Here is a 72,089-nt window from a genome sequence, read left to right on the forward strand (position 1 = left end):
CCATTATCATGCAAACTGCTCTGGCACAAAGGGACATTACATATCTCATACAAAAGGGGAATTCTCTAAAAAATACAGCACATTCACTGTTTCAGGTTCACACTTGAAATTCACAGTCTTGCTTGCCAATGCTGCTGCGCAGCTGGGGTGTTATGCTACTGATGTGGGTTGTCTTTTTTTATTTTTTTTTTAGGAAAGAAAAGAAATAAAACCTCACCACAATAAACTGATTCAACTGGTCGTCATAGGATGGTGTTGTTGTATTCCATTTCAACTCTCTTACAATGTAACTTTTAATCATTTCAGACATTTTTCTGCTCTTGGCATAAAGGGCGCAATAAATATGAAGAAAACTTTGCTTGCTGACAGAATACAGAATACATGAACATAAAAATTGGATATGGTAGTGAACAAAAGAGAGAGAGAGAGAGAGAGAGAGGTGAGCATGTAAAGTGGAGACACAGATACAGGATTCTAGATAAGTGATTCTGCAGACCTGTTACCTGGCAAGAAGAAGAGGACATACAGTGTGCGAACTGAGATCTGCCAGGTGATTTGTGCAGTCAAGCTAAGACACAGATTCTTTGCAGAAGTATCACCTTCCAATTCTAGATGGCATAACTAAAGAGCAGCTTTGCCTTTGTCCATCCTGAGGCTGCTCTTTTAGCCACATGGTGCTCATTAAGCCAAACAGAAAGTTAAGGGCCAGGAGTTGTGGATCTCAAAGTCCCATTGAGCTCACTGGGTCTACTCAAAGTATGACAGTCCCTTATGATCACTTGGTGTGAAGGCTTTGTCTAACTCCAGCAGAAGCCTTCAGGATCAGCCTTGAGACCTTGTTGACTGCCCTGCTTTGTGGTCTTTGGACCCTGCAGTGTGGAGGACTGGAGTTTTTCAGTATTTGATACAGAAGGAAAGCATATAGAAGAACTTTGTGCAGAGCCAATATATTCTGAAATAATAGCAGCATCTTTGTTTTAAGGTAGCCTGCATTTGTTCTATGGTATCAGATCACTTCCCTTACCCTTCTGAGGGCTGCTTCACATGTGCACATACCATGCTGTCTCATGTTGTGATTGCTCAGAGATGGACAACCAAATGAAGCCCAGTGCCACATTCCCTTAACCATGAACACACTGTGGGATTGCCCTCCTTTTTACCCCACCAACCCTTTCTGTAACAACCTGAGACATGGTTAAGAATGGTAAGTAGGTCCACTTCTGCATTTTTTTCTTCTGAACCTGTTTTTGAGGTGCAGTTGGCCTACATGGTTAGGTTGCCTTTGGAATGTCTTCTCCTTGGAGACCTATTTGGCTTTTTCTGATAACTTTCTGCTGCTCTTTTTGTTTCAGCAGATCTTTGACTTGATCAGTCTTTGATTTTATCATGGTTGCCTTTTGTTTTCATTTTGATCTTGTCATTTTCATCTGGCACTTCATTTATTTTAAGTGTTTTCTGATGTGTCAGGTTTAGCCAACTCAAATGATTCAGTTTTAAATTAGAAAGGCAGTAATTTTTAAAGAAACAAGTAGAAAACAAACTATGATGAATTGTAACCAGGTTCTATCTTAACCAGGGTTTGCAACCTGTTTCAAACCCTAGTTTGTAGTAACTATGTTTAGCTGGTGCAGATGGAACCCATTCTCATGGTTAAAGCTGTGGAGGGGGACAAGAACAAAGTGTGTGACCACATGGCTAACACACATTAAAACATAAATTAATTTTCTTGTACATGCATGTATCCATATTTGCTCTAAATGAATTATACAGCATTATAAAACTAAGGCATTCATTAAACATGAATGGATAAAAATCAAGATATTTTAACTATAGTTAAATTATTCAAATGTTATATTTGTAAGTCCTGTGCTTTTCTGTCCTTTCTTGGAAATGTAACATACATACATAGTTTTGATGGAGACATTTGAACTGTGTTCTATACATGGTTATTGAATAAGATTAGAAAAATCTCTCAGAAGGTATTCATGATTGTGAAATCATCAAAAGTGAAATTCAAATTCAAAATTCAAATATCAAGGTCCCTGATCTAGTGAAATACATGTCAGGAATTCAGAGAAGGTTAAGGGACTTTCACTAAGATTGCAGGAGATTCTGGTAAAATTATCTCAGCATTATTTCAAATCAGAACAGAAAGAAACTGTATAGATCTATACATGGATTAATATCTTTCTGAAGAACTATTTGGGGCTGCACCCCATATTCACGAACATCTTCAGAAGAAAAGAATGCCTTTGTATGTGTGTATGAGGGCTAATTTCTCCCCACCATCTCCTCTTTACTCTTTCCCCACAACTGTACACTGCCTGTGTGTTCCCCTGTCGACACTGTTTTTTCTACAGCTTCTTGTTGCTGGGATCACCTGTGATCACAGACGGTTGGTGATCAGCCTGTCTTTTTGTTGTCTCACAGCCAATCAGATGTACTATCCAGACAGTGGTCCATGTTTCCTGTCCCCAGCCCATTCTTCATGGGCTGAGAAAGCTTTTGTGGAAAATGCCCCTTTATAGCTCAAGTCCTAATTATCATACCATAATCATTTGTATAAACATTGAAATGTTGAGAAACTGATTTCCTTCCAAACATCTCACTTCATTTTTTTTTTAATTGGTAAGATTATAAACAGGCAGAGATCAGATGTGAAGGCAGTGCTGCCAGGAATATGACCCAAATACTTAGATTCTCCTGGGGACATCTTGGTACTGTTCTCTGAAGTTTCCTCCTCTGAAAAGTGAGGCCTGAGAGAATGATTGTCAAAGATCAGTAAATCACCTATTTTAGACAATGTACCCCAATTCCCCAAAGAACAACATGAAGGAACAAGACATCTGTGGAAAATGTTAATGATGCTTAGCTCAGGAACTTTCCATCAGAGGCATTCCAAACATTTTATACATAAGCCAGCCATATTATCTCTGTATGCAAACTCAACATATAGTAGGTTACTGTATTGGAATTAGAAGGTGCATCAGACCTCTTGGATATTGTCTTATGATTAATCCCGGTCATGAAAATGTTAGTGCTCAGCATTTCCCTAGGAATGCCAAGAGGAATTATGTGTGTGATGCGCGCGCGCGCGCGCGCGTGTGTGTGTGTGTGTGTGTGTGTGGTGCCTGTAGTTCTTCAGGAGCCTGCAGTTACAGGGCGGTTCTTGGAGAATAGGGAAAGAGAGAAAGGGAGAGGTGCATGATTCCAATGGATGCATAGAAAGATCAGGGACTGTCACTGACCAGTAATGCCACTTCTTCTTAAAGGCTTAACCACCAGCAGCAGCCTTCTCTTGATTTTATACCTTTGCTTTCAGGTTAATATAGCCCAGAGTTTTCTCCTTGCCAGCCTTGCAAATGGGGTGGTGACTGGTGAAGCACCAAAAAAGAGGACAGGCAGCACCAGCAAGATGACAAAAGAGGGCACCCACTGGCAGAGTATTTGTATATGCTATTTTTAGTGTATAGATGCTGCAAGTGAATTGTTGTGAATCACCCAGAGTTTTGAGTATTGGGTAGTAATGAAAGGAAACTTGTTTTTTTGTTTTGTTTGTTTAGTCACAAAGTCATGGCCACTATTACTCCATGGAAAACATTCCTCCAGGCTCTCCTGTCCTCTACCATCCCTCGGAGTCCACCCAAGCCCACACCCACCACCGCAGTGACTCCATCTAGCCACCTCAACTTCTGTCATCCCCTTCTCCTTTTGCCTTCAATTGTTCCCAGCATCAGGTTCTTCAGTGAGTCCTTCCTTCTTATTAGGTGGCCAAAGTATTTGAGTTTCATCTTCAGTATCTGGCCTTCTAAAGAGCAGTCAGGGTCGATCTCCTCTAGGACTGGCTGGTTTGATCATCTTGCACTCCAAGGGACTTGCAGGACTCTTCTCCAGCACCGCAGTTCAAAGGCCTCAATTCTTTGGCGCTCAGCTTTCCTTATGGTCCAACTAATGAAAGGAAAATACTAAAACTAATAAGTACTAATACACATACCAGATGCACAATTAGAAATCATTGTTATAATTGAAATGGAAATATAGTACTTCTCACCCTAACGAGGAAGGCTGTGACCTGGTCACCTGTGTGCCTTGCTTAGACTGCTGTCCAGGTGGTGTTGATGGACAACATTAATGCCCAGCTCTTCTCTCTGAAGTTATCTTGGTATTGAACTTGGCCAGGATAGACTTTCAAGTAGAGGACCTCATCATAATAGAGGAAATTCTTCAGCTGCCTTTCACATGATGTCCTCTTTAAAAGAAGACACATTGCCACCCTATTGAGATAGGGCTAAATTACATCTTACAGCTTTACTTGAAAGTAAGACTCTAGTCTGGGGACAAGGCATGGTAAGAAGCAACCCTTTGCCTTCCACTCCAGTAACAAACCAGATGGCACTTCATTTTGAGTAAAAGCAAACTTTAAAAAGAAAAGAAAGAATCAAGAACAAAGCAAGAACAGTAATAGTTGCTAGATTTGTCTTTAAAACAACACATAGTTCGACCCGCAGAAGCCTACTTTAACCTACTGGGGATGGAAACTTGTGTCTGGATGGACAGGGGAGTCACATCCTTGAACAATGTCAGTGGGCATAGTCCACTAGCATGTCAGAGGAAAAGCCAGGCTCTTTCCTCTGACAAGAAGCATCTGATGTGGAAGGATTTGTTTTGCATGGAAGAACATCCATCAAGTGTGTCCTCTCCCTGCTTGCAGTGGTGCAGCTAGACAGAGGTCCACCACCCTTCTGAGAGTTCAGCTAGAGGTATCCAGAGAGGACTTGGCTCTCTAAAAGGATAGAAGATACAATGGCTCTGGATACCATATTTTGAGGAGGATTAATGCAGAGTCCATTGTGTGATGGACCCCTCTTGCTGCTGTGAAATACAACTCCTATCATTCTAGTCCATTTCCCATGTGGCTGATGGGAGTTGGGGTCCACAACATCCAGGAGGCACCAAGTGCCTAATGCCCTACCCAAACCATTCCATAGGATCCCCTCCATGCAAGGACAACCTAGGAGACACCATGACAGAATCCACAGTCCTTTGTGCTAGTTCTTTTCTAGAACTGGAGTTGGAAGGGACCATAGTGTTCATCTAGTCTAACTCCTGCTCAATGCAGAAAACATTAGCTCAGCCCTGACAGAAAACCATGAGAAAAACACCATCTTCTGTTTAAATAGCTCACCACTTGCCCAGCTAATCTGGTCCACTAAGGAAGAGTTCTTGCAGTTAGAAACGTTTAGCAGAAATCACTTCCCTTCAGTTTCTACTCACTGGTTCTGGATCTGGTATCCTAAGTGACAGAGAGCAACTCTGCTCCATGCCTTGGTATGATAGTCTTTCTCTTATCCAAGACTGCTATCATGCCTGCCTTTGAATCTTTTCTTCTCCAGGCTAAACATGGCGGGTTCTTTCAACTGCTCCTCATAGAGCTCCATTCCCAAACACCTCCTCATCATGGCTGCCCTTCTATGTTTTGTCAAGGTGGTGCACAAAATTGGGCAGAGTATTCCAAAGTTTGCTTGGCAAAGGCAGAAGACTATTACATACCATGATCTAGACATGCTCTGTTATGTAGACTAAGATTGCCCTGACCTTTTTAGCAGCAGCTTTGCACTGCTGACTCGTATTCATATTCGTGTGACCTGCTAAGGGCACAATCCAATGTGCTCTGAAGAAGATGCATGCAAGCTCGTGGAAGTGGCAAATGCTTATCAAAACCGTGTGGAAACAATCTCCTCACCCATCCCTGATGCCTCTATTCAGTGTCCTTCAGAATCATGACATAAGCCACATAGCAAGGAAAAAACCCCCTTCATTATAGCTGAAATACAATACCAGGGTGAACTTCTCAGACTATGCTTCTTCTTTGTGAGAGAACAAGGCATGTTCAGTCTAGAGAAAAGAAGACTGAGGGGTGGGGGACATAATATCCCTCTAGAAGTACCTCAAAGGCTGTCACAAAGAGGAAGGTCCAGATCTCTTCTTGCTGATGCCAGAGTGTAGGACAGGGAATAATCAAGTCAAGTTGAGACAACCCAGGTTTAGGCTAGGTATCAGGAAAAGCTTCCTCACTATCAGAGCAATATGACAGTGGAACCAGCTGGCTAGAGAGGTGGTGGGCTCTCCCACACTAGAGACATTCAGAAACAAACTGGACAGCCATCTGAATGGGATGGAGTAACTTGGTGTCCTGCAACTGCAGGGGGTTGGACCCGATGGCCTTCATGGCCCCTTCCAGCTCTAGTATTCTATGATTCTATGAAACCATTTGCAGTGCAATGAGGGCAAGCCATTTAGGGCAAAACTGTATCATGCCAAGGCAGAACATAGTCCTACAGCTTTGAGCATTTCTTAGCCAGATGCTGGCTGGGGTACGCTGAGAGTTGTAGGACGTTGTTCTGTCTAACCATGCAAAGGGTTGTGCTCCTAAGGACATTTCCCAGAGACAGAGGAAGTTGCCTTGGAACTTCCAGAGTGAGAAAAGCTGAGCAGGATTCAGCCCAGAGTGAGAAAGCTGAGCAGGATTCAGCCAACACACCACAAAACACACTCTGCAAAGTCCTCGCTGCATGTTCCCCCTTTGAAGAGAGAATTGTGATTGTTGGCAGAGGAAGGAAGGAGACGGGACAAAACGTAGGGAAAGGAAGCCATTGTTTTTCTCTCCCTCCCTCCTGGCTTCTGCTGCCAAAATGATAATTGCAATTTATAAGATAAACATAAATCTAATATTGTATCATATCATATTTTATGCTAAGCCCCACTGACACCAGCTTTTCTGTTTCATGCTATGTGACATATGAGTTTTTAGCAGGGGAGAGGAAAGGCAGAAGGGGAAATGGGCACCCGAGATAAGAGAGGACTTTTGATGTCACGAGCAGATGGTCCTACTTATATGCAAAAACAAAACAAAAAATTTAAGCAAATATTTACTTTTTGCATACTTCAGCTGCATGCCAAATGGTTTTCCTTTGAAGTGCTTCCTTTTGAGTAAGCTCCTTCAGAAAGAAAGACTTGGCTCATGGCTCATCTTCTTTACTTGTGAGTCTAGTTTGGGCAGTCAGAGCCAAATGTGGAAGTGCTCCAAATTCTGTCCATGGAACATGTCTGTGATTATGAATACGCAGAGTAGGATGAGGAAAAATGGGAATGAATATATCCATAATCCATGGAATCAGAAACCTTGAAAGATGCAAGCTTCTCAATCAATGTATACAGACTGTGGCTCTGTTTGGATGCCCAGAAGTTTGGGTTGGAACCAACTCTGTCCTTCCTATCCATAGCCACTGATATGCCATGTGAACAGAGAAAACCAGGAAACATGTACTAAAATTCCATTGATCTGGATAGATTTAGATTGCATGGTAATTCACAAAGGTTACGCCGAAGATAGATGCTATTCAATTCATCATAATTTACAGATGACTTTGAACCTTAATGAAGATGATACAATTTATTCCTTGATCCTAAAAATGTTTATTTAGGAGCATATCATACTGTGTTCAATGAGACTTATTTGTAACTAATAATATGTAGGCTGGTAGCTTTAGGCTGAAATGAACCTGGGAAAAAGGAGACAGATTTCTCAGTTGTGAACACTAGTACACTGGGATCTTGATTTTTTTTTTTTTTGGTTAATGCTTCTTGTATGTAGCATCTGGGTAGATTGCAGCCCCACTCATGGAGTTATCATGATTTGCCACTAAAGTTACAGTGTAAGTAAAGATTATTTTTCTCTTTAAGCATCATCTGAATCAGATCAACTGGATAATATGCTATGAAATAGGCAGTTGTTACCACATTGGTTTGTCTCCCCTACTTCTGGCTGGGTTCACAAGCCATGATAAGCAAGACAATGCAGTTTCTGCCAGGTGTGGTTTTTTGCAAGGATGTGCCTGAAAGATGACTAGGCTCATCACGGTAACTCTCCTTCCATCTGCCATTGTCTTCCCTCTCAGTCCTCCAGGCGGTATCCCAGGAGGCTTGGTGGGGATGAATGAGGCTCCTCACTTGGACATCCTCAATCCCAAGAGTTTGGCTTGCGGTGCTGTAAAGCTCACGCCCTGAAGCTCAGCCAGGAGGACAAGGCGCCACTCAGGCTTGCTCTCCTCCGGCTCCAGTGGCAGGGGTGAGAAGTGTCTTGCACAAATGGATGCACGGGTGTGCACAGAGATGCTGCTGGGCAGCAGTGCGAGTCGGGGACCATGCAATGTGGTGGCTTCCCCTGCTGCTCCCCTTTCTCAGAGAGGATCCCCTAACCTACTGGCTGTTTCACAGATGCTGGGCTGGGAATGCCTCTTTTGCAAGCCAGGATGCTGCCTCCTCCTCATTGCCCCTGCCCAGCTGCTTCTTGCCCTGCTGTGGGTTCGTTTATGTGCACAGAAAGCACCATTCTGGTCCATGCAAAGGGGCCAAGGGGGAACCAATCAAGCGCCACTGCTCCTCTCTGCAGTGCTGCGCATGGATTCTTGCTCCTGCCACTGGATCTCAAGGAACTTCCCTCTGGAATTTCACTCTGGCACATGGAAAGGAGCAGTACAGGGGAATCAGCTGCAGTGTGCAGTTCCTATTCGGGCATGGGTGCCCAGCAGATTGTCATCACTCCTGCGTGTGCAGGTGCGGCAGCAGGGGAATCACCTGAACTGCACTGCCCTTCTCCCAGCACCAACCAGCTGATCACCCAGTCCTGCCCCAAGAATAACTTTAAGGCAGGAGGTAGGAGGAACAGGGACACTTCCAACAGGTGAGTCAAATGGCAGCTATCTGTGGCACACTCTGGTTCACCACTGGCCAAGGGACTCTATGGTTCTGGCCTCAGTGCCATAATGAGTTGTGTTTTCTCATGATACAACAAGCATTCGTGGAGATAAAATTCATTATGAAGGCACTTCTTTGTTCTGAAGCTTTCCACCATTTGCTACAGATCCAGAGCACAACCCTACTAGCAAAGGTCAAGTCCATCTATATATATTAATATCCAGCAATGTTAAAGTAGGTTGTGATTAATATTTGCATCTGCTGATATTGCAATTTAATGAAGCTGAAAGAAAATATACAGTTTACATTCTTAGTAAAAAAGGAATCAAACTATTCTACGTGCAAAGACAAATTGCCTTATGAAATAGGCCAGCATCACATAGCAAGAACTCATCAACTGGGGACTTTATTGCCTCCTTTTCATGCAGGAAACGGTTTGCTTGAAGTTACCCAAGTTAAAAAAGTGAGGAGGGTCCTGCTGAACTAAACCAAAGACCTTTGTAGTCCAGCACCCATCCCAGAGAGGTCAACATGACTGTGGAGCAACCGCACATTACTGAGTCAAAGAAACTTGGATTTGAGCCAGTTTTCTCTCTCCCCCCCTCCCCTCCCTTCCCCCTCCCTCCCCCATCTACCCCAACTTGATATATTCTACTACCCTTCCATAGTGATTATGTGAAATGAATGTTAAGAGAAATTGCAACATTCCTCAATGGATTATTGAGGGATCCGTTATTACAGTTACCATTGAAATATCAGCCAAAGTGAACTGTGGGGTTCTTGGTCACGTCTGAAGAATGTTGAGGTAAGATGTTTGGTAACACTACTGATATTTCTCAGAAAGGTTCCAGTCAGCACTTGACAGTCAGTGGTTTTCATGTAAAAAATGAAGCAAATGGGTAGTTTTGTCCCCTGGCATAACATCTGAAGGCTCTTCAAGCTGGGGGAAGCTTGAAGGATGCTGCTAATGAGCACACTTTCTCTGTGAGGTTTTGTGCATTCCTAAAGAAGATCTTTGTGAAGAGTTGCCGTGTTTTGATGATGTAACTTGTCTGGATAGAACTTGTTACAGGACAGTGGTATAATACATGAAACCATAAATAAAAGACCATTAGTGTACACAGATTCTTTATAGCAGTCAATAAATAGATTGCTGTCCCAAGAAGCTTACATTTGAACTGGCACCCTTCTTTACACATTCAACTAGACCATCAGTAATAAACACACAAATAAATAAAAGCAAATTAAATAAATGTGGAGTGTTGTTATGCAAGATTCCAGCCACTTCATTCCCTCCCTCTTCAATTTTCTACCCCACCCTCAACGATCATCCATTATTAAGCACACTCACACCTCATTGGGCTATTTTTGTGATGGCAGAGGTTTGATCCTGCCAAACTTGTGGTTCAACCACACCTGCCCTCTTATGATTGTAGAGTGCCATTTTGAGACGTAACACTAGTACCCAACAGCTGAACATAAAAGAGGAGGAAATGAGAGATTCAAGAATCCTTCACTTAGATTGTAGGTCACCCAACAGGACTGCTTTTGCTCAGAGATGATAACATATTTTGTATCCTTCTGAACAAGAATGCCGAAGAGAAGAACAACAAAATACAGAAGTACAGTTAGGGGGCAGAATAAGAAAAGACTATGTTTACAAGAAATTGCAATGCCCTGTTGCCAAACCAGCATGTGCACTCCTATAGCAAGCTCTGTTCAGAGTATTTTTTTCCTGCTGCTTAACTAGAATCTATATTTTATCCATTCTGAATCATCAGAGTGATTCATTGAGTAAGTGCGCACGCGCGCGCGCACGCGCACACACACACACACACTGTTTCCTCTGACCTCAAAATTTCAAGCCCATGCACAAGGTCAGATAAGGAGATCACAAGAAACATTCAAGCACTGTCTCCTCAGTTCTATAGGGCTAGTTTGAGATGGATGCCACATAGTTCCTGGAAGATATCATAATCATAAGGAACCATGGTATATGTGACAGCTGTTTGGTTGAACGTGTCAACGTGCAAAACTACATAAATGTTTTTTAATGCAGGGTTGGCAGAAAAATAAATAAATGGGATCATATTAATGTTGCTGTTTGGCTCACTTTTAATTTAAAAGTTTGATTTAGCATTGTTGATTCTCCCGTGATTGTATTTTGAATGTACTACAATACTTTCTGCAGGAATGGAATACTTGAAGGAAGTGGCATGAAGACAAATAATTCTAATTTCTTACTGTCTTTGTAGATCCTCATACTTCAGAAGGGCTAGCAGGGTTAAACGACTTAAAAGACAGTAAATCTCATTTCAGTCATAAGCACTTTACTGTCTGTCAACCCCAGTACCTCATGAACATGAGAACAGCAACACTGTGATATACTTCGGGTGCTTTAGACATACCCAACTTAATTTAAGTAAGCCAATTAACAGGATCTCATTGGACATTGATAGATGGACAACTTTAAGATTAATTCTATGGGATAAAGTAAACATATTTTTAAAAAAATCAAATACCCCAATTTGTCTATGTTTTGTGTGGCATTCCTCTTTTTATAGCAGCAAGAATTTTCAAAGATGACACAATTCTAATGTCAGCGATGAATAAATTGAAATCGTGAAAGATTTTGCATACTTTGGCTCCACCATCAATTTAAATGAAGACTGCAGCGAAGAAATTAGGAGAGCTTTGCTAATCCAGAAAGATGAACAAGCAACCATAGATAAATCAGGCCAGAACTTTCTCTAGAAACAGAAATGAAGAAACGGAGGCTTCTGTACTTCCAGTGCATCGTGAGAAGATAAGACTCATTGGAGAGGACAATCATGTTAAGGAAAGTTGAAGGCAGAAGAAAGGAAGACCAAACAAAAGATGTATTGAATATCAAGACCTGTCAAGGGCTGTCAAGGACAGTACATTGTGTAGGTACTCATTTATAGGGTTATCCTAAGTTAGAGATGAATTGACAGCCTGTTACAACACAATTTTCAGGAATGCAAAGTTTAGTTTCTCAAATCCCTTTGGGATCCTGTCCTATCATGGATATCCTTGAAAAGGATGCAACTTTTGAATAAATAAGGGTCGATGTGTGTTATCTGATCTCTCTTTATATCATCAGGCCTATTTGTTGACTTGTACCACATTTTGACCTTTCCACTCAGTTTAGATCTTTCTTTCTTGTCAGCTTAGGAATCTTAATGCCTGGATCTTCTTCCTAAATGGATTGCATTGCATTCTTGGTATACCAAAACAGAAAAGGCACCTCCTACACTTGAAGCAGTAAAAGAGATGTGGTACATAGTTTCACTTCAACTGTAGTCTGATTTATTTCCACATGAAAAAATAACTCATTGCAGAAATCCAGACTAAAAGATTGGCAGGAAAACATTTCTTTGGTGACCTTTAACAGTCAGACTAGTTTTTACTTTGGATCCATTTGTGGGTCCTGATGAGAAGTTCCTGCCATTTTCTGTTTTGAGTGCTAACTATGATTTGCCAGCAATGGCTGAATAGCAATCTATACAAATGAAACCTTTTTTAGACTCAAAGTTCAGTCCTGCCAGTTTTATAGGTTCAGAACCCCGTTTGTTATTGGGAATATTGACTAAGGTTGAACAGTCACACCAGCCCATAGTTCATGGTTATAAATATCTATTATTGGTGAATAAATATGATACACTGGGTCTTAATCAAGAATGGAAGAATAAACGAAAGCATCCTATTCTGCCCAGTCAATGCAATTCTTTGTTGGCTTTTATTTCAGGAGGCATAACTGTTTACATTTTGCATTTAATTCTGCATTAAACTGATGTCCTGAGTATACTGGACCCCATGAAGTCTTTTCAATGATGGCTTAATTAAACTGGTGAATTGTTACAGATGTTTTGTAGCTAATGCTTCTTTTACTCATATGTTTTAGCAATGCCCAGTGGCTGTTTCCTTTGGGAGGAGGCAATGCTTCAGGTAAATGTTGTGATGGTGTTGGAAAATTCTTTAATATTTACAGATGCTCATATTCTTCATAACTATATACCTGCTTCTTGGAGCACAAGACAATGTCAATGAAAATTTGATAGCCAAACAACTAATATTGCAACACTGGAAGTCTAAACAGTCACTTGCAATTAGACAATGGGTGGAGAACTTGATAAAACTTCATTTTTAAACAGGTGGATTTTAGGCATAATTTACAAATGGACACATGTATGGATATTTGGGCTTCACATAAGTCTACACATACCTGTCTTCAATAGTAATGGTATATCTTGCTTTACATAAGATATGTAAGGAGACATAGAATGTATGTATTGACAGTTATGTAAGAATGAATTGCCTTTGCATAGCATATATGTATTCATTCATGAATTCAATTGCATGTAATAAAATTATATTATATTATATTATTTTATTTTCATTTTTATCTCCCCCTTTTCACTTGGGTTTTGGGTTTGATTTTGAAATTAACAATAAAAATATGTATAAAATTAATAGCAAACAGTGCTTTTAAAACACGTGAATTGAGCTTTTAAAAGTCAATTTAAAAAATCCAGACTGTGGAAGTTTGACTGAAAGATACACTATAGTTCATTTATGGTACACATTAACTTGATTAGTAGATTCTCCCAAGATTTGATTAAAGGAATTCCAGCATGTATAATGAAAATTGTCATTCTGCATTAGAATTTAAAATGGCAAATCTAATTTAAATTTGCACTACCACATACTCAGGTTTATTGCCCAATATTTCAGGCTACTGATCTTGCTTTTGTACAACCATTATTAGCTAGAATCTGTATTCTATCTATGAGGCTCTGCGATGATCCAAACTTCCCTCCTCTATCTCTTTAAGAAATGATCTTGAATACATAACAGACCAGCCTGGTGAGGCTTCCACCGACCTCTACATTTCCATCTCCCTACATGCCAGGTTGATTCTCCAGCTTCTGCTCCCTCTCCCCATAAGTCCACTTGAGCTACTGAGCTTCCTTCCCTGGGAACTGCCCGGTCCCATCTTTAAGATGTTCTTTGTCCTCTTGTGGAATGCAAAGAGGCAACATCCGCCCAGCTGTGCTAGAAAGGTCCCACTGTGGGCATCATCCTACTCCCATCTGTAAACTCAGATTAGGGGAGTAATCCAGTAGGGATACCCATACACTTCTGAAATTGGGAGATTATGGATATCCTATGAAGGCTGTGGGATGGGGGGTGGGTATGGAGGCAATCTGTGCCTCTCTGCTCCATCATCCCTGCAGCAAGGCAGGATGGCTGATTTTGACCATCTTGCTGCAGACCTTTTGACAGGGAGGGAAGGAGACTGAAACACTGTCAGATTTTGTCATATCGTGGTGGTCTGAGGCTCCTCCCCTCTTTGCCCCAAATTAATTCTTTATAGCTTCTCAAAGGTCGCTCTTATAGGCTTGGAGGAGCTGGCATGGTTGTTTCCATACTGGCTGTCAGTGAGACAGGGAAGGGGATCCAACTGTGGATTCCTAGTTCTATGTTTGAAGCTCTTTTCCAACCTTAGAGGTAGGAATCTGAAGAATCCTATGCCCCACTAAATTCCATCTATGAGACGAAGGATTGCTTTGTCCCTGCCTTAAAAGAAAACAAAGGGAACATAGTGTGAACAAGTACAGGAGGATTAGATCAAAACAGCCAAAATAGGGAAACAGATATAATCAATTTAGATCATAGATCTAGATTAAGAAGACAGGTTTTTTTTTTTTAAATACACTGCTCATAGTGTGAATGTTTTCAAAGTATCAAGAAATATGGGTTATGCTTGTAATGGACTACTCAAGCCAAAGTATTCACCTTCAAGAAAATAGAATTCCTCCATGACATTGTTCCATCACAGATTGACAAGTGCACTCACTCAGCATCTGTGAAGCAAAAAGAGTTGCCCAATCCATCTTGCAAGAAAGAAATTAAACCATCCATTATTGGAGTGAACCAATATTTTAGGAGGAAACATTTCAGAACGGGGAGCTAAATATTACTATATACCCCTAAACAGACTCTAAATCAAAAAAAAAAGTGTGGGGGTGAGAATCAAAGCCAAATGGTATTATTCTTAAAGATCTGCCATGACCGATCAACATGATAAATGAATTACTACACACACTTCAGACACACTTTGCAGGTGAAGACAAACGATAGAAGCTCCATCATCAAGAATTTAGTTCTTCCTTTAGTTCCAGTAAACCTTCGCTCTGGACTATCACCATAGCATCACTGCTGTTCATTCTGCTACAACTGGATTTATAGTTTCCATGTTCACTATTGACGGTTGCTCTATTAGTTGTGGTTTGGTAACCATTCGGATGCACCAGATTATTTTTTCAGACATCCATTTCAGAGATTTATGATCTGCTAGGTCCTGGAATGCCCTGATGTCATTAGTGTACACTAGGGCAAACACTTTACTTTTTATATAGGCCTGGTACATATGTGCCATTTTATAAGCCTTGCATGTAAAGTGCCAGCCTGGTATCAAAACAGCATCCACTACAGAATTCAATGCTTGCTCTCCACACTCCATAACCAGTTCCTCCAGATACATTCCAGAAATCATTGGTAATGTGACGTGTTTCTGAAATTTAAGAGCAATCCTGATTTTAGCTGATCCCAGTGATGGATATCTGCAGAAAACTCAGCTGCCTATTCTAATTTGAAATGATGTCCCTTCCCTGCCCCATTGTGATTCATTCCTATAAGAATGTTATTAACTATTAGCCTGACATTTTTAGAATAGAAAATCTAAGGGGCAGCATTAATTTCTCCATCAAACCTAAATATATAGTTAACATACTGATTACAAAAGGTGCCTCTTCAAATTATGCCATTAATGTTACACTTGGTAAAGTGACAAGCTAGGGCAGGTGAACTAAGATGATGACTAATTAGTTCATGTCAACAAGATGCCAATTCAACATGACTTGCATGAAAGCACCACTCTATTAGATCTCTGATGAATATAATGGTTTTCCTAGTGTAATAATTAGAACAGGAATATGATTTTTATTACATTTGTTGGCCCACATGTCAATAAGCTGCTACTTATCTGAAAAAGTGCATCGGAAACAAGGTCTGCATTTGGCTGTTTTGAGGCAGCAATGTCCATCCTTTGAGCTCTCGGCTGTTAAAGATAACAAAGCAAACACTTATGATGGTCAGGGATCAAATGCATCCTGATTATTATGTTGGTCCCTTGAAGTCTTTTGCCTTTGGAAGGATATTATTATTTTTGGGGTATCTAAGTGGAAGTTTGTGACCAATGGAAGGAAACTGCATTCCAATTAATTTTATCTCGTTTGACTTCTTTATGCCCTTTCTCATTAACAGCACTCGTGTGAATTCTGAGATGCTGCCCTGAGCAGAGCACTGGTTGAGTTTACTCTTTCCATGCCAGCTGCTCAGTTCAGCCTTCTCCATCTTGATGCCCTGAGGCATGCTGGAAGTTGTAGACCAGAGGGGACCACTCTGGGAACACTGCCCTAGAAACGGACTCATATGCTTCTGAAGAAGCAGAAATTCAGTGCTCCTCACCTCTCCCCACCAAACCACACAGCTTCTTCTGTCCCAGTTTTTACTCCATGGGTAAAAACATATCTCTTTAGCTCCCTGTTTCTGACAGAAGCATGGCACAAAAACAAACCCTTCTCCAATGGTTGTCAGTATGGTACAGTTCCTGGTTAAAAAAAGGGACCCACAACTTCACAGGTAATGTAAAGGAAGGGTCAAGGCTGGGAAAGCCAATAAACACACACACACCAGTGCTCCTGCTCCAAATGGGCAGCGATGATACTACTTTTAAATGGCTTTCAAAATGGTGGAGGCAAATGAATGGTTATTAACTGTGACAGCTAGCAAGGGAAGTTCTCTGTCTTTTTATACTGTCACTCAGATTATTAAATGAAAGATTAAAAAAGAGAGAGGCCTGCAGCAAAAGATCTGGCTGGTTCTTGTTACAGATCAGTAGGCCAACATGTGACTCTTTGGTCATATTCAGTTAATGTTTATGCCCGTTCAGCCATTTGTTTCTTCTTCCTCTGGTACTTTCTCACATTCTTTTGGGCAAGTCTGCCTTTAAAACCTCCTTTCCTGGGTCTTTTCTTCCCTTAATGGATCAATGGCCTAGACAGGACTCATTTTTCCCCTGTAGGCCCTGGTTTCCTTCCATTTGGCACTAATTGGACCCCATCTTGCATACTGTGTCCAGTTCTGGGTATCACTCTTTGAGAAGGATGTAGATGAGGAGGGTTCAGAAGAGAATGTGTTCAGAGGAGAGTAACAAGAATGATCCAGCGACTGGCAACAAAACCCTGTGAAGAGCAATTGAAAGAACTGGACATGTCTAACCTTCAGAAAGAAAGACTGAGGAGAGAAAGGATAGCACTTGGAAGACTTTCACAAAGAGGGGTACAAAGATCTCTTCTCAGTCATGCCAGAGTGTGGACATGAAACGATGGGCTTAAACTATAGGAAGCCAGACTGCAGCTGAACATCAGTAAGGGCATTCTGACTGTTAGGGAAATGCAGAGATGGAACCAATGACCTAGGGAGGTTGTGGTTTTTCTCACATTGGAGGCATTCAAGAAGCACTTGGACAGCCATCTGTCAGAGATGCTTTAACCTGGAGTCCTCCATTAGCAGCAGGTTGGCTGTGATGGCCTTGTAGGCCCTTTCCGACTGTTTGCTTCTCCTTCTGGGCTTCATCCATACCACCTTCTGATCCTACTGCCTTTTGCTTTGTTCTTCTTGCTGCTTGCTTGAAGAGGGCAAGTGAGTGCACATGTAGCATTGGCAAGTAGGGAGTAGCGGAGCCAGGAGATCTCAGGGGCTGGCAGGAGGCTTTTGGCAGGGGCAGGAGCCTTGGCAAGTGCCCAACATGCTACCTCCTGGTGCCAGCCCCTGATAACTGCTCACTAAAGTTATATGGCAAAATAGTTACTGAAAACGACCTCCAGAACAGAGAGGGTTGTGTTTTTGAAGTATACACATGAGCACATTTAAGAATGTATTTTACTGAAAGTGCAATGATATTTATGGCTGTTTCATGAAAGCCACCTCACAAGTGCTTTGTCCTCAAAGGGAACCAATTAAAATAAGAAAGAAAGACAGCGTTCATTATCACTCCTAAAAGCAAATTCAGCTGGTTAGTGCTAGCTGGTTAGATCCAAGTTCTGGTCCTTGGACACCAAGCCAATTGGAAGTATGTTTATGCATATCATGTGGTCTGTGTGTTCAACCAGCTTTCTGTTGACTTCTTGATTTTCATCTGCTCCTGCTGCAAATACAATCAGTGCAGACTGGAGGTGAATTTTGCATTCTGAAAACTAGAGTTTCAGGAAGATGGCTAGCATTTCTGTGAAACTAGCTTTCCATGTAAAGGGAATGTGTTTTTGTTTTGTAGGAAGGAATATTTAGCCTTGTGAGCCAAGGCCACCATGATCTTCAAGGTGCTGTCCAGACACAGGTTTGCTATTTTGGTGAGAGTTAGATCAAAGCTGGACCGATAGAAGGTTGAATTTTCATGCAATGCCTTTTCTACACAGAAGATTACATAAAGAAAACATGTTGAGAGTGAAAAGCTAAGATGACAAAGAAGGCCACATGGTACTTAAGCCATAGAAATGAGAAGGGATTATCCCAGAGGTGTTGTGAGAAAGTATTTAATAGCTATCAGCAAGAAGCATTTCCAGTGCATTAGATGCTAGAAGCCTGCACCTTCATAGGGGAATTCTAAACACCTCTGCAACTTTTCTTCTCTTAACTTACTGATGTCACCTTGCTCATTCAAAACACACTGGATGATTTGTCTAGTTCAGTTGTTATTAAATTAAAGATTTGCAGCACTTTGGGGAACAAATAAATAAATAAATAAATATAAAAATCCTCCTTCACTCTTTGGCAATATTTCACAACCAAATAACCTGGGAATATGTTCATGTAATAATAAGGTCAAAGCATATACCTGAAGCAATGGTAGACATACTGCCACAAATTCTGATGTGGTAGTTTCTTCACACATGCATCACTTAACAAATGAGTAATTACAGATCAAGCACCACTTTTGCATTGCTTGATGTCACCCGAATAATTTTCACTGGTGTACATTTAACTGTCAGCACCACAGGACTTTTTTCCTGCCTGGAACAAAACATTTTTCAGTGGAGTTCATTCACATGGCTAACTTCGAGTGATGAAGTGATAGGGGGTTGGATCCAGATTTAGTCATACTTGAGTAGCCTTGTTTTTAATGGGTCTATTCTACATATGCCTAACCCTGGCTCCAATCCAAGGAAATCAAGGGAGCAATATATGTGCGTGGAGAAATCCCATGTGAATTCTTGCACCTACTTTCCCTAGATTTCCAGAAGAGTTGTTTAACTGGAAATGGAAATACACGTATATTGATGCATTCTCCCTCCTCCATTTTGCTACAACCAATATCTACATCAAACTAGAATCATATGCATGTTTGTTTGGAACAAATCAGTCACACTGAATCCAGAAGGATCTGCTTCCCAGTGAGGGTATGAAGGATTTTGGCGAATGTTCTTATTGAAGTACAGATGCTCAAAATGATGAGGAGAACATCTTACAAGTAATGTGCTGTTAGTAATAAAACTATGGCACTGGGAATGAACTCCCCCCCGTACACGTCTGAGCAGGCAATGTAAGCTTTGGCCCAAGCAAACATTTTTATAGGCTTCAGTGTGCAGGGTATGAACCCACCATCTGTTCCCAAAGCAACCCTACTTGTGCTGACAAGACACAAAGCCACGTTTGAAAAGAACCAATCCATTTGGAGGTGAGTGCAGATTCTAACAAGGTACTGTTAAGTAATTGTTGAAACATTAGCCACAAAAAACAGCAAGGGAAACCAAATGGACAATGTGGCTTCTTGAAGTGTGGCCCAGCTATATAGCTCTCTCCCCTGCTCCGCCTCCCCAAAATTTGGTGCACATTAAACCATACCTCAAGGGAGAGAGGAAGACTTGGAAGTTATAGTTAGTGCTCTTCGGAAGCAAGTGATGAAAAGAGGAACCAGACAGAGTTGATAGTGGCATAGAAATGTTCTAATAATAATAATAATAATGATAATAATGATAATAATGATAATAATGATAATGATAATGCCATCTGTAAATATCACTCCGGTCACCTCTCTCCTACTTAGACTCAGTTACTAGACTTTCCTAAATGGAAGAAATAGACCAGTCTTCTAAGTATGCTGGCCCACAGCTGCATAATCCCAGATGACTGTGAGTGAATTGTAGTCTAAAACAAATGAGAGGAGAAGGCTGGATTAAGCATCTTCATGATAAGAAGAAAACTCGTTTCCATAGAGTGGACACCTGAATCTTACCTTTGTGCTGCAGTTTGCCTTTTTTTCCATCAACTTAATCAGTAGTCCTCAAATTTTCATGACGCAGGATACTCCTTCAATTGCATCTTTCTTTTTTCACTTTGAATCTTGATCATCTTCCTTTTTGTTTGATTTGCTTCATTTTCCTTGCTCTGAATTCCATATTTTGTCCTGAGTGCAGAATCTGAGATTTCCTGGTTTAGAATATCTGCAGCTTCATACTAAAAGCCTATGAATTTGGAGTTCTATGGTACAGGAAACTGCTTTTAGGAGTAGCAGAGTCTCTTGTTTTTGTCCCTGTGGAGTAGCAAGACTGTTTACAAGTTAGAGACATTTGGAGTCAAGAACGCAGATGTGATCACAAGGAAATTATGAAAATAGTCCACCTCCAGGGTTCTCAGGGAAACCAGTGGAAAGAGGGTAGCAAGTTCATACTCAGAAATCTCAGAAGTCTATAATTTTAACTTCTTTCTATTTTAAGTGTTTTTAATACTGTCATTGCAAGACCAAAGGCCGTTTCTGAACTTGTGCTTTATAGATGGCCTATTCACTGCAGACATTGTAGTTGTTGACTATCCTCCATGGAAAGGCTCACCTGGGGCCTTCCATATGGCCTTCTCACTACCAGGTGAAGATCTTTTTTTCCTGTTTTCTTTGGTAGCCACGTATGTTCTAAGATATGTACAGGAGAAGAAGCCCAGTGAACAGAAGAGGGCTGAATTCCAGGGAGGAGCATCACAACTCTACTCTAATCTCCTTTCCTTCCCACTCACAGGAGCCCCTGTTCCCCCACCCTCCAAAGTCACTTTTCTGACCTTAGAGAGGCAACAGAATGGTTCTCTCTGCAGTGGCCTGGCCCTGATCTGAGGTGAAAGCAAGCTCTCCAACCTCAGAGGGATTTTCTGAGCCATCCTGTGGTCTCAAGGATGCTTTCCCTGGGATCACAGGAGGACTTTCTCAGTTGCTTCAGGGACTAAGGGGAAACAGCCCCTCCATAGGCCTGATGTGGATACTGTCATTCCTGATGCAGGCCTGCCCCAACATCTTCTACTCCTCTGCGCTTTCTGTTGTTTTGTCACCCTTCCTGGGCTTTGTCCTCATCTCTATTTTCTCTCCACTCTGGCAAAAAAATGTTGATTATAATCTCCTTGAGGCAGAAGCCTTCTTTATTTATTTATTTTGCTTTCTTTGCTCATGTTACTTTGTGATGCAGCATGTAAAAGGATAGCGTGACAGAAATCATAGTTGCAATCAGCATCATAATCTCCCATTGTGCCTTGTTGGGAACACGGATATGTTTTCTAAGGAACTGCATTCCATTTCAGCACAATGGCTAAAGCTGAGCCCTCCTGTTTAACTCCAACGACTAAATGCTAAATAGTGTTTTGATACACTGTAGATACCTCCTGCCTGTTCTTTTAGCACTTCTGCTGATTTTAACTTACATGGGTCCATGGTTTCGTTTATTTGTTTTGTCTAAAGCTGAAAAAAACTATCTTCTGCACAGGCTTGGTGTTTGCTCAAATGATATTCAGTAACTGTTCAAGAGAAGGGCTACAAAATGAATCCAGCAAGGGAAAAGAACACTGAAATAGCGAAACATCATGAAATGTGATTAATAACACCAAGGGAAATATAAAATAACACGTTTCCAAGGAAATAGGCTGTAAGTGCACAATGTCGGAACAATATTGTACATCTTCAGTTCTTTGCCCAGCCACCTAATAGCCAAATTGTGTGCCAATGTAAACACAGCTGCTAAATGTCTTCTACGACTGCAAAAAAAAAGGGAAAAAAAATAAAAAACTCTGAATTTCTACTCCCGCCACCCCACAAGCAACTGAAGTCAGTTTTTGCAGTGGCAAATTCCATGTTTGTTCCTTTACAATAAGGAAAAGGGGGAAAACAAGGGAAATGACAGTGTTCTACATGCTTGCCTTATTAATTCATGCCCAGGTTTTATAACACCAGGGTCTAACAAATGACAACTTACCAGGACAACATACATAATCTTCTATCTACTGTATGGTTCTCCCAGTACAAAATGTATAAGCTATTATGTGTTCCAAGGTATAGGGTGTCAACAAATGCTATAGTGCCATACTTACTCTCATACATGCGCTCTTGTGGCATTATTTGCTACAGGCACAATGGACATGTGACCTAGTTTTGTGAAGAAAGCGACAATGGACAGAAAAAGTGATCTGCTAATTGGTGATCTCCTAATTGGAACAGTCAAATCAAATTAATTAAGGGATTTTTAAAAAAGAAAGTTGTATTTTAGTTAGGGTTTTGTGCCAAAGGAGAATTAGGAAACCAAAATACGCAAGTTTTATGCCCTCATTTTAGAGACTTGCATTGTTTGTAATTGCCTACCATAGGGATATATGAGGAATCTCTTTTGGCAGGAGAAATTCAGCAGATTCCCTGGACTCCACTCTCCAGATTCCAGCCTGCTTTCTCACAACTTCCTGGCCAGTAAGCGAAGTGTTCATGTGGGTGCCACCAGGAACTGAGCCAGCATTAACCCTGCACAAGTGGTACCTCTTTTCCACCTGTATAACCTGAAGCCTCTGTGTTGCCAGTTGTACAACCAGAGTTCCATGAGTGTTTGCAGACTTCCTTTTCACTTGGCCCACCTCCTAAGTGAGGGCCAACCTTGAGAATAAGTCCAGCGAACAGAAGAGGTCTGGGAGTCCCAAAGAGATCATCGCAGCTGTAGCCTTCAATTAAATGCAATTAACACTTTGACTGACATGTCCAGGTTCAACTATCATGGATCAAAGCAAATCCATTCAATAACATCCCATGTGGGGTTTGACTGCTGTGATTGGTAAGGCTCCAGTTCAGTCAGGATGGTAAGGTGGTTGGAGGGATGTAAGTAGGGTGGAGCAACATGGGAACTTGCCATAGGGGCAACATGGCTGCAAATTTACTGTGCGTGTATTGCTGCTCTCTATTGGATTTGATGGTGTGATTTTAAAGCATTAACCATCCTGAATAAGGCATAGGAACTGGAACAACAAGAAAGCCATCTCTATATAAAGCAGTAATAAAAAGAACTTGGTATCAGAAGCTCAGCTGAACAATGCAGGAGTTTTTAATATCACTTTAAACACTTTATAGAGAAATCGTGTGCAAATCTGCAGAGATACAAGCGCTGTTGTAACCAGAGGGACTTCTTACCAATGAACTCTGTGCAGCTGCTCCCAACCTCAGATCCCCAGCTGTGGTAGGCTTACAACTTCCAACATGCCAATTATGCTAGCTGGGGATGGTGAGAGCTGTAGTCCAAAGGCTGAGAAAGGCTGAATATTTTTATTGTCCCTGTGCATGCCACCCCAACATAGCAATAGTATGGTCTGCTACTGATGGTTGCTGGCGGGGGGACTAAATGCTGCCTATTTGGTGCCCCTGACTGGACAACAGTGGTTGATAGAGATGTGTGTGTGTTTTACCATTCCTGAGGAGCAGCAGCTACCTTCCTCAGCAGCACAGACGTGGACCATGGGCACTGGATGTCCATGAGTGCTCTGAACTTATCTTAACTCTTACCTCCCCTAATGCTGCCAAATTTTGCCAGTAGACAGTTGGTTGGTCAAAAATGTCTACGCTACTCATCCTTGCAGCAAGCACAGATTGATATATTAGAAGTTGTTACTAAATTTGCAATTATTGTGAACTTGGGAGCATGTGCCTTCAAGCAGAACACCATCCTTGAATTTTCACTTGTCCTACCATGTCTTGGCACCCAAAATATGCTGGGAACAGTCTTGGTAGTTGTTTCCTTATCGCTGCTGGTACCACTCTGGCTCAATTAGGATGAGGAGGAGGTGGAGGAGAACTCCGCTTGTCCATTTTCATACTGGCCATTGGCAACTGTGAGCAGGCATCCCATGATGTTGTTAGAAAAGCAGGCCATGAAAATACGACCATTCAGAAAGGAGGTACATAAAACAATCACGCATAATATCTTAGCATGCTACCCCACTCCAAATTTCACCCCTCAAGATGCACCTCAAGCTTGCACATGCACAAAACTGGTCTACATAGAACAAGGAGAACTTTTGGGAGTGCTCACATGGACAGATTCTCCACTTTGCAGGGGAATAGCACATTCATATGGGGTTTGTTCACCAGCACTTATTACCACCGATCATTTGCCCCAGGTCAGTTCACAGGTAACTCCTATTCTGTGTTTTGACATAGTGCGGACTCACTGTTTGTCAGGAATTCCTGATTATTTCCTCTTGGTGCTGGATTGGGAAATTAGGTTATGGGACTTGCCAGCTGTAAGCTGTGCTTCTCCTGAAGTGGATTAGTCTGTAGTAACTCTGCCACCATTTAAGCATTGTAATTTATCCTCACTCAGGCTGCAGACAAAGATCTTCTCCAGCCTGGGGTGTGGAAGTCTCCAAGCAGCAATTTTCATGTTATTCTAACCACTAACCGCTGCTTCAAGCAGTAATTTAATGTAATTTATCATGTTACATTTACTGTCATAATTATCCCCCCTCCCAAAAAAGAGTCAAAGAAATAACAGATTAAACAGAAAATGATATAACTTTCAGTTTTTATTCTTGGGACAGCACGATGTTTTGCAAGGATACAAATCTATTTATGTACTTCCTGAAACCCTCTGTACATTTCTTGTGCTGCGGCCACAAGAAAACACTTTTGCTGTGCAAAGGTTTCACGTGTAAGCTGAAGTCAACTTTTCTCATGGCTTTGTGGAAAAAGAAACAAATTATGGTGTCATTTAGTGAGTAATGGCACACACATTTATTATTTTTGCCAGCTTCTTTCTCTCTCTGCTATATATAGGGTTGCCCATTTTTGTAGGTGCATTGGCAATATACTTCCTAAGAACTAGCCTTAAATGGTTTTCCTGATGATCCCAAATTTCCATTTTAGCAGTGGTGTTTGTAGTCTTCCCAGATCCCATCTTATAGCATGTTCCTAGGCATGTCCATACAGAATACGTTCTGATTGAATTCAGCCCTATACATACCCAATGAGGATTAAATCTTATTGAACTCAGTACTGGTTACATCTGAAAAGACATGTATAGGATTGCACTGTTTCTTTTCTCCTTTTCTTTTAAAATAAAAAGATCCCTCATCTTTAGCCTTCCTTCCTGGCAAGATTTGCAGTTCCTTGATCATTCTAGTCGCCCTCTTTTACTTTTGCTGCTGAGAGATAATCTTTTTAAGACAGATTGATCAGAACTAAACATGGTGTGACCCACCCACAGTACATATTGCTTGCTTGTTGCATTTCTGATTCATGCTGTAACTAGGATTCGTTTATATGTTTCTTTATGGATTGACCAATAACTGAAGCTCTTAGAGTGACTTACATAATTAAAACAAATACAACAGAATTTATGATAAAACACTTAAAAAGAAAATGCTAACATGTTTTACATGGAGCACTAATAATAAATAAATTGGCATCAAGAATCCCTCCCTTTAGAAAAAAAATCAATCAAATATAACACTTACAACTCAGCACTACAATCCTGAAGACATCAAATCAATCACATTTAACACTCTAATCCCGAAGACAAATCCAACAAAATCCATATGGATTTGAGTCCCATTGGCTTAAGTATGTACTCTCTATGCTGAACCACGGTTATTAGGTTGGATTGGGCCCATTCTTTTTTACTATTTCCTTGCTTTTGTGCTAAGCTTTGTCACTGAAAACTATTGCTGGGACTGACAGTTGCCCCAGATTAAATCCACTCCTGTAAAGTTAACCCTTTAACAGAAAGCAAGAGACCAATTTTTATTTTGGTAAACACTGAGTCTTCGCCTGAGTCTCATGAAAAAGGCTTCCCAGCCATCATCTTGATGTTTTACAGTTCACAGTCTCCTTCATTTCCCTGCTAGTTACTGTGAGCAATTTAACTCTGTCTATTTAATCCTGAAGGAGGCTGTTTAATGAATAGCGATCTTTAATCCTGGGGAGCAAGCTCTAATCCCGACTGCTTCTGTGTGACGGGAACTTCATCGAATGCGTGTGTTCGACAACAGTGCAGGAACCTTTGGCCGTAAGAATATATATATCACTCCCATAATAATTTCATCTTGGCTGCAAACCAGCACGAAAGCTAAGGGGAGGGAATGGTACCCCTTTGGAAAATGCTTTGCTACATTTTGCAGTTTGTAGATGACATTGAAAGCATGCTGGAAGTGCGGAGTGGGTGAGAATGAAAAAGGTAAGGACACAATTGGAGAGCTGTGGAAAAAAGAAGATGGAAAAGAGAGAAAGGGCTGTGTCAGTGGCAGAAGCAGACAAAACCTTCGGAAATGGGCTGTAAGCTCCCTGTTGTGGAGCAGCTGGTGCCAGTCAAAAGCCAGGCCCCTGCTTACTCTTGGCCCCTCCCGGTCCTCCTCATGTAACCCCCACCCACTCCCAATCCTGCTGCAAGGGGGAAGCACCCTGTGTTCTCCCAGACAGAAATGTTAGCACTGAGAACAAGCTAACAAGCTCTTCTCTGTCCCGGACATTAGCCGTGCAACTTGCCGTATTGCTTCCGTGCAGAGTCCATCCTGGCTTCTGACAATCAAAACCTGTGTGTGTGTGTGTGTGTGTGTGTGTGTGTGTGTGCGTGCGTGCATGCATGCATGCATGCGTGGGCAGGGGGGTATACTCTTTGGTGAGGCAATTTCTTGCAGCCCATTTACCCTGTATCAGCCAGAGCAGGCGCTGCTGCTGTATGCCTTCCTCCTTTCCTATTTGCCTTGATCTCGCCTGCTCTTCTTTTAATAAGCCTGCTAAGACTTCAAAGTGGCAAGCCGGAGTCCAGGCCATGATTCACGACAACAAATGTTACAGACAGTACTTTTTGGCGAATTTAGGTCAACGCGTCACTCTTAGAGCACATTATAAATTCATCACAATCACAGCCTGGAGAAAATTTCTTATTCCCTGACATGAGTGCCTCCTTAGACATGCCACAAAGATTTTGTAAAATTTGAGATTAAGTATTGATTGAGTTTAATAAATTATAATGTCTTGCAGATGGGTAAGTGGGTTTTTCACTGATAAAGATGAACTCAGGTCTGCGTGGCTATCTTTGTTTCTTCCTTCCTTTCTTTTTAACCTTTTTCCTCTCTCAAAACGAATATGTACTAATAGAGCATGATTTCAGTCCTGCGCACACATGTCAGGGAGGGAATCCATTGAACTTAATGGGTTTACTATTTAAATATGCTTCAGATAGTTGTGCATCTGTGTTTTCAGAAAACTAAAATCTGGAAATGAGCTAACTAGAAAAATCTTCCCCCTGCAAGACTGGATGAAAGTCTGCCATTCCAACATCCTACTTACAAATACACTGAGAACGAATGCTTCTATAAGTCATCAGGGAGAAATAAAATGGCAAAAGACAGACAACTGTCACATCTCTATTTAATTTTTCCGTAGAATGAAGCCAGGTGTCACCAAAACGGAAATGGAGAGGAAGGTTTGCCATAATTTTATGGGCAAGTATGCCATCTGCATGTTGGCATGACCCATGAACCACTTGGCAGCTAGCTGTTCTTAGAGCAAATGGAAACAGGCAGAAATGCAAGCACCTGCAATGGGCTGGGTCAGCAGAACTCAGAGAAGAGAGCATCACTGGTATTCCAGAATTATATCACTTTGGAACCCAGACCTTCCTCATGGGGTGACCTTTTCTTTGAAACTCTCCCCCTTGGGAACAACTTGAAGATCTGGAAGCAGCAAAAACTACAAAGAGACTTTGGCACTTTAAAAACTAGCATATGTTCTGTAACATGAGCTTTTGCAGACTAAAGCTTGCTGAGGACTCTTGTACACAAGTCAGTATCTATTTTCAGTTTCATCACAATGCTGAGTTCTGAACTGTACACCGAGAACTCTTCCTTCCCTGCTTTTCTGCTGTACACACCCTAGGTGGAGCTGTGCTATAGCTGACTAGTGCAAATACACCTGGAGAAAGAGCACCATTTTCCCCGTTGTAATTTAATAGTTCATTTTCCCAGAAAGGAAAACATGGGAAAAAGCAGGCACACAGCTGGGATGTCATGTTGTTTTTAAAATCACAAGTGCACAATAAATGTGTCATGTAAAACAACCCTTATGAATAATCTCGTTGTCCCCATAGAATGAATACCATTAGTGGAATGGGGCAGCCACATCCTCTTGTTTCCTCTGAAGCCACTTATGCAACCTCCAAATTTTAAAGAACTGTGGCCCCAGTAAGCTTCTGTATGATTTTGCTTGCAAATAAGACACACACAAGCCCCATGTTGCCCATTCCTGTGTTAGTGAGATCTGATGTACAGCAGGGATGAGGTTTCCTTCATGCACTGGTGAAAGGAGATGCTATATCCTTTGTCAGACTGCCTACCCGCTGGTTTGATGGATCCTTAATCAGCGTTGAAATAAATTCACCCAGATACTCAAGAACAACTTCTGGCTTGTGCAATCTACTTTGAGTTAGTTAGTTTACTACAGCAGAAATGCCAAGATCCACCAGAACCAGATGCAAAAAAACATGCACTTAGAATAAAGAACAGGATGCTGCTAAACACATTCTGAACCCAAGACTTTGTTTACAGTACCGGATCTGAAATGAACACACAATCCTTTCCCATAAAAGTCCACCTCCCGGCATTCTTCATTTCAGCAGCTGGATTCAAGAACTTGATGGTGTGAGATTCTTTTATTATTACTACTGTTAAATATCAGGAATCATAAACTATAGCTGATATACTGCAAATGACCCAGAGCTGTATCAATAGAGTCTGATATACCCTCTCTTCACCCCATCCAAGTGGACAAACCCCTCCCTCCCTCCCTCCCTTCTTCTAAGCACCACTGAACCTTCAGATCATATTAGGGCAATATGGTCTGTGCTGACAGTAAAACCAAATCTGCTTTTGGGAAGGTGTCCAGAACTCACCTTTACATGCTAGAAGAACTCCAGGATTCTCAGGTTAAAGCTCAGACAAAGAACTCTGACTTCACAAAGCTATTCAGGTAGCAGGTGCTGGAGAAGGTTGTTGTTAACCAGCAAAGGGAATACTGGAAGAGACAACCAGTGGTCTGACAGGATGAATCATCTTCACAGGTTCAGGATCTACTATTAATTTCAGGGACATTCAAATGATCTGTTTCCGCAGATGCAATTTTTACAGCCACACCTCCTCATGCCAGCTCATGGTGCTTTTCTGCAATCAATGTGTCCAACCTTCAAATGTGATCATTCACACAAACCTGGTGGCAGGGGAGAAGCTGCATGTGAGCACGGTCTCTGGAATGTCAACAAGGCAAGAACAGGCTGCGGCAGTTAAAGAAACCAAAGTGGTTTTTAAAAGTTTGGGCAAAACTATGTGCTATGTTGTAAAAAGAGGACAAGAGGACACGTAAGGACATATAGTTCCGGGTTTGACCTATTTTGCTTGATTTCATTTTCAGACTTCGTAAGCCAAGCTTCAGTGAGTTCCTGAGCAAAATATTCTAACTGGCATTTTTGCTGTGAGTCAGTCCTCGCACAAAAAAAGGTGCTTTGTGCATCCCGATAACATTAGTAACTGTCTAGCTGCACGTACCAGAGAACTGAGTGAGTGAAGCAGAATCAGACGGCAGAAGATTTTGGTAAGAACAACGGCACATGGTACATTTTGACAGTATCTCCTGTCAGACAACCCCTGAAAGCTACACAAAAGATCACACACTTTTCATTCTAGATTATTACATCTCAGAAGAGCTACCGCCTCTCTGGTTCTGCACTTTCATACAAACCAACACAGATGAAAAGGAATCAGCCACAACTGAAGAGGAATTAAATAGCAGTTGAAGCGAATGTATTCATTTAAATGTGTTAGTGTATATAAAAAGCAGTCAGTGGTATCTAAAAACAAATAAATGGAAACATATTTAGAGGGCAGAATGGGTCCATTGCCAGAGGAGGAATGTGTGTGGATTGTTTATGTATTTCTGGGGTTGGGGTGGAAGGTTGCTGAGGGACAAAAAATGTTTTGGAAATCAGTATTGCATAATTGTGAACTGATGATAGGGTGCTAAACACCTCCTGAACCATTACATGTACTTTTTGGCTGGGCGAAGAATGTTATTGAAGTGTTAGACTTAGAAACCTAACTGATATAAACATGAACGCATCATTCTCAAATGGATGGTTTTCATTTACAGGGTAATCCTATGCACGTTTACCTAGAAGTTACCTAGAATCTCACCATGCTTAATGGAATGCATTCCTAAGAAAGTTAAATTAGGGTGCAGTCTAGTTGGGGTGTCCATAGACTCCCAGATTTGACAGATTATGGGCATCCTATGAACGGTGAAAGGAGCATAGAGACAAAGGTCACTTTTGCATTTGTCCCACCCTGCAAAATATGAAGTTGGCCGATTTTGGATGTCAACGTGTGGCACCCTGGAGTCAAAGGGAAGCAGGCCGAGGTGCCACCAGGTTGTGGCAGCTCACTGTGTTGCTGGTCATTTCTTCTGCTGATCTCCTTCCCCTCCTTCAAAAGCCCATCTCCAAGGATCTGTTCTCCCCTGCAGAGGAAGGCAGGACGTGCCACAATGGAGCAAAGCTCAGGGAGCCAAGGTTCCATTTAGATGCCGGGAAGCACTTCCTGACAGTCAGGACCCCGAGGGTGTGGAATGGGCTTCCACGAGAGGTCATTGAGGCCCCATCAGTGAGGTGTTCAAAGATAGGCTGGACATGCACATGGCGGGCATGTCATGAGTGGAGCCGGCTGGTGCCAGAGATTAGACTAGATGGCCCGGGAGACCCCTTCTGACTCACTCTGTTTCTATGTTTCTATGTCTTTGCAACTATTTGAAAAAAAGCTGGTGTGGTTGTGCAGACTGAAAGGGTCTGAAGGGTAATCAGAGTTCTCACTCCTGGCTATGAGACTGGCATACTTTTCTGACCATGTCACCATTGTTTTCTGATCCAAACAATGCAACAGCTGTCTAGATGCTGTCTAGCAAAATAGGATCTCTCTGTTAGGACTGCAACCTTACAAGTGCAAAAGACAAGGGCTTTTTGATTATGGGATCCAGGTTCTAGAGCTTCTCAGCTGGCTCCGTTTCAGGTAAACTTCTAAGGTCTGAAGTTCCTTTATTTATTGTGTTTCTATACTGCTTTTCTAGGACCAGCTGCAGCAGTTTCCCCAAAGTTGATTATAATACTGCCCAAATTAGGGCTACAACTAACATTTGTGGCTGGTTTTTATTTAATTGTGCTAAAAACTAATTTTGAGAGGAGAAAGCCCTCTCCTGAAGATTAAGAGGGGCTGGAGGATGCCTTGAGGGAGAAGTTATGTGTGCGAGCTGGGTAAAAGTACTCATAGTGATCTTACAAAGAGGTTTGAGGGTTTCTGCCCATGAGAAGGCGACTACTTGATGACGCCCCTTTGCCATCAGGATCCAAGTGGGCAGCCATTTCTCTATTATTACTTTGCATGCAGAGTCTTGCTAGCGCACTTGGTCGTCAGGTAGCCTCATTCCTCAAGCACACCCCTACTGTGGCTTTTTTTTACAAATAAGGGAAAGAAGAAAAAGGGGGAAAGCTCTCAGCTTACTTTGTAAATGTTGGAAAATAGCCCCATTGCCCAAAAGTTCAAGAATATTTACCTTTCACTCCTCCAATTTCTCCCCAGGCGTTCTTTTTATAGGATGGTATAGGAAAGGTGGGGGAGCGTTTTGAATTGCCCTAGTTCAAATTAAATTCTTAATATCAAAAGGCTGGCTGTTTGATTAGCTTAAGGCTCTAGCTTTGAAATGCAATGAGACTTAACAATGCCTGCATTTGTCTGGAGCATGGCCATGCTGCAGAGGCAAGTTTGCAGCCAATCACAGCCTTAGTTTCTCATCTGCAAATAGTACTACATGGGGATTTTGTGAAGACTCGTGGGATATAAACACGTTATTAAAGTGGCTTAAATATATCAGCGTGTCTTCTCCTATCACAGGCCTATTAAGCATTTTTACATCCTTCCCTTGTATCTTTGTCCTTTTTCATGTGTTATTTCATGGACCTTTTAAGAAATGATATGAGAAAATATGGAGGTTATGTAGACCGAGAGAGAGCGAGTGAGCTCTTCTCGTAGGAGTGGGCTATTTCCATCTGAAAAATTTCTAAGCTACAGTTGAATTGAAGGAAAGTGTTAAAGCAACCTGACAGAAATCCCCTAAAGGAAAGGGAAAGGGTGGCAGTGGGGTGGGGGAGAGCCATGAAACAAGGTCAGTGCACTAAAAGGTCTCTAGAAGAAACTCTCTCGCTATATTTGTGCGCGTGTGCATGCTGAGTTAATTTTTTCCAATGCAGTGGTGATGGTTTTGCAACTACTTGCTCTCTCTCATATTTGTGTGGTACATTGTCAATGGCACCTGTCAGTAAAGAAAGACACAGTGCCACTGTGTGTGTGTGTGAGTGAGTGTGAGCAGGCTAAAGAATAAAGAGGCTAAGCTGGTGTTCTCCTGGCGATGGTGAACTATAAAGACAGCCATGCTGGAAGGGATGGCAAAGCACCATTCTCTGGCAAACTCAAACATGTAGACTCCTAAAACATGTTGTTGCTGTTGTTGTTGTTAGTCGTGAAGTCGTGTCCGACCCATCATGACCCCATGGAAAACCTAAAACATAGCGAGGCCAAAAATAGAAAATGTATGGTCTTTGGAGTAGGGAGGAGAAATAGCCAAAGAGGCCCAAACCCAGCCCAACTTGCTGAGCATAACAAAGGGAACAAACAGAAAGAGTTCTGTCCTGCTAGGCTGTTGATCACCTGAGTTGCCCACAACCCTTACTTACCTGAAATCTGAAAGCAGGGCTTTGGACAAAAAGCAAATAAATGTTACCCACTTGTTTGGTACCCAAGTTTCAGAACATGCAAAGAAATAAAAGCAAGTCAAATGGAGCAGGCAGCGCATACCTGGAACACAAAACCAGGCAACGCCAGTTCTGGCCTTGCAGGAAGAGAATGTGTGGCAGAGAATTCTCTAGTCCTTCACTGAACTATGGCTTTGCTAGAGCGATGTGGTGGAAGCAAGGCATACCAGTAAAGTGGACATAAGTTTCTTTTAACAAGCTACTACATCTTCAACATAGGAAGTCATGTTGCCTTATATTGAAGGGCTGAAGCCAACAACTCTGGTGTGCAGAACGATAAGGATACTATGGGCCACGATTGCTTTTATTCATGATTGCACATCAAAAGCATCTCTCTTGAAAAATGAAAATGTTAAGATGCACAATTCATGTACTTCTTAGGAACCAGGTTTCTCCTACTTGCTAACAATCCAGAATCCCCAAAGGAATATTTGGTACCATTGATGGGAGTGGGGTAGAGAATCCACATCTGCATCAGGAAATGCAACCACGTCTGCTCATGAATTCTGAGAATGAAGGCTGCATTCCTCAAGGCCCTTGATTCTGGTACAGTTTCATTCACATCCGTGCAATTGCTCCTGGTCTGAACTAAAGTATATTGCTTCAGGGTTATGTTTTAAAGTTCATAACTGCTTATCCATATGGGTCCTATCAAGATCCAGTTGTTTAAGCCAATAGAACATACATTGCTTTCTATTCTGACATCTATGACCTAAGGGCTCAAAACACAGATAGACTGCCAGATAGTAGCCTTAGTACCATTTAGGAGTTACTCTTAAGACTGTGCATGCCGCTTCCCATAGGAATCAAAGCAGGCTGAGTTCATCTCCTTTGGATCTTATTAGGAAGGCCCTTCTATTGAGTGTGCTTTCCCTAGCCCGGATGATTGCACAGCAGCTAGTAATGTTGATGAGACTTCAAAGTTGAATGCTGAGAAGTTAGCACTTCCCTTCCTGATGAGCTGGAGAAAGCAGGCAGACTTGAATGGAAGGGTGGGTTAGTCCTGTATGTGCTGCCATATGGCTCCTACCTGAAGACCTCCCAAAGAAAGCCTTTGTGGCATAGTAGTAGGTATGTTGGCCTGGGACTTGAGAGACCTTGGCTCTAGTTCCCACTCAGCTAGTTTGCAATGATCCTTTCTGTTCTTCAGACTTTCTCCTGTGCTTGACCCTGGCATAGGAAGCAAGCTAAATTTTGAGAATGTCTGTGAAGACTCAAGCAACTGCACAACTGGCAACCTTCTTCAACAGCACATGCAGCATATACTAAAGTCACAAGTGACATGCATGGAAGAACTTACACAGTGCACAGGACTCTCTTCCGGGCAGGTGCCCACATGAACATGCACTGCACTTGGCATCAGCTTGGATTCATGGCTGCAAGTCAGCAGGACTCGGATGGATTCACACCCCAAAGCAGATTCCTCACACACGCTCAACCATGACCAGGTAGGTGACATGGGGCCAACCATATACTCTCAGCCTAGCCTACTGTTGTACCAATAAAAAAGGGTGGAGGAAGATCATGCCCACCCCTTGGGCTTATGGAAACAAAGGTAGAATATAAATGAAATAGATAGATAGACAGACAGACAGACAGACAGACAGACAGACAGACAAGAAAGAAACTCATTGTCAGATCATATAACCATAGGCCTGTGCCAGAACATCTATGGGGTAACCTTACTAAGCTCAGTAGGACTTGCTCCCAGGCAAGCATGTAGCGGTTTACAGACAAACAGTGCTTTATTAGAATAGACTATCTCGACATCAAGTTGATGTCAAATTGATGTTGCTTTTTGCAAAGGAACTTGAAAAGTAACTCACATGCTAATACTAAAAGAAGAATCTGGTGGAGTCAACTCTGTTATGAAGTGAGATTGGATGGAGAAGGTGGAAAGCTTGGAGGATGGGAAAGGGAGGTGACATGTCAGAGGACAAGATTATTGGATGGTGGGATGTTGGTGTATTGGATGGACTGTACCAGAAGAACTGCAAGGAGGTTATTAAAGTTCAACAGGTAGTGTGTTAAACTTTCCCAGTGCCCAAAAGCCAGGATAGTTTTTTGGAGCCATGTCAAGGCCTGCTCAGCTTCATAGGAAGAGTACGAGAGAACCTGCTTTTCCCAGGTACATTCCTTCAATAAGCACTCTGAGAACTGAAACTTTTTAGCATACTGAAGCAGCTTCTTGCTTCCCTGATCTCCCAAGAAGCAGGGTTAGAAACTGTACATATTGACAACCTCTGAAACAGTGGGGTGGAGGAACATCATAAAACAATGGCAAGAGGATTTGGACTTGTGTTTTCAGCTTGCAGAGAAGAATTGACTTGTTGCTCACCTAGCCAACTCTGGAGGACCATGGAGTATCTCCGGCCTATTTAGGGAATAGATACAGCCACAGCTAAGGGAAATGTATGCTTTCTTTTGCTTGATCCATATTTCATCATTGTATTCAATACTCTGTATATTGCAATTGAAACAGGTGATTTCATTTCTTCCTAAGTATCCTTGAATCTAAAGTGAGGTGCTTTGGCTGGATGTGACCTCTAGGGATGGATATAGTTGAGGAAGGAGAAACTGAGATTTCTCATTTAGGGGCACAAGTTCTACAACTCCAGTGGCTCCTGCTCAGCTTGGCTGGCCTGGGAAATGGTGGGAATTAGAGGGTTTTTTTCGATGTGCATAGGATTTCACCCTAACGCAGTTATTAGCTCTAGGACCTAGGGAGAAAGTGAATGGAACCCTTAAGTTAGGATTATTTCTAGGAGAAATTCCCTATTTCAAATGCTTCTGTAGGAAAAGAATTTAAATAGGAAACATGAGGAAAACTAACTAGTGCTATAAGCAATACTGGACTCGTCAATTTATTAATTTATTTTTATATTTAAAGCTTTTATAAACCATCCCTCTAGTAGCATCTCTGGACAGTTTACAACAAACAAGTACAATACGAATGAAAATAGCACTGCATGCAGTATAAAACACTGTAAAACCAATTAAACATTAAAATAATGGAAAAGTAAAAATGTTTTCACCTGTTGCCAAAACGAAAAAAGTGATGGCACCAGGCGAACCTCTCTGGGAAGCGTTTTCTATAAACGGGGTGCCACCGTAGAGAAGGCCCTCCCCCAGGTAAGCACCCTCCTAATCTCTTCCAAGGAGAGCTCTCTAAGAAGGAAGATCTCCTCCTAAAGGGGCGGGAGGGCATATAGGGAAGGAGGCACTCCTTCAGGTATCTAGGACCCAGGCCATTTAGGGCTTCATAGGTCATCACCAGTATCTTAAATTGGACCCGGACTTCAATTGGCAGCCAGTGAAAGTGGTAAAGGACCAGTGTTATATGCAAATACCTGCCGGTTCCCATGAATAACCTGGCAGTTCTGTCTTGGACCAACTGAAGTATCCGGACTGTCTTCGAGGGCAGCCCAATGTAGAGTGCGTTACAATAATCCAGTTGGGAAGTTACCAGTGCGTGGGTCACTATTGCTAGGCATTGCTCTTCAATGAACTTAATTTGAGATTTATTTTCTCCAATTCATTAAGGATGAAACATATTCAATGGATCTTGCTGTGCTGCTCATGAAATTCACATTTAGAGAGTTAGTGACACCAGTGACAGGGCTAAAAGAAGGCACCTGTGCAATAGGAAAGGAAGAGAAAGAACATTGGGGAACATAGAACCCACTAGTTTTACAATATGTTGATTTATTAAAGTATTCATTTAGGAGAGCCTGGAGGAATGTTGTCCATGGGGTTGTGAAGGGTCAGACATGACTTAGCAACTAAACTAAAGTAAAAAAAAATGAAAAAGCAAAGCTGGCTAGAAGACTTTGCACCTGCCCTAGCATCATTGTTTGGTATTCCTGATAGGACTTTCAACCTGGAGAAATGACAGCAAAGCCTGACATCTTCCTTGAAAAAATATGTCCAACTGTACAGTCTGGCACCACTCATGAAGTGAGATGATTCTGTTATCTCCCTTTTTTGTGCTAACCAGGACCTGCTCACTATGTTAAAAAAGAACAAAGCCCAAGCACCCTAGTCCGTCTTTTCTTGTACTTCCAAACACAAGCACAGGTTCACACATTGGAATCTTCTAGATGTGAAACATCTTGACGTAGGCACCTTCAGGAAGGAGGCAAGACTAGTCACCCCACTTTCCATGGTCAAGAGTTTCTAATGGATCATTCAGTCCTAGGATTGAGCCTTGAGAAGTCAATAGTCTGCTAAGCCAAGTTTGTGATTTATTTCTTGAGCATCAAGCTAATTAGGTCAGATGCCTGCCTCATCCATAAGACCTCAGGTGCATGAAGGCATGCTGGGCACACGAAGGCATTCCCTAAGGCAACGCAACAACCGCCTTCTGGCTGTCACTATATTCAAAGGCCTCCATAAAATAAAGCTCTCCTACTGAAACACAGTCTTGCAAGTTGTTGCACAGAACCGTCATGTACAAGGCCAGGCGTGGATTTTTCTGACAAAATTTGCAGCATAAGGGCAAAATTAAATTCTTGCCGGTTTCCAATTAATGCAAATGAAATCACCAATATAGGTCAAGTTTGAATTGGCAAACCACAAATATGCTTATATATTTATGAAATCTTATCTCAACCTGCTGGTCTTTTTCAACAGCATTAAATTCCAGGATATATTTGCTGCAGCTTATACTTTGACAAATTGACTTTCATTCCTTCATATCACAGCAGCCTATGCGATCTGTCTACTGCCACTTCTGCCTTAGAAGTTTCTTCCTCTTTACAAGGGATTATACTTTGAAAATACAGTCATGGAATCTCCAGGTTCTAATTTAGCTTTCAGAGAAAAAGAGAATGAGAAAATATGCATTATTAATAGTGCGGCTGATGCCTTCTATTCTTTTGAATGACTGCATAATACATCCGAGATCATTAGTTACCAAATAAAATCATTATGAATCATCCCTGCATTTGCGGCAAGAAAGGATGAGGCATTTTAAAAAAAAATCTTTGCGAATTGGCTGATATGTTGGCAGTGTGCACAAGAGTGTGTGTGTGCACACACGCACACGTACACATTTCTATGCCTTGAAAAAACAGAACAACAAGAGATTGAGTACACAGGCTTTCCCCAAATAGCAAACCTGTTCATCATACTTGCAATTATCTGTCCTTTCCTCCACCCCAGCACTCACACACAACATTAATAGTTACAGTCCTGCCCACAAAAGGAAACGAGCCGAAGTGTATTATAACCATATGAATATCTATGGCACGTATTCAGAATTTATTTCAGCCAAATTCCATTGAGGAGAAGGTCTCAGGGATGACATGCCAGTGCTGGGTAGGGTGGCATGTACAGCCAGTTTAATCTGCCACAATCTACAGGGAAGCTTTTTTGTGCGCTCACACACACACCTACACCTGGTGAAATGAACAAGAACTGTGCTCTTATATTTGGAGCATGGATGCTTCTTGCATTTGACATCACTGCCTGTTTTGCAGTCTGATTGGTGATTGAACATCCTTTTATCCATTTATTAAAGAAAATACATCTCAGTGGGGGATAACTTTAAGCTGGTAATTCTGGAATATAAATGGACTGTGGGATGGGGTCCTCCTGAAGTGGAACATGTGGTTGTTCTTCATGTTGTGTAAAACATTCTGTGCAGTCTCGACAGTGTCAACTGGAATGTGACCAAAAGAGAACCCAGGATGGGGCTAAAAACAAGGCTGGTCCTACTTCATATATACCCTATTTGTAGTATGTTTTTATTTAAATAAAAAATTTCAACCTATTAATTTTTTCTTTGAAATGAATGGTTGCTATTCATTCTGGTACAGTTAACTTTTCTTTTCTTTTCACATTGTTAGTGCCAGCAATTGTTCTTTTTGAATAACCAACCACATCATTTTCTTTATTTCCTTTTTTTGTATACTGCCCCATTCCCCTAGGTTCTGGGCAGCTTGCAAGAGATTAGAACCAGCAATTATTAAACTTTGACTAAAAACAGGCATATTACATAAAACTGATCTGGGAGCTAATCAGGGAAGGCCTGTCAAAAAAGGTATGCTTAACTCCCTCTTGAAGGTAGCAGTCTGGGATACCAGAAGCATCTCTCCAGGCCATGGCCAGAAGCAGGCCATTGCACTGAGAAACACCTCTGGGTAGTAGACATTATTCGTACAGAAGCAAACCGCATAAGATTATCCCCAGAGGCACACTATATGGGCAAAGATGGTCTAGAAGGTATTTGCAACCAAGCCATGAAGGGCTTAATTACCAACAACTTGCATTGTATCCAGAAATGTATTGGCAGCCAGTGCAGACTTCAAAACAGGTGATTTGTGGTCTCCATGATGTCCCAGAGACCAGCTTGTCCGCCATATTTTGGATGAGTAGCCGTTTCCGCAGTAGGCATGAGACCACTTTGCAACAGTAGATGAGTTGTATGGTTTGCACCCTGTTAAAGAGCAAACCAAGATGACCTCAAAGTGCAAATACTGCTGGTCAGCACTGTCCAAAGAGAGGAGAAATGGAAGCTGCATCTTTCCCTGATAGTTTGAAAGCTTTGCTCATTGTTGCATCTGACAGGATTGACTTTGGGAATGTTGTAAGTTGGGTGCATTTGATGAATTATTTAAGAAGGGTTAATTCATCTCCAGCCACTCTTGCTAAGTTGCAACCGACGTGCATGCAAGCCTTGGTGACGTACCCAGGGCCGAGGAGAATTAAAGCTGCCGTCACCCCCCAAGTATGTTTATTCCATGTGCCTCACCAAAAGATGTCCGGTTGCTTACTGACAGCTTCCATCACCTAGCTCGTAATCAGCTTCTGAAAGGGAGCCTTGACTGACAGTTCAGCAGACAAGAGTCCCCAGTTTTATAGAGGCATTGACATAACAGAACATATTGCCAACAAAACAGGCAAGCTTTCTTATCTTTTCTTAGTCCTATGCACTTCAACCACTGCCTATAGTTAAGGGACAGGGCATATGTTAAGATTTTGTTCCTCCATCGGCACAAAGCCTAGCAGAATTTACTTGGCACCATGACATCATGACATCTTGCATTTCCCCACCCCTCATTCCACATCGTTGCTTGATGACATTGGGAGAAGGCAGGAATATGAAGTGACATGATTCCAGCAGATGCTATGGAGAAGTAAGGAGAAGAGATAAACATGCTAGGAAGGCAAAGGCAGAAGAAGCATGGAAGACCAAATATGAAATGAAATGACTCCATGCAGAAGCCACAGTCTTGAGTTGACAAGGGCTGAGCAGGGCTGTAAAGGGTTAGGGCAATAATCCATAGCATTGCCATATGTCGGAGATGGCTTGATAGCACAAAACAACCAAGGAGATGATATGCATGGCATTTTGGTGGCAGATAGTGTACTTCTATTGCTATATCTCTTTTAGCTCTAAGAAATGTGGAATATATCTTTTTTGGTTTTGTTTTGTTAGGAAACATTACCAAAGAAATTACCTTTTGGAGGTAGAAAACTGCATTTTACAGGATATCTCCCCCTTAAACCCTAATGTTAGACATTTAGCTAGCAATGTATAATTCTCTCACTCTCTCTCTCTCTCTCTCTCACACACACACACACACGCACACACTAGCTTATATGAATATCTATCTATCTATCTATCTATCTATCTATCTATCTATCTATCTATCTATCTAGGGATGCAGGTGGTGCAGTGGTTTAACCTGCTGAGCCTCTGGGCTGGTTGATCGAAAGGTCAGCAGTTTGAATTTGCACAACAGGTTGAGCTCTCATTGCTCCGTCCCAGCTCCTGCCAACCAAGCAGTTTGAAAGCATACACATGCGAGCAGATAATAAGTACCACTCCAGTGGAAAGGTAATAACATCCTATGCACCTAAGTGTTTAGTCATGCTGGTTACATGACCACGGAAACTGTCTTCAGACAAACACAGGCTCCCTTGGCTAAGAAACGGAGATGAGCACTGCACCCTAGAGTCGGCCATGACTGGAACTTTAATGTCATGGGGAAACCTACCTACCTACCTACCTATCTATCATCTATCTATCTATCTATCTATCTATCTATCTATCTATCTATCTATCTATTGATCTAGTGAGAGAGAGCATAAATATATAGCAGTATAAATTGCAATATAAACAAATTTATTGCCAACTGGATAGACTAGCCTAGTGTGCCCTAGATTTCTGTCTGGTATCATATCTGTTTGTACCACTAGACAGAAACATTAATACTAGAAAGAGTTGAACTTTATGAGAGATACATCTGGGCAGTGGCCCCACTGTTTGTAGAGGGGTGCATCCATTTTGGACTGTAGTCTGAACTCTCATTGAGCTATCTGTGGTTCTAAACTTGATCTTCGAAGTATGTTCAGCAGCACGGATAGTCCCTTAAAAGTTCAGACTGAAAGCTGGGTGGCTACCCCTTCCCACTGACCTTGGAGTCACCATGCTGCATTCACATTTAGGTCTTTAGGCAAGATACAGAAAAGCCACAAAGTTTTTGCTTGTCTGCACTTTAGTTTATTAATTTGCCTGATATTTATATGAGCCAGGCCCATTGGCAAAGAAGTTGCATTTCTATATGCCATGTTGACATTTAAAGCACTTAATTATTTTGCTTTTGTGTACAGCTTATCTTCTATCAGTTATACTTAGGGACGTTGGAGAATTTTATTTTTCCTCACAAAATATCCCCAAATCCAACTGGAAGTGCAAGCACATTGCTAAATATAGGGGAGCCAGTGTGGTGTAGTGGTTAAGAGCATGGGACTGGGACTCAGAGGATCCGGGTTCTAGTTCCTGCTCAGCCATGGAGCCAACTGGGTGACTTTGGGCCAGTCACAGACTCTCAGCCCAACCTACCTCACAGGGTTGTTGTGGGGATAAGATGGAGGAGGAGAGATGATGTAAGCTGCCTTGAGCCCCTTGTAGGAAAAAGGCAAGATATAAATCCATAAATAAATAAATAAATAAATATGTGCTCATGTTTGATTTCTGCAAGTTGCCCAGTTTGATTTCTGCAAATTTCCCCTATGATTGAATTAACCCTCACTTTATTCTATGGAGAAAATTTGCACAAATTGCATGTTTAATCACTCTTCAATTTGCACGATTCTTCTATTTGCATAGAGTGAGTAGTGATCACAACCATGAATGGGAATCGGGCATGAGGCAACTGGCAACTGTGTATTCAATCAAAGCAGTGAACCTAGAAAGTGGTAGGGACAGTTGAGAGTCAATTGTATAGATGCATTCACCAGCAGCTTGATCAAAAAGAAATGACTAAGAGGTGCTGCATGTCATAGGCCAGGAGAATAGTCTTCTGTTGGATCATAGTCTTCTGTGATCACAATGAAGGAAGGGTACCTCAAGGAGGATTCCATCTCAAGTCCCTGCCTGTGAACGGAAGTGCTTGATGCAGTATATATATTTTCCACCCCACTCTTCTTTTTCATAACCATCTTGTGTGATAGATTAAGCTAGGGTACTGGTTTTAACTTTGATTTTATTTATTAATTTGTATTAGTTAACATGTTCTTGTTTGTAAATATTCTATCTGATTGTGATTATTTATAACTTTTCAACTTTCAATTTTATGAATTTTATTGTTGATTTTTATTGTAATGACTGCCCAGATAGCATAATGCTAATGGGCCAGCTTTTCTATAACTAACTAACTAACTAACTAACTAACTAACTAACTAACTAAATAAAATATTCAAAATCAAGCCAGTTCACAACATTCTACCCCACACTATTGAAGCTTTCCCAAGTTCCTTCCAGGGGTATTGGTCTACAACTCCCGTTATTCGATATCCACCTTTTCTCAAGGAGCCCGAGGCAGTGAACAAGATACTCCCTCTTCCGCTTCCTCTTCCTCCTCTCTATTTTATCCTCACAACAACCCTGTGAAGGAAGTTAGGCTGAGAGTCAGTCACAGGCCCCAAGTCACACAGTGAGCTCCTTGGCCAAACCTGGATCTTCCACGTCCCAGCTCGACCCTCCAACTGGTTGACCATTGCAGTGAAAAGGATGCTGCTCTAGCTAGGCCTTTGGTCCAATTCATCGAGTCTTATCTCACCTGCATCTTTCCTCTGAGGTCCATTTCACATGCCTGCTTTTCCATGGAAGACAGTGAACATACCTTCAGAATCTCTCCTGGAGATGGAGCTCCAGTGATGGAGATTCAGGGCAAAGGGCAATGGGCAGGGAGTGGGATAAGTGTATTCTCCTCCAGTTCAGATGTCAGTCCTGAGCGCTGCTTGGTGCCACTGGGCAAACATCACAGCTTTTAAACCCAAATGTCTAGTTCTACCCCATAAGAATGATTTTCCCCTTGAGACAGATTCTTTTTTCTTCATCCTTCATTAAAGCTTCCCTGTCTAGCTAAAAAAAGCAACTTATATTATCCCTTGGACACTCAAATTAGGCCCTGCTCATGTGTATTATTTGTGCAAACAGAATAAGCCTCTTTTTGGGTCTCTTTTCCCTTTAATCTTTTGTTACCTTGGTTTTCCAATGTCTTGTCTGGTTTGGGGTTTGTAAAATGACTCCCTGACAGGATATGAGCACGTTAATCTAAATGTGACCTGACCAGTGTTATGTAACACAGACCAAAATTGCATTTAAGAGATGTTAACAGTAGGATGAGGAAGCGGTGGAAAGGGGGGGGGATCTTGAAACTGACAGTAGAGGGTAAAATATGACATCTCTCGGTTCAGCAAAATGGGGTCAATTAAGGACATAGTTCAGGAGCAAGGCAAAGTCACTGTCAGAGGACAGATGGATTTCTGCTACACAGAATTATATTTTTGTTCTGCTGTTTATCTCCATTCTCTACAGTTATCAACTTAATTTGAATTAATTTTACCAGTCATTTTATCCCACACAAATTGGAGCTGAATAGGCATTTCAAGCGGCACATGACTCTGAAGTGTTGAAGAGTTTTTGGCAGCCTGAAATGAGGCTGTGCAAAAATGGGCATTCCATGCTGCCGGAATAATGACGACCAGGGCCTGGAATTGTTGCCTAGCGCAGCTCCAGTGTTCCGTGCAAAGGAAGAGTTGTCGCACGACGTGACAGCACAAATAGGTGTCATGGTACTGCCACCCTTTCCCTTCTTTAGTACTATTAAATTGATCTTGTATTCTTAAACAATGTTGTTGGGCCCACGCAGTCTGCAAAGCTGGCCCTCAAGTGTATTCAGATGGAGGGAGCTCCTACAGGCAATCCATGCTGGATGATGGAGGAATAGCACTGAAGCGTTGGAGGAAACGAGTTCCGCATGCCATGTGAATTACCCCAAACCTCCAAAATTAGCTGACTGCCCCAGTGTCATAGAGGGAACTGTTTCATCATTAGTGTCCAAGTAAGATTCAACTGCCACTCTGGAAGGTTTCTCAAGGATGAATAATGGATGGCACCATCTTTTTGGACCATAGGCAGCAAAATGGCTTGGGTTGGCCTTGTGTATTCCTACAACAAGACGGCCTGAAAAAAACTGATTAGAACTGACACAAGGCATTGCAACCCTATTACACTGGTGCTTCATCCTTTTCCAGATTCAGTTCCAAATGCTGACTTGGACCTTGGAACTCCTTTTAATAGTCTTAAACTGAAGGGTAAACCAGAAGGGATTACATAATGCCTGTCAGTAGACTAATATCCACATCTGCATTCCATAGTCATCTGAAGTATAGCAGGTGGCTACCAAGAAGGAATCTTCTTGCTGGTGGTGTCCTGTTTGGGGTGGGGGAGTTTGCCTGGCATCTCCCTGATGTCCTTTTGGTTCCAAGCAAACCCTCCCTCCCCCCCACCCCCCCGGCCTTAGGACTTTGAATTCTATATGATTTGTGTAAAAGTTGGCTAGATTTGTTATTAACCTTCTCCCAGGAATTTCACTGTTACATGTGTATGTGTGCTACAGTCTTACTGTATTTGTTCATGTGTATGCTTTTCATTTGTTGCATTGTGTTCCCAAATTTTGTAAGCTGTTCCAGCAATTTTATCAAAGGACAGGGTTTGGAGAAAATGCAGAAAAGTAGCTAATAATGTATCCCTAGAAAAGTCAGACTGGACACAGCTCAGGCTACACCAGTGGCATATTCTGATGGGCAACAGACATGCTTCTCCATAACGGACACTTTGGAGACAGAATATACTTTTTACAGTTTCGTTCATTCATTCATTTCCCATGAGACCCAAACTAGGAATGGACATACAGGCTGGGAGCAACCAGCCAGCTATCCATCATGGAGGGTTGCTCCTTTTGCTAATTTTATATGACAACAATGTGTAAAATTTGGCACCCCCAGCCCCTCCTTCAGGCCAAGAATGAAGCCAGTTGTGTGGATTCTGGGGAAACAATGCCTCTTGGGATAGTGCTGTTTACATACCACTCTGTACGCTGCCTCTTATTTCTCTGGACTTCTCTGGATAATTTCCTCTAAAAGCAAAGAGAAAAATGGGCAAATGCCAAAGCTGAACCTTTAATTAATTAGATGAAACCACGATGGGAAGGTTAGGGAAAGTCTCCCCTTCTCCTGAACCAAACCAAAAACCAACCAAACAAAACCCAAGATGAGTGCCAAGACATTTGGCACAATCTTTAACCTGCTGGCAAGTAAAAACCAACATGAAAAATTGCTCTCTGCTTGTCATCTAGCAAGTGAGACCCAGATGGGAGTGTTCATGGATGCGAATGTTTGTCTAGTGCACTGCATTCCTCTTTCTGACTTACAGTAGCCTTGCCCAGGCATTATGCCCAAGCTGAGAATACAAATGCCTTTCAAGACAGGTGACCTTATTGTTAGGAGCTGAGTTCTCTGGTGGCCATAACCAGAACAGTCCCAACCATATTCACAGGATCAGTCTCAAGTCCTGCTGGAGCTGATGACCACCACTGGGAATCTTGAGGGAAGAGGTATATAAGAACCAGCTCTTCCCTCCAGAACTGACCTCAGCAGCACAGGTCCTCCTGCCTGATTTCTCTTGCTGCCGTATCTTGTCCTGCCTCCTACCTTTCCATGTCGCCTCAGCATCACAGGTCCCTCTATGTGATGCATTGTGTGTCTGCATCTTGCCTGTTCCAGAACCTGTCTTGTTATTTCACCTCAGCAGCACAGACCTTCTTGCAGATTTTGCTGTGGTTCAGCTCCTGCACCTTGTCTGACCCTTGCCACATATCCTGTCTTGCTGTGTTTCCTGCACCTGCACTTCTGCTTGTCCTCCTGGTTCCTGAGCTGGCCATGCACCAGAACTATGATTTGGACTTGCCATTAAACCTCACACTTTGGTCTTTGGACTCTCTTGCCTCAAATGTGGTTGCCCTGGTCCCATTGCCTCTCTCTTGCCTCTGGACACCCACATCCAAGCCCTGGAATTTATTATCATTATCATAGCATTGCACGTGTATGCTGCCATTTTCTTCTTGTGAGGAACCCAAAGGCAGCTTACACAACTCCGTTGTATCTTCACAACCAATACTGCCCGGTGTGACAGTTCAGGCTAAGAGTGAGTGGCTGGCCCAAAGTGAGGACTAGAACATGGTCAAGTGAGGACTAGAACACGGATATGTACCTGAGATCACTCATTTTTTTCATGCAGCCTAGAGGTGGAACACATGTTCTTTGCTTGCTGCCTCCAAGGCCAAGTTGCTGTTCACTGCTTGCCTTTCCTTCTTGCTTTCTTCTGCTATTGGCTGCACTCAGCGGTGGGCAACCAGTCTGCATGCAATTTAGCCCCTGGCATCTCTAGGAAGTGTGGGAAGGATCCTGGAAATGCCACAAGCACCACTGGAGAGCCACTGCTGGTCTGTGCAGGGAATACTGAGCTAAATGGGTATCACTACTCATCCTCTTTAGCTTCCCCTGCAGGGAATTCACATTCCTGAGTAATTTTTCTGCCCAAGGGTACTTCCCATTGCTCTTGGCTCGCTTCAGGATTTAAGCCTCCGGGTGAAACAGTTTGGGGAATCTGCCTGTTAAGAAGAAAGCTGCACAAAGCCTTCACCCCTCCCTTACTCACCCCCACACATTTTCTGAGATGCAACTTCTACAAGTATGACAGTGCAAGGGTACAGAAAGGATCAGAAGTGACTGGAAATGTGACTCTCCCCCTCTCTTTCCTTCTTCAATTCGTAAACAAAGCACCATAACCAAGGGAAAACACACTCCACAGAAATTCTTTCTATACTGTTAATTGGTTAATTCGATGCAAGGAGTTGCAATTAAAGGGGATCTGTTGCTGAAAGAATTATTGCACCCTGAAGCCAAGACACTGTTAAGCTTGTCTTTGGGGATTAGCCACCCTGTGTCTCACATGTCATTTTGCATAGACTTAATGCAAATTGTCTCCTCTCTCCCCTGCTTCTCTACCCATGCCGCTACTCATAAAGAGAATTCCTACATTCTGTCTCCATGTTACATCTGAGGGAGGGGGGCAGACGCTTTCAACTTCTCCATAATCATTTGCTCTAACCTGTCAAAATTTGCTTTCAGAAAGTATTTTCGCAAAGCTATGTAGAAAATTAAATAGATATTCTAATCCTAATAAATGATATTTGGAGAACACTTAATGGTCTGATTTACAAGTAATCAAGGAAAGGGTGACAAGCCTTCCCACCCCAATATTCATCCTGCTTCATACAGATTTCAAGTGCCTCATCTGGAACGTGAGATTAAGCAGGCTTTAAAGATCCATGCAATATTACAGGATACTTTGTTGATGGAAAGAGGGAAAATGTAGGTGTCAAAAGTGACTGCTGCGGAACATCACAACAAAACTTATGATGGAGACACAAAATCAGAGGAAATCTGGAAGTTAAAGGCTATTACCAAACCACTTGGTCTCATCTGATGTTAGGCAGGCATGAATAGCTTTAATAAGAAATACTGCGCTGGCTAGAACAAAGAGGAGAATTAGAAGGGGAGAATAAAATTTTTATTTGTGAGTCAAAAATTGCCCTTGAGAATCTGTTGGTTTCTTTCTGCTTATAGCAGTATTCTCCAAGCAACCCAAGGCAATGTGCATAGTCCATCTTTTCCCTTTCATTTTATCCTCCAAATAACTCTGTGAGAAGAAGTGAGCTTCTGCATGGCTGAGTGCAGATTTGAACACAGATCTCCTGAATCCCAGTCCGGCATTTGAACTGCTCCACCACAGTGGCTTTTTCTGGCTGTGTTCCCACAACATGGATTCCATTTTTTAAAACCATGATCTACCAGACAGATAACCAAATTGTTTCTACTGTGCGGTGATTTCTATCCTCCCCATTCAGTTCTTCCATTATTGCCATGCATCCCATCAGCTGCCATGCCTGAAATTCAATCCCAAGGATGCTTCACTCCCTACCTTTGTCACCTGTCTCTTCAGCACATAGAGGCTGGATGACTGGAGCAGCTCTTGCAGTTGCCTCTCTTTCCAGAGGACTCTGTGGTAACTGCATAGTAGGACCATAGAAACCTTGATTCTGGGCTGAGACAAAATAATGAGCTGTGGTTGTTCAGTGAAATGCAAAGCAACTAATTATTTATTTTAATGGATTTTAAAGACCCAATTTACCATGGTGAAATAACACAACTGGGTTCAGGCAACATGACAGACCAACAATAGTGGGGAAAAAAGATAGCTTGGTGTGTTGTCTGAACCCGGTCACTGATCATTGTTAATTTGGAAAAGAAAGTAGAAAGGTGGCATTTGTATACATGTGAGAATTGTGGCCAAGGAAGATTTTCTGTGAAAATTACAGATTGCAGCAGCTGTAGGTCAGCCACACATGATAGTTTGTTTGTTTGTTTCGACAGCTTATATGCCGCCCCCATTGCATAAGCCTCGGGGCGGCTTACAACGTCCTCCTTCCTTCTTTCCTTTGTCCCTTGCTTTTTCCATTCTTTGTTTCTTTCTTTCACCTGAGACCCCCCCCCCCCCCCCCCAATGCAGGCTGTTTCCTACTGTCAGTCTGCAATACATGACTGGTGGACTATGACAGGCAGTATGCTTTGGCCAGGAGCAGTGAAAAAGATGTGTCCTCTGTTGATTGGTCCTCAGTTGGACTAGCCAGGAGCAAAACAGGACCTGGGTCCTTCATCTTTAACAGATGAGCACAGATGCAAAATACAGCAGGTGGAGCCATTCATGTGGTTGCACTTCATCTATCTCAGGCGACCCTGCCTCAGTCCCTTTGGGAATTCGGGAAATACAGTTTGGTCCTGCTTGAAGTCTGTAGATGCAGGGGACTTATGTGGTTGGTGGCCGCATTATGCAGCCGCCCAGGGCCCAAGCGTGATTTGGGGAAAGGAAGAACAAACTTCCAATATGGGCTCCTTCTCACACACATACCATGTCCCCATCACACGCCTTTGCTCCCTGAGTAATGAAATAAGTCTACATGGCTTGATGGTGGGGGAAAACCCTCCAATAACCCATGGCCTGCTGTAGGGCTATCAGGGGTAGGTTTCCCCTACAACACACCATGCTACCCCCACCATCAGCAGGGGTTGAATATTCCATATGGCAATGGGCACGTGCCACAACCAACCCACTGGGGCTTAAATACGCCATACTGGGCTGTGGTTATCCTATAGACTGGCCCACTGTCTTGCTTTTAGGAAGCCTGTACAATTCCATTTTTCTTTGAATTGCATTTATCTTTTGAATCCTTGTTTTGGCACAGCATCATCAAGTGCAATGGAAACCTCATACCCATAATAAGGAAATTGGCTTTCAATGGAGGGTCCATCAGGTTTCAACTCTTCAAACCAACCGGTGAACTACAGCATTTGCTTAACCATTCACACTTCAATCCCACTTCGGAATTGGTCATATTTTACAGAACTGGAAAGTACCTGGTTCTTTTGAATGAAATTGGCTCATGGCACCTGGTAATTCCTCTGCCCTGGAGCAAGGAAGGGAGTGGAGATGTGTTTTCCAGCCCCGGTGCCTGGATATAATAACATTATGAAGTCATCTTAGTTAGGCCATTGGTGGGAGCTTTTTGTTTTGTTTTTAATAAAGGGAAGGGTTCAACTGGCCCTAACACCCAAATCTGTTGCGGCCACAGCAGTGACTTTCCCTGGAAATAATAGAGTACAAGGGTACTTTATACAGTAAAGTAAACTAGAATTGACAATGACATAAGAAAGCAATTATGTGGGAAGCACTGATCCAAGCATTCCCAGATGGTATATTTATACTGAGAAAAATCTGTCAGGAGAGCTGAGTGGAAGTCTGTTAAACTTTCCCCATTGTTAAATGGACACTCCAAACACTTTGGGATCCAAATAGATTTGTGGATTTAAAAACCACATTTTTGCATACATATGCTGTTACTCTTAACATGTCGATGTATTCAAGACTAAGAAGGCAATAAGAGTATTATGCAAATACAAAGCATCTTATAAATCAACAGGTAAAACTTAGATAATATCTAGTGGAACCTTATTAACAAGGAAATCCCTACCATGAAAATGCATCAACCATACTGAAAACAACAACAACACATAAATTCCCTATGTTTCCTGTTCTTAACAGTCCAATTGCATTGAATTGGGACTGTCTCTCATGGAAATGGGTATAAGATTCCAGCCTAAGGATACCGATCTATGCATGTTTAGACAGGGAAAAGGCCTACAGCTCCCATCATGCTCCAGCCATATTGGCTGAGAGATGCTGGGAATTATGAGTTTTTTTTCTCTTTAAGTGTGCATAGTATTGCACCTTAAATGTACTAATTAAAAATAAATAAAGGAGCCTAGCTTTGGCTGATCCATTAGCTGTGTCCCTTCCTGGAGAACGATTGTCTGGTGACAGTGACACACGCGTTGGTAACTTCCCGATTAGATTTCTGCAACGTGCTCTATGTGGGGCTACCCTTGAAGATGGTCCAGATACTTCAATTGGTGCAGAATAGAGCTGCCAGGTGCTGACGGGGACTGGGCGTTGTTCTCATATAACCCCAGTTCTCCGTCAGCTCCACTGGCTCCCGATTGAAGTCCGGGCCCAATTCAAGGTGTTGGTTATGACCTATAAAGCCCTTAACGGCTTGGGACCTGGTTACCTAAAGGAGCGCTTGCGCCCATATATGCCCTCCCACCCCTTGAGATCAGCAACAGATGCCCTTCTCCGGGAACCCTCCGTGAATGATATTAGGAGGGTGAGTACTTGGAGGAGGGCTTTCTCTGTGGTGGCACCCCATCTATGGAATGCGCTCCCCAGAGAGGTCTGCCTGGCGCCGTCGTTATTTGTTTTTTGGTGCCAGGCTAAGACCTTTTTATTTAAAACTTATCTTAAGTGTTAATTTATTGTGTAGGATTTTAAAATTTGTAAGCCGAGATGTATTGGGTTTTTATATTTTTAGTGTATAACTTTGTTTTTGCATAATTTTGTATATTTTTGTTTTTGTTGTAAGCCCCCCCTGAGGCTTTGTTGAGATGGGGGCGGCATAAAAAATGTTTTAAATAAATAACTAAGTGCCTTCACTTACCAAATTGGCCGCAACCAAATTCCCCCCATATGCACATCAAGCATTTGTGGCATATTGCTAATCTGAATAGGAAAGTACAAGGTACTTTCCAGTTGACAAAACCTTCCCTGCCTGGTCATCTAGAGATGATTTTTCCTTACCATAGGAGACCAGGCAATTTGCTATTTACAATGCCATGAGAGCCTCATTTCCATATATACCAGAGCAAAATTGCATTGCATTTTTCATTTCTCTCATGAGCCATGGCCAACAAAATTACTCACCAATAAAAATAAAAACTATGGCTAGGAGTCAAAGATCCATGTGACTGGCTCAGTTAGCTGGAGAAGACTTTGTGTGTTCCCCTCCCACTTCAAACAGCATACACACTGTGCAGTGTGGCAAGCTATTTTGGAAAGTGAGGGAAGTTTCAAATACAGCTTATGATCTGGTGTGTGGTCAGACATGGTAGTCAAATGAGGATGTGAACAAACAGAAATACCTCTATGGTTTTTTTTTCCATACTGTGTTGCAATGTTAGACATTTTCCTCTGAATAAAAATTATGAAATATTTCAACAGTAAAAGGAGCACAACCTTAATCTTGTTTTCTCTCCTTCTGTTCCCTGCCAGCGGGTGAGTGTCTAACAGGACCCACCCACTGAGTTATAATGTGGTTCTGGCTCTTAGGTGATTCAGTTGGTATTTCTTGGCTAGACAAGCAGTGGCCACTGTTCCAAAGGATGCAGGCACCATTTTATTACAGAGGCCAAGATGGGAGTGCGTCTTGGCTTCATAATCCAATATCTGAAACTCTGACTAAGGGAAATATCCACTGAGCAAAGCATTCAGTGTAAGTACAAAACTGAGCAAAACTATTTTGGTTTTGTATGACCCAGTAATAATGTTACAATGAGAAGCAAGGAGAAAGCAAACAACATTGGTTAGAAAAGCAGGGAAAGAAGGGTTGTGCAAGCAACTCTCTCTCTCTCTCTCTCTCTCTCTCTCTCTCTCTCTCTCTCTCTCTGTGTGTGTGTGTGTGTGTGTGTCTGTGTGTGTGTGTGTGTTACTGGGAAGGTTCAACTCTCTGAAGCAGATAAGAGTTTTCCTAAGGTGAAGAAATAGTAGTTTCTTTCACTAGATCCTATGGCTGCCTAGATTATGGCCTCTGTGAACTTAAAGAACAAAAACCCCAAAATGTTATTTATTAAAAAAAAAATATTTGCAAGCTACCTCTTGTCATTAAAAAGGCAACCAGAGCGGCTAGCAGTTGAGCTTAAAACATGCAGGTGGAAATTTAGCCCAGCAAAATCCTCCCCCAGGAATATCACTAAATTCAGAAACACTGTCAGACAATCCCCTCCCTCATGCATTCTCTACAAAGGTTCTATGTCTTTGCAGTATGATAGCATGCCAAGAATGATAAAGTGATTGTACAGCTGTGGAACCACAACCAATCCCCTCCTGGACCTCTCAGTGGCTTTCGATACCATTGACCATGGATAGTCTGGTAGGATTGGGAGTAGGAGGCACTGCTTGGCAGTGGTTCTGCTCCTGCCTCGACGGCCGGTGGTGCTGGGGGACTTTGGCTCTGCGCCATGGCAGTTATGCCATGGAGTACCGCAGGGTTCCATCTTGTCCCCCTTCTTTTTTAATATCTACATGAAACCACTGGGAGAGGTCATCAGGAGGTGTGGGCTGAGGAATCATCAGTATGCTGATGACCCAGCTCTACCTCTCTTTTTCAAATGATCCAGGTGAGGCAGTGGCTGTACTGAACTGGTGCCTGGCTGAGGTAATGGGCTGGATGAGGGCCAATCAACTGAAACTTAATCCAGACAAGACGGAAGTCCTGTTGGTGGGTGGATTGAGCTTCTGGGTAGGTGGCCTGCACCTTGTCCTGGATGGGGTTGCACTCCTTCTAAAGGACAGGGTCTGCAGCTTGGGAGTGCTCCTCGACCCTGAGCTTTCACTGGAAGCTCAGGTGACTGTGGTGGTGAGGAGTGCTTTCCTTTAGCTTTGGCTAATCTATCAGCTGCGCCCCTACCTAGAGGAAGACTGCCTAACGACAGTGACACATGCATTGGTTACTTTCTGGTTGGATTTCTGTAACACACTCTACGTGGGGCTGCCCCTGAAGACAGTCTGGATACTTCAGATGGTGCAAAATAGAGCAGCCAGGTTGCTGACGGGGACTGGGCGTTATTCTCACATAGCCCCAGTCCTCTATCAGCTTCACTGGCTTCCCAGTCCGGGCTCAAGTAAAGGTGCTGGTTTTTACCTATAAATCCCTTAACAGCTTGGGACCTGGATACCTGAAGGAACGCTTTCTTCCATATTTGCCCTCCTGCCCCTTGAGATCAGCAGCAGAGGCTCTCCTCCAGGAACCCTCCGTGAAAGATATTAGGGCAAAGTACCTGGAGGAGGGCCTTCTCTGCGGTGGCGCCCCATCTGTGGAATGTGCTCCCCAGAGAGGTCTGCCTGGCACCGTTGTTATTTGTTTTTCGGCACCAGGTTAAGATCTTTTTATTCCAGTGGTATTTTAATAAGTTTTAATACTGTTTTTTTTCTATGTTTTTAATTGCAGACAGTGTGGGCCAGGAATTTTATTTATGCTAATACATTGTAAGCCGTCCTGAGGCTTTTTTGCGATTAGAATGGCATATAAATGTTTTAAATAAATAAATAATTCAAAATGGGAATGGTGGGTGGTCTTTTTCTGGCTTGCCTCTGTTAAGCAACTGAACCTCTCTACCTTTTGGAGCTGGTGCTGTAGAATTATGGGTTTCAGGATTTGGGTGGCTTCTTGTCCTTGAGGAAGCACTACACTTTCAAAAAACATCTTTTCCCTCTCTGCTCCATTTTAAGTCATTTCTGAAGGGTGGAATATCACTCATCTGGAGAGATGGACCCCCACTAAAACTGATTCCTTCTCATCTGGATTGACCTTCAGGCAATTGGCTCTCATCCAGTCTATTGCTGTGGCCAAAAACTCATTGAACTTTTCTGTTCTCTCCTCTAAATCTCATAAAGAAATGATGTAACTGTGTGCAATCAGGTTATTGACAGCATTGAACTCCATATCTCCAGGTGATCTATTTTTAAGGTAGGCATTAGATAGCATGAAGGATAAGGTAGAACCCTGAAGGACTGCGCAACATAAACATCATGAGGCCAAATAGATATAATAATAATAATAATAATAATAATAATAATAATAATAATATTCTCTGGCTCCAGGACATAGTGACTGAGGTATGAGTAGAATCACTGTAAAACTGCACCACCTTCACCTGATGCAGGCAAACCATCTCTTGAAATGGATCTACCAAAGCTGAATGCCCACCATGGACTGAGTCGTGGCTTCTTCACTGCAGAAACTATCCAGTCAAGTATTTCTTTCTGTTTCCAAGAAGGATCCATGTTTATGTTGAGGGTGAACTTTTCTCTGCATAGAGAGTGATGCCCAGTTTCCGTTGGTGGTCGTTTGGAACATCTGTTCATACTGTGAGATTCTCATATAGAAATGATTTAAATGCTGTGTAAATGCATAGTACATCCATTGATAACAATCCGGACTAGATAGACTTAAATTCAAATACTTAGACTGTTTGTAGATCAGACCATGAAGTATCCTCTGAATTGCCTAACCTGGCACCATCGCAAAATGATCAACATTTTTTTCCCAGTATAACTGCCAGCAAAATACCAAAAAAGGACTAGCACCAGACCAGACTAAACACAGAATGAAAAAGAAGCAGAGCAAGTGGGAGTCTCATCTAAAAGAAAGATGAAACCCAAGTGAATAGAAGAAAATGAACTTGTCAGCTGTTCCTAGTAGTTATTGGTTCCCATATGGCCAACAACAGGAACGTTCCACATGGTTTTTGGCCATAGTTTGATCCATAGCAGGAAGAACTGTAAAATTATTTAGGGTTCAATACTTTGCATGCTGTAAGAAGTTTTTTTCCCCTAAACATGCACCCTTAACTATTGGTACAGACTAAGCAGTAATTGGCAGCATGTATTATTACCTAGAATCATAATGGAGACCACTGATCTAGAAAGATAAGGGCCTTGGACAAAAAGTTACTAGACAGAAAACCAGGGGTTTCTAGTTTTCAGGGTTAAGATGTAGCCTTGATGGGAATTTTGTTTGAAGTACAGAGGAGTTTTGGATATTAGTAGGTCAGAAAGACAATTTCGAAGAAGATGTTCACACAGAGAATTCATTAGACATGGCCTCTTACTCTGAACCATGGTGAATGAGAGAAGGTCATGCACCCCCACTCAGAAGTGCTTTAACATTTGCGCTCAATTAAAGACATGTAAATACAAAATTATGCCCAACTTGCATAATTTAAAAAATGATAGCTGTGTAGGGTTTCAACTTGACCACGTCTAGTATCTAGGTGGGGTTAGGGGAATGAGGTCAGAGGTTACCTGATGTATAAATACACAAGAACAACCTTGCTGGTTTAAGCCAAAAGTCCATCTAATTCAGGATCATCCTTCTTGCTTCCTGCCATGTCTCCTGGTTTGGAGGCACTCCATTACTTCAAGGAGGACTTGGACTCAGATCGAGTCATGGGTCACTCCACTTTAGGGAGAGCACTCGGCAGCCCTTACTATTTTCCTGGCCTAACGGCATAGTTTTTATAGAGAAGGAAGAACCTGTGAAGTTCAAGCTAATGGAAAGTCCTCCAAATTCTGGCTCAAAACTTGTATTACCCTATGGGCATTCTGAAATGCAAGCATCTCCCCACATTGGAAAAAATGCAGTAATTTTAACTCTAGTTGTACAGTTTTTAAAGAGTTAATCCAAAATGTGCATGACAATGTAAGCACGGAGACATTTGTTTGAGTGTATTTTCCAAATTTGCTCACTTGTGCAAGTGCATAGCTTCAAAGGCACACACAAACATTTCCGGAGAGTTGCATTCCTGCTTGTGTTCATGTTTGAGGTCTGAATGGGATAGGCTCATTTGGTTTGCAAACAGGATGTAAATTCCTTTGCATTTCGACTCTGAAATCCCCCCTGCAGCTTCTCCTGTCCCTCAGCCACTCAGGACCATGGAACTGCAGGACAAAATGGACCCCAGCTCTTTCGAAACTAGAATCAATATAAGGCATATAGGTGGGGCTGCTAAAAGACAAGGCTTTGTCAGTCTTCTTAAGGCCTCCATTGACCATAACAATTCTTTAGGGCTTTGCAGGGTGCTATCCAAGGTCCTGATGGGACTCCTTCCTTGTTTGTGAGAACACCCAGAATAGACAGGCAGTGCCATGTTGCAGTCTCTTCCCCTGGGCCACGAACTATTCAGGATATCCATGGTGGACAGCCACAGAATCATGCGATCATATGATCATAGAGTTGGAAGGAGCCAGACAGCCATTGGGTCCAATCCTCTGTTCAGTTCAGGACACCAAGTTAAACCATCCCTCTCAGATGGGTGTACTTTTGCATCTTGAATGCCTCCAATGTGAGAGAGTCCACAACCTCCCTAGGTAAGTGATTCCATTATTATACTGATCTAACAGTCAGGAAGTTCTTCCTGATATTCAGCTGGGACCTGGCTTCCTGTAACTTGAGCCCCTTATTCTGTGTTTGCACTCTGGGATGATTGAGAAGAGATCCTGTCCCTCCTCTTTGTGACAAGCTTTCCTATAACTCTGCAAAGCTAGTGCAGGAACGCAATGAGGCTTCCCAGTAGCTGGCCTTTGATGGCATGCTGCCTCCAAGCATGGAGGTTCAATGAAACCATTCCAGCTAAGTGCAGCCAATATATCTGCTCTTCATTCATCTGTCTAACCCCATTTTGGGCCATTACTGCATCTGGTGGCACCAAATTCTGTTAATTATACACAGGACCTGTCTTGACCCAACTGTTGAACATTCGATGATTCCCAATTCTAAAACTATGTGAAAGGAGGTAAAAAGTTTCTTTCTATTCTTTCCCCACAATGCCATGTCAAATTGTATATGACCCTACCATGGCCTCATCATATATTTTCTCCCTAAATTAAAAAGGATTCAGATTGCAGGGAACAGAGTCACTGAACATTTTCACTGACTAGTGCTATCAGATTATGCACTCTACACAGAGTGGGCAGTAAATGTAAGAACAAAACCCAAAGCTGATGATGTCACATTTGATACTTCATTCTTCCACCACTCACTTCAGTATAACCAGGGAAAGAGGCAATGGAAGAAGTATTCAGCCCTACCTCTCAGGCTCCCATGCCATGCTAATGTAAAGTGGCAGACTAGAACACAAGAACTATAGTTAAGGCATGATCTACCTTTTAGTCGTAATAAATACTTTCTAGAAGCAATGTCAACGGTCCCAAATCTTGGCTTTAACATACAAAAAATTCTTGCAACTGGACTTTCTGACTGGCGAGTAACCCTATACATGCCTATTTGCATTAAGAAAGTATATGAATGCAGCCATTAAGAAAGGATTGTGTCTCACCTTGCCTGTATTTTACTGAGAAAGGCATCCCCTTTAAACCATTTTCCACCAACACATTTGATTGCAGCACATGTTTATGTGTGTTTACTCACTGGGTTCAATGGGCCTTACTCCTTGGTAAGTATCTAGAACTGATGCCCAAATGGATTGATTCATTAAAATGGCCTTTGCGCTTTTTAATTCCAAAGAACCTGTACAAGAACTTTCAGCTTTAGGCACTCCATAAAAAACAAATAGCATTGAGCAAATAACATTCCTTAGCCTTCCACCTAAAGCTACGAAACCTAGGGGCCAGGATAACACCCTGGGTAAGGACCCACAAATGCACTGCCGTGCCAGGGAGGTTCTCCATGTGACCTCTAAATGTGGGAGGGGCACCCAGAGACCAGGGACTTCTGAACAAGTTTTCCATAACTGGACAGTTTCATACCTAAAGGAATGCTGTTCCTGTACCATGAGAGCCATGTTGTGAGTCTGTCCATGGCATTGTCTCAATATCACCAATGTGCCCATGATCCCCAAAAGTTTGAGAGTCTGCATTGTAGGTCATTGGTATTTCCATCTTCTGTCTTTGTCAACACCAATCTGGAACAACTCTAACAAGGATTGCATTATTTTAAGGAAGCATATTTCAAAGTTAGTTTTTATGCAATCCACTAGGCACTGATTTAAAAAAACCCTTTAAAACAATACTCATGCTGAATATTTGGCAAAACAAAGCACTGTAATGAAACCAAGGCAAACACCCTAAGTGAAAAGATGTAATGTAAGCCAAGCCACTGCTCAAACATCAAAATTCCAGCCAAATCTAAACCTGGACACAAACCAGTCATGTTCTACTGACCAAGAAATGCATGAATGAAATACTGTATTTAGAACTTTTAACTAGATTGACTTCCGAGCTTTCAGGAGTATAACAGTTCGTGAAGGGCTGCTTCTCTGCCTAATAAACACAGATGGATGGGAAAAGAGCAAAACTGCAGACATCCCAAGAAGCAATGATAAAAAATGGAAAATACTGAGCAACAGAAAATGCATGCGCACATACATACATGAGAGGAGGGAGGGAGGGAGAGAGAGAGAGGGAGTTATTCTATCATGGGAAGTCTTAGATAAATCCTCAAGCAGCCATTCTATCCAGTGTGCGTTTGTACCAAGGACAGAAAAAGCCACATAGAAACCTAAGCATCTGTTCCTTCTGCAGCAGGAGTCAGTAGGAGTGGGAAAATTTGAAGCAAGGAGCAGCCATTAATGTGGCTACTCCTAGGAATGTTTTGAATTAGTGTGTAGAGTGTACTATTATTTCTGTGCTGTTTCCTTTCCTCCACCACCCTGACTCCCCAGAGTCATGATGACCATTCCATATAGCGTGGGAGAAGAGAGGTATTGAAAAAAGCAAAGTAAAGCAAGGGCATGAGAAAAGAGATCTGGAAATAGCCTTGTAACACTTCCCTCTTTTTCATGCATTCAAAAATACCCTGTATTTTGAAAGATAATACAATGTGCTTCTGCTGACATGTTTACTGAGGCTCTGAGCAGTATAAAAGGTTGAAGAGTCAGACATGAAAATTTGACTTTTTTTTTTTCTGGAATTCCCTGATGAAGGACCACTTTGGCCCAAACTGGATTGGGCTGCAGGAAATGTTTCTCTCAGTGTCATTGATCCCTTTATGTCCCCTTCCCACCCCTACCACAGACACCAATTTTTCTTTGCTGAGTAGCCATCATATTTTTCTCAAAACAAAATCCTAGGAATAGTCTTACTCACATGAAATATCTGATGGAATATTAAAATAAAATTAAACCAATATTAAATTAATACTGATTATTAATGCTGATAAGTTTAGCAAAAAATATTTTGAGTGTGTTTCTTCACATTTCCAGTCAAAATGGAAATTGAGGCAATTGTGGAGGTTGTAGTGCTGATGAAAAATATTAGCTCTCAACCTAAAGAAGACAAAAGAATTCTAGCAAGAGTAAGAACACCTGAACGTTATCCTCATCTCTGGGTAGCACCAGAGAAACATAGAAACAGAGTGAGTCAGAAGGCGTCTCCCGGGCCATCTAGACTGACCCCCGGCTCCAGCCAGCTCCACTCATGACATATCTACCATGCGCATGTCCAGCCTATCCTTGAACACCCTCACTGATGGGGCTTCAGATTATATATAGAAGTACTTGACATGAAGAAATAATAGAAATAGAACCAAAGTGCGTTGCTGGTTTGATAACTTCTTTCCAATGGTGGCCAACCAAATGCATCTGGGGAGCTTTCAAGTTAATAGATACTGATAACCCTATCCTCCAAGAATAGACCTGTCCCCACAAGAAGTCAGTCTTCATATACCTCATTATACTCATATATACTAAGAGCAAACTCAATATCTGAGTGTTCCGTATTTAGCCAAAATAATATCAGGGAAGACACATATTAATAGGGCTTGGGAGGACGGCAAACTTTGCACAAGTGCAAAAAAATATTTGGGGGAAAATCCTAAAGGGATTTTAAGTCCCTCCAAAATTCCAATGAGGACAAAACATTCTCGATGGTGACTGAATGTCTGTGGAGGAAGAAATGGAAACCAGGGGATGAAGAAGTCAAATGGAGTATCTTGGAAAAGGTCATGGTGGATTAGGATCCTGAACAATAACATTCCACAAACCAGTTCTACAAAACAACATTACCGGATGTGTTTCTATGAGAATCTTGCAGAACAGAAGACTTTTCTTGTTCATACTGACTATTGACCTAGTTTGGCTCCAAACAGTTTAGCCCAAGACTAAATCTAGTCCATATATTGCCCTGACCCACAGGTACACACGAAAGGGGTCCAACGCTCAGACTGAACACCTGCATGTTCAGGGCCTCTCCTGCTATTATTTCATGGGCAACACCACAGACTCATCCTAGCTGCATGCATTCAATTGTCCCTAAGATTAGCAGCTAAGTTAGAGCTAAAGGTATGTTGGGGATGGGGCACAAATGTGCCCACACATGTTCAGATTTGCACATGAGTAGAACTCTCCACCTGATCAGATCCATGGCAAGGCCGGTTTCCAATCATCTGGGGGTTCTACTCATATGCAAGCGAAAGTGGGTGGAACCCCTTCAGAACTTGCTGCCCAATGCAGCAAGGTGAAGAACATGGAGGATGGAGGGCTTTGGAATGACGATGCTGTCCTAGTTTACAGAGGACAGTTCTCTCTTTGAAGGGCTTTCAGAGGACATTGATCTATCTTGAAGGCATCCTCTATTTGAAGAGCTGTCCCTCTCAAGTTGTATTTAAATAAAAAGAATCCTGAGAAGAGAGAGTATGGATCTTGAAATTGCCCATCAACTACTTTTAGCACCTGGATAATACTGAGCAGGCATGCATGCAGCTGAATGTTATTGTGTTTTTTGCTTAAATTATACTGATTATTTCTAAATTTGCATCTCTCTCTCTCTAAGCCTCATGTCTGCAGGTCCAGTACTTGCAGCAATAGCAATTAAGGAAATGTTTCTTTTCAAAACTTACATTGATTATAAACTGAATATGAGGACTTGGCATTCAAATTATAATACCTTTAGCAAGAGAGGGAGCCTGAATTGCATTTCCTCAGCTAAGACACTGTGATGGGATTACATCTTTGCATTTCTCAGCTTTCATTCACTCAGTTCCACGGAGAATTTCTGTGGATACAACAAAGGTGATAATAATACAATAGATCTTCAACAACCTTATTATGTTTGCAAAAAGCTTTATTCACTACCTGAAAATTACACAGTCCCTATTTTATGTTGTTTACTTCTTAGCTGTCTTCACTGAATTTTATCAGGCACTGACATGTTCCAAAGATTGTTCCTGTAAATATAGTGCAAACCCATTCATGCACTAAGGCTCTGTTTGCACATGACCCAACAAATCGGATCTAGCTCACTGCAATGTCGCAGACATCAGGCAATGACATGCACAAGCCATTCTGCAAACTCCAGTATTCAACTCCCAACTGTATGGAACACGAAATCTAAGCAAGCTTGGGCAAAAGAGAAAAGCCACATTTTTGACAGTCATTATATTCACAATACATTATTCGAATACCAAGCAAACAAGATTTCTTTAAACAAAGTGCACTAGAAGAGTTCAAATGGTTTTTATGTCAGTAAGCATAAAATATATAACCAAGCATCACCCACCCTGTATACACCACAACCAGGAGAAGGAACAGCATGTTTTTCTTTAGCCTGTACATAATTGTAGGGCTCTTTGTAACCTGTCTGACAGCCTTTCCAGACTTTAACAGGAAAATCGCATCTGAAATGCCACTTCGGATTTTAATTTGATATGGTGAGATGACGTAGAGCCTACAGTTCTCCAAGGATTTAAACAAGCTTGGGGGTTGATCCAAATGAGGGCAAAGGCAGTGGGAGCTTTTAGTCTATCAGATCCCCATTATCTAAAATAACAGCAGAACACTTTATGGGTTTTTTTCCCAAGGAAAATAGGACCAAAAATAAAAATAAAATTAAAAATTCAATGGCTGTATGTTCCTAGTAGATTGAAAAATAATAATCACACACAGACACACAGATGCACACATATAAGATATGCTTTCCTTTCTAGCTTGTTCTGGATGAACTAGAATTACAAGGGCAAAGCAATCCTGTTTATCTCTGTTGATTTTCCATCATGGATTAGAAGAGCAGATGGGCTGAATTCTAGACATCAATTAACAAACTTCCCTCTGAGACAGCTAACCAGTTCAGGTCACAGAAAACTTGCAAAAGCAGAAGGATGGTAATTTGTGTTGTAACCTGAATGTAGGCCTCTGCTTTTGGATGTCAAATTAGCTTAAGAGGCGCATTATTTAATGTTCCATTTCCTTCCTTGGATGGCTCTCTGGCCTGTGTAGTACCATTCTTGAGAATGAATAAGCCAGTGCTGTCCAACTGGTTGCCCCTGGACTGTTGTTAAACTATAGTTCCCATCATTCCCTAGATAGCTCAGCCATTGACAGTACTAGAAGGGGACTTGTATTGAATGCATTCGGAAGATGCTATGTTGGCAACGCTTAGACTGGCTCAGGACAAACCCAGGGCCTTCTGGAAAACTGGCTTGGATGTGGCTGTCACAAATAATCACCATGGGAAAAGATGAAATAATGCACTTTCCACAAATGAATATTCTCTGCAAGGAAGAGGACTATTGTTCTAATTGGTTTTGTACAATAAACTAAAACACTGTTGCAAATCTCAGGATTTGCAGAATCCCAAAATTATTTTGTTTACAGGAGAACAGAATTATCTTTGTATAACTTAATACTAGTTTTTGAGGCTACAATATGATGTTTAATTTTGTTATGATTACATATATTTTCCAAAAAATATTTTTTATATAATGTTGTTCTTGCTGCTGTTGATATTTATATTCACCATTTTCCCTCTTTCAAGGAACCCAAGGTGGCTTGCTTAGTCCTCCTCTTCTCCATTTTATCCATGTTGAGGAGGAGGAGAAGGAGGGTAGTACCCTGCCCAGATGAGCTTACAGTCTAAGGATGCAATCCTATGCAAGATGACACACAAAAATCCTACAGTTCCCAATGTTTCTCAAACATTATGGCTTGCTGGAGAATGCTGAGAAATGTAAGGATTGTCTGTCTCGACATGCATGGAATTTTGCCTTAAATTGCCACACAGGGGGAGTCAACATGGAGAAAGAAGGACAGGCAGGAGAGGCAAGCTTAAAGAGTGACAGATCCTCAGTATATCTATGCATACTAAGTAATGGGTGGTGTTGCTTCTTTATGGAAAATAAAGTATATGGAGCACAATGCATGCATGCAGCATATATATATATATATATATATAGAGAGAGAGAGAGAGAGAGAGAGAGAGAGAGAGAGAGAGAGAGAGAGAGAGAAACACAGAGAGACACACAGAGAAAGTGACAATTAAGTTCTGCATCACACTGTTTTATTTCACTGGGATTCTCATACCAGATAGTATTAGAAATGTGAAATGAAAAATTAATAGAGCTTGGTTCTAACGTTTCCTTTGTGTGCTTTCAAAATAACAGAATCTACTCCTTACAATATGAAGTGAGATCATTTTGAGCAGGAAGAATCCTCTGAACTGATATGAGCGAATCAAAGTCAAAACAAGGAATTTTGGACTCCATTAAGATAACTGTAGAAAGTCTGTTTCTATAACTCAGTTCCAAAGAAGCACTAAGTACCTTTTCCTGGATTGTACCAGACTGCAGACTGTGGCAAGAGCTGCATCTTTGCTCTGTTTTGTTTTGTGGACATTAAATTCTTGCTTGTTCCACTAGTCAAAAAATCAAGTAAACCTATGTGCGGAAAGATAAGTTCCTCATTAAGCAATCTGAACATTTTCCTATTGCATCTTTGTGAATATCTATATAGAATTTATAGTTACTTTATTCTTTAGAAACACAGTTGTTTCCTGTTTCCTATCTGTCTTGCCCAAATGCTAATAAACAAGGTTTCCAGGATTCAAAAAGATTTTTGAGGCTTTTAAATACTCTCTTATTTAAAATGGCAACCCCCTTTTGATGGAAATGTCCTTTTTTTAGACCTCTACAGTACCATTTTTCATGTGAGATGTTCCTCATTTGGAACCCTGCGGGTTTTCAATGCACAATTATTTACAGTAGCTTCAGTGTTATTCCTCTCGATAATGCACTCGACTGCTGACAGGGGATGGCATGAAAGATTTTGAGAGGCCAATTTGGGTCCTAAAATGTCTGGAAGCATTAGCATTACAATGCTAAGCCTTGACAATGTCTGAAGACAAAATAATCCAATAAGCCATTCACTCTGAAAGATGAAGTAGGCAACTGCTTTGGAAGGAGAGAGCTGACCCTGTTCTACAGAGCAGCACAACATGCAGGCTTTTCAACTTTTATTTTCTTAACTTCTGACTCAAAGTGATTGTTAGCATCAAACTTAACCATATCTAAGGGAAATATCAAGAAACTGGGTGGTGGGAGGGATCCTGACAACCAACCAACAGTGAATCTCTTCCAGCATTTAACAGTGCTGGTTAAATCTATAAAAATATTAAATTAAAGGCCGGGGAAGCAAACCCCTCAAACTTTGAAAGATCTGATCAAAGGAGAACATCTTTCCTTGCATTCTGAAAATCAAAAGACTGTCAGCAACCCAGCTTGTGACACCTGTTTCTAGACCAGCTTCAGCAGAGGTGACACAAGAGCAGGCCACTGCCACTGGACCAAGAATTTTCATAGTGGAAGGTGGTGAGAGCTACACTCAGCAGTTCCAGCGTCAATGGGGCAGCATATCCGCTCCAGGCTTTAGCCCAATTTTAAGGAACTGTCCTTGGTGCTGAATCCAATCCCCCTCCAAATGGCTTCAGTCCCACAGGTAGTTCTTTTAAAGTTCAAACTAAGACTCAGAGCTGAGACACCACTAAACAAATGCCAGATCCACTCCCATCACCTTTCATCATTGGCTATGTTAGCTAGGGATGATGGAAATTGCAGTCCAACAACAACTAGAAAGCCACAAGTCACCCACCCTTCCTCTAGTTCCATGTCATGTAGGAGATTTTATGCCAGTATTTTAAAGATATAAACTCTTTACAATAAACCCTCCTAAAAACACAGAATTTCTCTCTACAGCCCTGCAATTCCCAAACAAAAACTCCTAAGAGGGTAGTATGCCACACTCCAATTCTGCCACTGGGCTCAAAACTGAAACACTATCTCTGATTTCTGGAACATAGATACATTCTAAGCTTCTGGATATATTTTATAGGCATTTTATTTCAGCTAAATCATTGAAAAATGTTAGTACAACAAAAACTGTCTTATAAATTAAGCATCCCTATCTCTATGAACCAAATAGATCAGGAAATCAACTGCAGTCTCCTGATCCAAAATGAAGAGCATCGCTTGTTCTTAATCCTCTCCTTTATAAAATATGCTTACAAAGCAGCATTGGAGAGACCTTAATTTAATACCTCCAGATGGATTCCCCCACCCCATACAGAGACATAGCAGCTGAGTACAGAATTTGCCCTTCAGTCTTGGAAAGAGATACAGACCCAACGTCATGAGAAGATTTTTCATCAAGGAGCCACACAGTACAGTAGATCTGTTAACCTGCCGAGTGCATACCGTTGCATGTGTACTCCTGATGAAAGAGCCATGTCGAGTACCCTGTTGCAATCAATAGCAAAACAGTCACTGATTTTAAAGAACAATAGCTGTAATAGGAAGAGAGTACCACCCTACTTAATAGTGTTGTTATAACATTAATGGAAACATGGTGCTTCAGCCATTTGATACATTTGATCGCACACTAGAGATATTCACGGTGAAACTAGACAGTCACCTGAGTGGAAAGTGTAAATTAGTCTGTTTTTACTAATTCCATGACCCCTTCCAACTCTACTATTTTATGATGAAATACAGAGTTTTAATCCCAGGTACAACCATGACAATGACAGTTGCTTTCTTTACATGCTCATTCCCCCTCCTCCCCATTCGAGTCCTTTTTCACACCAAAATCCATACCTGAAAGCACAATCCTATGCATGTTTACACAGAAGAAAGGCCTACAATTCCCAGCATGACCCAGCCAGTCATTTTAATATCTCCAGCCCTTCCTTTGCTATATAATGATAACCCAACTCACAATCCATCTTTTCCTACCTATTTCATTTTTTCCAGTCCATGTCCTTGCCTCCACAATTCTGGGTGTGGACTCTGAACTGGGCCGAGAACATATTTGTGCTAGAAATGCTGTATAGATTTGTAATTCTAGCAATGCTTGATAGATTTCTATTCCTAGCAATCTGGTGCTTTTTAGGTCTCCATATACTCCAGAATACATGCTGTTGTGAGTGCAATTTTGTCTTTTTCTCTGTGTCTTACCATCATATCTGGATGCTCTGTTAAGTGCCAAAACTCTGGTTCTACTATTTCTGATATCAGTAGGTTATAGGGGAAAGTGGGAAATAGCACTCATTGAAAGAAAGTGAAACTGTTTAAAGTAAATATTTGATAGAGAATCCATTAGTAGTAGCACACTGTAGACCTCATTCAGGCTCTTGCTTTTCGGGAAACAATATATTGATTAGCATTTATGAGTAGGTGCATTTCTAATTGCCAGTACTTAATAAGAAGCCATGTTGGATGTCTGCCACTAGATATGATGCAATGAAACAGGGTTTTTCTTTTCTTTCTTTGTATCTCTAGTTGCAAGACATCTTTGACTGAAGGACACCCAAAATAAAAGTAAGGAGAACTGTTTGTTTTTAGAACATCCTCATCCAATGGCATTTCAGAAATATCACAAAATCATTTCGTAGTGCTACTTGCACATTTTTCTAGTTTGTGAGAAGAATGGATGCAGAGTTTCCTTTCTGCTAATGGAAGGGTTCATTCTAATGGCAGAGGGGAAATTCAGTAGAAGCTCAGCACTGGAGAAAGGAGCCCAAGTTGCCAATTTCTCCTTCTGCCCTGCACCATCCAGCTTCATCTTACATATTGTTCTGGTTCTCCAGCCCTTCCGAATCAGAATGCAGGCGCTTCAGAGAAAGGGGGAACCAGCAAAGTCAAAGTTACCCCCTTTCATCACTCCAGATCAGAACAATCCATGAGTGACTCACAAGACAAAATTTTACTCTCACTTTGTATCATGAAGCAGCACCGAGAAGAGCTGCAGCAGATCTTTCTAGGAGAAATTGATGGCTCACAAAAATAGCATTGATGTTAAAGTTTAGTTCATGTTCTTTGCATAAGCTATGGCATAAAACATAATTGTTAGAGATGAATAGAAGGTCTCATTCAGTATTTCAAGATGCCTTCATGGAGTTCTCTCTCATAGCTGCAGACAAACCAGAGGAAAATAAATAACTTAGATCAGCTATCCTTAGAATTTCTAAACAAAATGTGCCTATTTCAAGGCAGAAATGAAAAGAAAGTTCATAACAACTAGATTGAAAACACTAAAGAATTAAAATGAAGGTTGGTTTTGCCATCGTTCTTGTTTTTATTGAGCTCTCTCTAAACCCGAAGTGAAAGTTGGCTTATGATTCAATTATGGGTTTGGTTAACTGTAATTCCCTTTATATTTAAAGACGGAAACTTATTTTCAGGTTGGATGGCTTTTACTGTAGATTAAGAAAAACCACAAAGAAAGAAGAAGGAAAAAAAGACTCTCCCTGTGAACTAAAGCAGAATTTATTTCTCTCTACAGGAAAATTTGCTATCTCAAAATCTGAAGCAAATGGCTAAACATTGAAAAGGAAACTTACAGCACCTAAAGGTGCAGAGTGCATTGAAATAGAAAGCAAATACATATAATTTATTATTTTAACCTGGCAGGTATTCACAGCATTTTCAAGTGAATTGGGAACTTATATAAATTTGATACTAAGCATATTGAATAGGGTGTAAACCCCATTGAATTCAGTGTAACTTATTTTTTAGAAACCATGCTTAGCATTGCACTGGTTCGCAATGCTAAGTTTTGCTTGTTGGGCAAAACTTATTTCTTCATTAAGGGTGCAATTCTATGCACGCTTAGAAAGAAAAACCTACAACTTCCAGTGCAGCTGACTGGGGCATACTGGGATATAAACACATATGCATTTTTTCTGTGTAACTTGCATATCTTTGCACCCTTGGTATATTTAAAATGCATTTTTGACAGGACACCTCAGAGTGGCTCATAATATCTATAATATATAACAAATGCCACAAAGTCCACATGCTCAAAAGACTAAGCTGAATAACACAGTCAGCTTCACTAAAGCAAGAAACAGCTTCTGATGTTCTTTTCCACAGGCAGTGGAAATCAGTTGGCTCTCTCTGTTGGACTGGTAGCCCAAGTGGAAGTGGCCATGAATACTTGCTTTCTGCACTCCTGTCCTCCTCACTCCTTCTTCAGGCTTTCATTATTATTTGCCCCATCACTTTTACCAACTGCCATATTGATTTCATTCGCACTGGCTTCTTTAGGTAGCAGGTAAAAGTTTTCATACAATGGGCTTGCAACTGTATTAGATTTTTAGCTGTACTTCCTGCATTTTACAGTGTCTTTTCTTTTAGAGGTTTCATATGTTTTTTTTGGATTTCTTTGCCTTTGCTGTTGTGGTTTCAGTTGTGTCTATTCTTGGAAGTTAGTGTAAGTCTCTCAGGGCTCGTTTAGGCAAAAAAGCACCCTATAACTCCCAGTCTTCCCCAGCCAGGCAAAGATTGTAGGATCTTTTTCTGTCTAAATATGCACAGGATTGTACCTTCAGATATCTTATAATAATACTAATACTACTAATAATAATTATATCCCAACATTTTTCCTCTTGCAGGGATCCCAAAGTGGCTTACAAGGTTCTTCCACTTTATCCTCACAAGACTCTTGTGAGGTAGTTTAGATTGAGAGTGAGTGACTAAGTCACCCAATGCGCTTCGTGGCCAAGTGGGGACTAGACAGATCTCCCATGCCACAGTAAAGATCATGCCACTTTAGTCTTTAAAATGTGCAAACCCCGGCAATGCCTTCCTGCTAACATCACTTTTGATCATTTTAAAACTCATTTAACATTTTCACAAGTTATAAAATCTTTATAAATATGATAAACCAGCCTTCCCCAGTTTTGTTCCTTACAAATGTTTTGCACTGCTGCTCCTAGCATTACTGCTTGTTGTTTATGTGTGATTAGAAGTGGCGGCCCAAACCGTCACATGCAATTATAGTTAGGGCACATTTTTCAGTGGAAATGTCTTTAAAAGAAAGCATTGCCATGTCATAAATTTTTAAAGCCAAAAGTCACTAGCCCACCAAAGATGCTGAGACTTTTATGGCCCTCCAGATCAGAAAATTCTCTCTCCACTTTTGCATGTGTAGAAGGGTGGAAAGGAAAGAATTTGGGTTCAAGCTTTAATTTAGATCACCTGGAAAAGAGAGGTCAGCTTCTATAACTTATTTCAATTAATTTTTCTGGTCATTGAATTCATGTATTGCCTGAAGGAGCAGGAAGTGTGTGTGTATAAGTGTTAGGGTGGCCAGGTGTCCTGTCGGTCTGTCTCTCTATCTTTTAGAAGGGATAGTCATCTATTTCAAAGGCTATCAGCACTGCCTTCAAAAGGTGCTTGAAGGGCTGTTCAGAATAAAGAGATAAAACCAACTGAATGAAGAGCTGGGCCTTGAAGAGCAAGTCGCACACACCTCTTGGACACTATCTCCTAAACTGGAGTGAGATGTGCTTCATTTCCATCTCAGTTATACTGATTATGTATACATGTGTATCTATACCTACAAATTAGCATATCACTCTGTGTTCTTTTTGTCTTCTTTTCTGCTGATTCAGAAGGAGCCGCTCTAGAGTTTTTGCAGGTACGACAAGGTGATTTATACGAAATCCTGGAGTTCCAGAAGCAGAGAGGCCATCTGTCTGTATCTGATTTTTAATAAATCCATCCTAAGTAAATGAAGTAGTCTATACATGTAAAACACTTCCTCAACACACGAAGTTAGCCTTTCCTGAAGTAACAAGTGTGTCGCAGGCCCAGCCATTTATTTATTTATTAGATTTATATCCTGCTATAAATTAAATTATATATTTAATTTATATATTAGATTATTCATTAGATTTATATCTAAAACAACTCAAAGTGGCATATACATAATTTTCTTCCACATGCTCTCAATCTTATCCCCACAACAACCACCCTGTGAGGTAGGTTAGGTTGAGAGTCCGTGACTGGCCCAAAGTCACCCAGTTGGCTCCATGACTGAACTCTCAGGGACTAGAACTGAGATTTTCTGAGTTGCAGGTCCACACTCTTAACAACTACACTACATTTTACTTATTGCTCTGAGTTAATTAAAATTGGCTTTCTTAAAATCTGGCTACATTTGACTTTTGCTTCCTTTATAATCAAGAATCCATTGTATTTTCACCCAGAGTTCCTGTAGCTGCCACTTTGTCCACTAGGTCTTCCCCTCTTGGTTTCTATCAAGTCAGGGATAGCTGTTCTTAACCCCACTTTCAGTAGGAGGAAGTTATCAGTAACACATGTTAGGAATATCCTGGAAGGGCCGTGTTCGGCAGAATTTGTCTCCTAACAGATAATGGGGAAACTGAAGTCCCCTTTAACAACAACATCATGTCTCCTTGAAACACTGGCAGTTTGCTTTTAAAAAGTTTCATCCTTTTCTTCTCTTTGACAGGATGCTTGGTAATAGATTATAGCCACTGGGTTCCTTTTATTCCTTGCTCCATTTATATTATTCCAGATGCTCCTGATGGCACTTCTAAGCTCATTCTTCAATATGTCTGTGTAGAGATATGTATTTTTATCATGAAGTATCACTGAACCTCCCTTTCTTCTTTTCTTCCTAAACAGGGTCTATCCTTCACTTGTTGAATTCCAGTCATGGGAGTCATCCCACCAAGATTCGATTACGCCTATCAGTTCAAATTCACCTTCTGTATGAGGAGTTCAGGTTCATCCGGTTTGTTCCCATTAGTACATAGACAGTGAATACCATGTGCTTTGTATTCTAGCTTTCTTCCTATACTTTTGGAAGACTGCTCTTGGGTACTGTTAGAGTTGCTCTCTCTTGTTGTGGTACATAAGCCTTTGTCTGTTTTTATGCCCAGGTGTACTTCTCTCTCCCCTATAGCCCTTCTGATAAACTTCATGCTGTGGCCAGACATATTCTTTCCAACCCTTGTAAGCTACAACCCATCCCTTGCCAGCAGTCCATCTCCCAGTGTAGCCCATGGGCCCAGAATCCAAATCTCTCATTTCAGCCCTGCCTTTGTAGCCAGGCATTCACTTGGAGCATTTTTCTTTCCCTGCCTATTTCTCTTCCAAGAACTGGAAGGATTGAGGAAAGAACTATCTGGACCCCAGCGGTCTTGACTTTTCCTCCTAAGGCTTCAAAGTCTGGTGTGATTTCTTCAAAGCTCTGCTTGGCAGTGACATTTGTTCCCAAATGTATAAGGAGGACGGGATTTGTGTCAATGACCTGTATGACAATCTTTTAGTTATATTACTAACCTGTCCTCCAGGGAGACATCCTACCTGATGAGTCCATGGGTCTCATACATACATACATACATACATACATACATACATACATACATGAGTTTCC

This window comes from Varanus komodoensis, unplaced genomic scaffold, assembly GCF_004798865.1.
Source record: "Varanus komodoensis strain SLA01 unplaced genomic scaffold, ASM479886v1 scaffold24, whole genome shotgun sequence".
NCBI lineage: Eukaryota > Metazoa > Chordata > Lepidosauria > Squamata > Varanidae > Varanus > Varanus komodoensis.